Source organism: Penaeus chinensis, chromosome 5 (genome assembly GCF_019202785.1).
Source record: "Penaeus chinensis breed Huanghai No. 1 chromosome 5, ASM1920278v2, whole genome shotgun sequence".
NCBI lineage: Eukaryota > Metazoa > Arthropoda > Malacostraca > Decapoda > Penaeidae > Penaeus > Penaeus chinensis.
Window position 1 is genome coordinate 25,020,406 of NC_061823.1, and position 60,000 is coordinate 25,080,405.

The 60,000-nt window shown below is 39.4% G+C and overlaps 1 protein-coding gene and 5 non-coding genes across 6 annotated transcripts in view; 1 reads left to right on the forward strand and 5 right to left on the reverse strand.

The window, feature by feature from the left end:
• LOC125025554 (cuticle protein AM1239-like) overlaps positions 1 to 23,439 on the forward strand; it is a 48,632-nt gene extending 25,193 nt beyond the window's left edge. Inside the window, exon 3 of the mRNA XM_047613576.1 lies at positions 23,295 to 23,439. Coding sequence (XP_047469532.1) covers positions 23,295 to 23,439 — 145 coding nt within the window. The remainder of the gene's footprint in view (positions 1 to 23,294) is intronic.
• Positions 3,505 to 3,576, reverse strand: Trnad-guc. The gene has a single exon. It is a non-coding gene; the product is annotated as a tRNA-Asp (tRNA).
• On the reverse strand, positions 12,119 to 12,190 carry Trnad-guc. Its single transcript has one exon. It is a non-coding gene; the product is annotated as a tRNA-Asp (tRNA).
• A 10,039-nt stretch (positions 23,440 to 33,478) lies between the features above and the next one.
• Positions 33,479 to 33,550, reverse strand: Trnad-guc. Its single transcript has one exon. It is a non-coding gene; the product is annotated as a tRNA-Asp (tRNA).
• A 7,857-nt stretch (positions 33,551 to 41,407) lies between these two features.
• Trnad-guc lies at positions 41,408 to 41,479 on the reverse strand. Its single transcript has one exon. It is a non-coding gene; the product is annotated as a tRNA-Asp (tRNA).
• A 7,517-nt stretch (positions 41,480 to 48,996) lies between these two features.
• On the reverse strand, positions 48,997 to 49,068 carry Trnad-guc. The gene has a single exon. It is a non-coding gene; the product is annotated as a tRNA-Asp (tRNA).
• Positions 49,069 to 60,000: the final 10,932 nt, after the last annotated feature.

Below are 60,000 nucleotides of genomic sequence, written 5' to 3' on the forward strand. Positions count from 1 at the left end.
GTGTAAGGGAATTGTATTTTCCCGAGACCTGATGAGGTATTCTGAGGAGAAACTGTTAGAGGAATTAAAGAATTTTAAGGTGGTAGCAGTAAAACATTTTAAAAAGGAAAGTTGGTGGTTTGAAACAATTGACACCTGCTCTCCTTCCAGAATCAGTCAAGTTGGCATGGTACTACCATAAGGTAAACCCATATATGCCCAACCCTATGCAATGCTTCCACTGCCAGGGTTATGGGCATGGAGCCAACTCTTGCCGTTTTAAAGAAAATGGACAACCAAGAGTGTGTGGAACTATCCAGGTCCAATATGCTGTTGCCACTGCAAAGAAGATCATGAAGCTTCTTCAATGCACTGTAAAAAGGTACAAATTTGTAAAAAAAAAAGTATTGGTAATAAGGAGCATGAAAGTTTTCCAGAGGCAAAGCGACATGTCCGTGTGCTATTTGCACAACCAGGTAAGTACTTTGTCTTGATTCTAACCTGTCCTCTTTCCCGCCATCCCTTACCCTCCAATACTTCTTACACCACACACTCTGCCACTACCCTCAGTCCTCAAATGCTGAAACTGCCTCTGGTGAGTTGTTCCAAAGGTAGCGGAGTAGGAGTGCAGGTTCTATTCAGGAGACTCCTCCTCCCAAAGTAAGGTCTTTGGAGCCATCAGTCAAAGCTCCAGCGGCCTCAACGGTGACAGTAGCTGCCAGCACATCCACAGAGGCATCCGCTGCTAGACAGAATGCTCCTGAAGCAAAGACTCAGCTCCATACTTTGCCCAGGCAAAGAAATCCTGAGCCTGTCCAAAGGAGGCCTGTGGAAACAAGTTTCAAAGTTCAGCAGCCCATCAAAGGGACAGCCTAAAGGTTTGGGGCAGGCCTTAACCACAGGTGGTGCCAAACACATTAAGAAGAGGTAGTTTGTCAATCTGGAAATGGTGTGGGCTTTGCAGCAGTGAGCAGAAGGAAGACAGCATTTGGCAGTCTTTCACTAGCAGCCTCGATCTTCACTGCATAGTTACATGCCATCCTTGCAGCAGTCAAGATGACTAGAGATCTTATGAACGATTCTAATGTAATATACTGTGACTCTGGCAGTGCCTTGCAAGCAATCAAGCAATCAACTCATCATGTCCAGTGGTGAGGGAGGTTCAAGACTGGCTTGCACTAATGTCAGCACGTAAAAGATGACTCTGTGTTAGTTGCCAGCGCATGTTGGTATCATTGGGAATGAGCGAGCTGATCGGAAGGCCAAGGCAGTTGCCGATCAGCCCTATGATGCTTGTTTTCCTCTTCCACACACTGATTTGAAACCCAGCATCAGGAGTTTGTCTTCCCAGTAAATGGAGGGAATAATGGAGACATACCTCTAGAAACAAACTGCGAGATATTAGAGATGGCCTTAGCAGCTGGGTGACTAGCATCCATCCCAACCGACAAGTTGAAGCTGTATTAACAAGACTAAGAATCAGGCATACAAGACTGACTTATGGACCGATGATAGTTAAAAGTGAAGCACACTGTGAGGAATGCCAAAAACCATTAACAGTCGCACATGTAGTGGAAAAATGTGCAACTTTCTCATACCAAAGGCGTATGTACTTGTTTCTCCATATACACTGAAAAATGTACTGGGGGACGATTGTGACATAGGTCTTATTATTTCCTTAGAGAGACTAGTATTTTCACTAAAATATTATGCATAATGTTTATGCAATAATTTTATACATTTAGAGCATAATGTTTATAATTGATTTTTAATATAATATTTGTTGTTATTTTTAAGACATTTATTTATTGATTTCTAATGTTTTAAATATTTTAAAATAATGACCTTAGCTGCTGACGCGGCAGATAATTTCAAATAATCAATCAATCAACCCAGCCAGGGTCACTCCACTCCCTCAAAAGTCCTTTTATTTTTTCAGTTTCTTCTGTTACTCCTTGCTGTTATATCATTATGTGATGAGTGTTTGTTATTTCCTTGTGTCTTATTTATTTGCAGATAAATTTTGACCCTTTACAACTTTCTTTCTCCATTACATGAATTAATTCACTCAAAGTGTTAAATTTGTTGTATATATATAATACAAAATATATTAGGACTTAAATACAAATCGAAATATTTACATTTCTGTCTCTCGTGTTATTCTGATCGAAGATGAATTTCTATAGTAATAAAAATGTCGAACTATTTTATATAAGCTCAAGTAGTATATTCATGATTTTCATAGGAGGACGTATTTATATGTGCTTATCTGTGATTATCTAAATTTATGCCCAAAAAGGAACATTTTTGTATGACCTTGTGGCATCGACGTGCTTTCAAATAACCATTGGCATCGGTGACCACTTTCAGACCCATTCACGGCAGACCTCTCACAACGGTGACAGGAGGTCTCCACTCTTTCCCATGCACCTGCTTTCTCAATACCTACCGAGAGGTTAGCACTAGGTCTTAAGCGAGTCTGTGCCTGTGTGCTGCTGCACAACCTTCTTGTCTTGATTACCACAATAACCAGAACGAGTAACAGGCTGTCCTGAGCTTACCTTAATTCACTTATCACAATCAGAGTTCCGTTAACCTATTGCAACTTCTAAAGCCTATCGTTCCTATGTGTTACTCCAGTTGAGTATATATGGAAACAATGACAATAAGATCATGATCATAAAAAGTAGTCAAGTTTATCATCAAGATTTTGATTTACCGCCACTAAACGCTACACAACCATGGCATTCGTACAAAGCTAGCCACAATTATATTCGCATGTCATAGACTGGTACTTAACGTAAACTGAAACAATAGAAAGTCAGAAATTAATTGTACTGAATATAACTTATTTTATATTTAGCGTTCCCTGGATGCACCCTCAGGCTATTGGCTATAAATAGCACGTTAGTTCTGTTTCAAAGAATCGCGTTTGCAGAAGCGAGAAAAGATATATGAAAAATGCGAGAAATCTATTATAAATTAATCTTATTTCTACAAAACTTTTGTAGAAATAAGTTGAATTTATAATAGATTCCTCTCATTTAGTGAATTAGATAGTTTATTATATAAATTATATATTACGTACTTACCGTTGATTTTAGAGAATATTAATTCGTATGGTAAGTATGTAGCCCATCCAGACACAAGCAAGTGCAGACATACTATATACAAGCAGACAGTTATGTCTCGCTATAATAAACCTCTTATGCTGGCGACATAGAGAGCCAGCCAGACACTTGAATAAAATAAAGTGTAAAGCAGCGATCACAAACTTGTAGAAGTGAAATCACAGAAAAAGAACAGCACGAGATATAAACCGCTTACATCCCTCTTTAAAGTTTTTAATGAGAACTAGATTTTTTTTTTCCCCCGAAAGAACGAAAAAAATGCTGTCAGAAACTCTTGTGTCTAATAATATTTTTGAATGGCATGCTCTATAAATCGTTCTTAGGATGTCTCATTAAACTGCTACTTTTGTGAGTAAAGAGGCAAAAAGTGGCCGGACTTTAGAAGCCAAAAAGCCTCCCCGGCGGGGAATCGAACCCCGGTCTCCCGCGTGACAGGCGGGGATACTAACCACTATACTACCGAGGAATCGGCAATGTGTTTTTGCATGTACGCTCGCATATGTGTGTGTGTGCTTGTGTTTTCTTATTGCTCACGATCTTGCATCCCTTGCATTTAACAGACTTCCAACGCAAAATTTTCTGCCCTAATATAATTTTACCGTTTATGAAAGATGAAAACAAAATTATTCATAAAAAATTGGTATTCGATTTCCCCACAGACTAGTTGACACTGGCAGACGCCGTTATAAAGTACTTTCCATCAGACATAGGGAGCGAATGGTATGGTGTCATATAAAAGTTGCACACCAATAATAGTGATTAATAAGTTTTATTTCGTACATGGCATAAACAATATTGAAATTCAAGAAAATAGTAAAGCAAGTCAAAATCATATTCACAGATGAGTAGTTGCATCCTTCCTGCTGATAATGTTAATTTCTGTAGAGTATGATCTCCTTATATAGAGAGATGTGTGTAAATATACTGTTATATACGCTTATATATTATATAAACATGTACATCTACAGTACATATATATATATTTATTTATTTATTTATTCATTCATACACACACAAACACACACACACACACGCACGGGACAATCCTTTTCCACACAGGTATATGGAGTTATGACATCTGTACATGATTTCTATTTGACAAGAATAAAAGTTTTCACGAGCAATTAACCTATTTCTTTGGCAATATTGTACACTCGCTAAAGAAAGAAAGAAAAAAAGTACCTTTACTCTTTCTGACTTTACAATATGATACGACGACGAAAATAGTTTGTCCCCCCCTAAACTGTTTACCCCCCCCCCCCCCAAGGGCCACTAATTACACTTGCATAGATCCGGTTATATCTGTAAATACCCCTAGAATAACTAATTTTACTAAGGTTTTGTTCACTTCGCTCGGCTGCATTAAAAAATTCGTTTTGAAATGTATAATACTATTAAAATTTCGTGTTACCACCACCTGATTGGCGAACACTGGCAAGTCTTAGGCTTAATTGCTTAGGCAACGACAATATGACGATTGCGGGTATGATCTTGGGGAAATCTCTGCCCATGGCTGCCCAAGAACTCAACCTATTGTAGGGATCGTTTTGGTTTCATCCACTCCCGAGTAAAGATACTTTTTTAGCATACATATGGAGATGCATAAAATGACATCATTATTTTCATATACATATTCTTGAAATGAGTACTGGATCTTTTGTGATATAAATGTTTTTACCAGTATCGGAAGTATGTTTGATACATTTAACTGAACTAAGCAAATATATATCTCGTGATGTATGGTATATTTTGTAATATTGTATATCACCTTGTATTAAACCTGTCAGCATACAGGTCGTACTTGGCAACCTATTGTAAAATCATCTTTTCAGCTTCACCTTCCCAGACGCCCAAGTGGTAAACCTCCAGCTCGTCGCCAATGCCAACAGTTACCAACCTCAGTTGCCCTTCTTGGCTCCTACTTCCCCCTAACCCCTTTCCGCTCACGCCCTCGAGCAGATCGAGCGAGGGTGTCTTGTGCATGAAACTCGTGCCCGCGGAGAGTTACGTGAGTCATCCAGCAAGGGTTACTCCTCTCCCTCAAAACTCTACGGCCGACGACAGATATTTTTGCGAATAAATTTTTACCCTTTACAGTTTTCTTTCAATGTAGTAGGATTTACATATTTACATGTATTCTATCACTCAAAGTGATGTAATACATGTAAATAGTATAGTTAGAAAACAAAGTGTTTTGTATGTATATGAACTACAAATGTAGATATTCACATTTCTCTCTCGCGTTATTCTGATCGAAGAATGTTTTCTGTACTAATAAAAAGGTCGAACTATTTGGTATAAACTCACGTAGTATATTCATAATTAAAATAAACAGACTTATATTTGAATATGTTTATTTCAGTGTTCTTACTTATCTATTTTTTCGCCTGCCATTCATAATCGGCTTGTCACTATGGTGAAAGGAGGTATCCACTCTTTCCCATACACCTGCTGTCTTATTGCCCTCCGAGAGGTTGGCACTAGATCTTTTCTCAAGCGAGTCTGTGCTTGGTGCTGTTAAATTTGTCGTATAGTTATGATACAAAATGTTTTGTATCTATTAGGACTTAACTGCAAGTGTATATATTCACATTTTCTCTCGCGCGTTATTCTTATCGAAGAGCAATTTCTATAGCTATTTCTATAAATATCTGAAATAATCTCACGAAGTATATTCATGATTATTATAAACGGACGTTTATTGAATTAATTTATTCTAACGTGCGTATGTATGTGACAAACCTGTAATTATCTAAATTCATCCCCAGGAAGAAACATTTTTCTTGGATCTTGTAGTTAATTTCAGACATAACAATGTGATTTCAAATTCCCACTGGTATCAGTGACCCTTCCCAGACCCATTCACGGCTGGCTTCTCTTTTCCCTTTCACCTGATGTCTCATTGCCTCCGAGAGGATGGCACTTAAAGGTCTTTTCTCTAGCAAGTCTGTGCTGTTACGCAACCTTTTTGTTTTGATTCCCACAAAAACAATTAATGGCAGCCACTCAAAGTAATTACCTCATACCTCTAGAACAAGTGCCAGGCTAGGGAATGTATGCAGCTGCTTACCTTAATTCGCTTATCACAGTCTGAATTCTTAGTCTGTCAACCTTTGAAAATGATTAAGCCTAAATCGTTGCTCCTCTTAATCCTATTTTCATCAGATTCAAACATTTATTGGAAGAAGAAAAAAATATTGTTAACTTTATAATCCACATCTGTGAGTCGGCCTATAGTTAATCAAATTCTTCACGAAAACAATTTTAAAATGTCAATCTAATACCTTCAGATCATGTTGGCGTGGCTCGTGGTTCTGGTTGACACTCCATCTTTCTCCTTCAACACTCCTGCATCCGCCCCCGTCAGACTGGTCGGAATCATGCGCGACGATCGAGTCCATCATGGAGATATTAATTTCTCTTTCGCGTTATTCTGATCGAAAAATAATTTCTATGCCAATAAAAAGGTCCAAATATTCAATATCAACTCATGAATTATATTATGACTACTATAAACGAACATATATTTTAATGTGTTTTAATATGTGTGTATATCTGTCATTACCTTAATATATGTCCAGAAAAGGAAATTTTTATCAAACCTTGTCACCAGTTTCAGACAAGCTAATCTTGCGAAAGTAAAGGATATACTGGATATATGTCACTCCAGTTGAGTATATCTAGAAATAATGATAATACGAAGATCATAATCATAAAAGGGTGTCAAGTTTATTATCGTTAAGATTATGATTTCCCACCACTAAACACTACACTACTGAGGCATTCCTACAAAGCTAGCCACTATAATATGCACATAAGCCATGGATTGGTACTTCCTTCTTAAACAATTGATAGTCAGAAATTGATTATAGTGATGATGAATATCACTTATTTGATATTTAACGTTCCCTGATGCATCTTCTGGTTGATGACTATGAAAGGGGATGGAGCACCCACCCCTGGTTCATTCCATCTTGGACCAGGGAGAACTCTACCATTTGCCGCTGTGTGGCGTCCCGTTTCGCTGGCAGACAGAGCAACACACCTCTTTGGTCATTGTTTCCTTGCCCGGACTAGTCAGTCAGCAGATCAAATATGATTATGGTTAATTAAGTAGGCACTGCCCAGTCAGAATCGCATAGGTCCCGCGACTGCCATCAGCACTGGGTGGTGACTTCATATATTTCCTCACTACCCCTTTGGCTGTTTCAGTGTATATGAGCTCCAACACATATCTTCCTCTCGTTGGAGTCCATGGCGGAAGGGGGATGAGGAAATGAGTTCTGATTTATATGCTTTCCATAAATTGAAAATGAGCTGGCTCTCTCCCTGACGACCTGAGCAATCCCCTGGCTAATCCCTCTCGAACGTCACATGTCACTCTGGAACCTTTCCAGCTTCCTAAGGGTAAGAATGTAAAACAGAATGCTTCCCAAACCAGATAAGGAGAAAATTCTTCATTCCGTCGATGAAATCTTACCTGGTAAATATGAAAGTATTTTATATAGTAAATACCTTGTGGTGAAGGCCATTGATGGTATGTAGATCATGGATCTTCATAGTTTTGGAGTACATCACAAGATAGTTTAAGGTGTGCCAGTATGATCCACGGATCACCCCACAACGAGATGGTAGCCTACATGTGATATGTAGGCTACATTCTCAAGTGTCCTGTTCTCTCAAAAAAATCAGTCAGTGCAGGGGAATTGTCTTTTCCCGAGACCTGATGAGATATTCTGAGGAACTAAAGAATTTTAGGGTAGTGGCATTAAAGCGTTTTAAGAAGAAGCTGATGATGTGAAACAATCGACACCGGCTCTTCTTATAACTTTTGAATTTTTAGTCCTTCCGGAATCAGTTACGTTGGAAAGTTACAACCTAAAGGTAAAGACATAAAGATTCCACTATCAAGGTTATGGGCATGGAGCCAACTTTTGCCATCTTAGAGAAACTGGATTACCAAGAGTGTGTTTACAGTGTGGTACAATGGATCATCAAGGACAACAGTCCAGGTCCAGTATGCTGTTGCCACCGCAAATAAGCTCATGAAGCTTCTTCAAAACAGTGTAAAAAGTTCAAAATTTGAAAAAAAAAAGTATTAGTAACAAGGAACAAGGAAAAAGTTAATTTTCCAAAACCAAAGCAACATGCCCATGTCTTTTGTCTCAGTTCTCGCCCACCCTTCTTCCTCTCATCCCCTAACCTCCAATACTTCTTGCACCACACACTCTGCCACAACAATTCGCAGTTGTGTTAACAAGGCAGAGAATCGGGCACACAAGATTGACTCATGGGCCGATGATGGCTAAAAGTGAAGCACGTTGTGAGGATGCCAAGAGCCACTAACGGTCGCACATGCAGTGGAAAGATGTGTATCATTCTCAGACCAAAGACAGATGCACTGAAGGATCGTGAAATAGAAAATCTTATTAGTTTCCCAAGGGAATAATAACTGAGCACGATATTTATGCCTTAAATATATAATTTATTTCAATTTAAGAAACATCGATACATTTATAAGGATTTAAATACTTTAACATGACCTTAGCTGTTTACGTGGCAGATAATTTTAGATAATCAGATCAGTTATCCGCCCATAATTCTTAACATTAACACTAACTGAATGGTTAATCACTACTGCAATTAGACCTAAGAGCTTGATACATATTACCAATATATTTAGAAAATATTCGCTTGTTAAGTATGTAACCTATGTGGACACTAGTACATGCTCACAAATATACTGTATACACGCAGTATGTTTGTGAGTTACGTTACGCCTTGCTATACTAAACCTGAATTAAACCTATGCAGCCAAACACAATTGCATCCTGTTCAGTGTTTTTAATGTTTTTCTATATCCCGAAAGGACAAAAAAAAAAAAAAAACTTTCAGATACTCTAGTGTCTCAAAATATTTTTGAATGCCATGCTATAGAAATCGTTGTTAGGAAGTTGTTATTTTACTAAATAAAGTGCTAAAAAGTGGCAGGACGTTAGGGTGCTTATTTCTGAAGCCAACACCTGGGCGAAGGAAGCCAAAAGCCTCCCCGGCGGGGAATCGAACCCCGGTCTCCCGCGTGACAGGCGGGGATACTAATCACTATACTACCGAGGAATCGGCAATGTGATATATCTCTATCATGAACTTACTAGTAATTGTGTCTGTTTGCATGTACGCGCACGTGGGTGTGCTTTTGTGCATGTTTGTATCCGCTCCATAGGCTTTCTTATCTCCCACAATCCTGCATCCCTAGCATTTAATAGACTTCCAACCCTAAAGCCCTAATATAATTTTAAAGTTTATGAAAAACGAAAATAAAATTCATGAAAAAATGGCGCTCCATTAATAGTTGACACTGGCTGAAGCCGTTATAAAGTACTTTCCATCAGACATTTAGATCGAATGGTAGGGTTTCAATTGAGGGTTGCACAACAATAACAATGATTAATAAACTTTATTCCGTACATGGTATGCAATTTTGTAAATCCTGTTAAAACCGCATTTACAGATGAGTATCTGAATCTTTCCTACTGGTGATGTTGATTTACGTATAGATTGATTTACATACATATAGAATGATAAATTTATACAAATATTTGCATCAATATATGCACATATGAATAGATAGATAGATAGATATAGATATATACATATATATATTTATTTGTATAAACCCATTATTCATTTATGTAATACGTACATTTTCATATTTGCACACATGTACATATATAAATATGAATATGTATACATATATACACGTGTATATCTGTATAGATATAAACATATATGTACAGTATATACATACATTTATATTAATTTGTTCTCATATTTATATATAAATATATATATATATATGTATATATATGAGAACAAATGAATATATATATATATATATATATATATATATATGCATACATATGTGTGTGCGTGTGTGTGTGTGTGTGTGTGTGTGTGTGTGTGTGTGTGTGTGTGTGTGTGTGTGTGTGTGTGTACATACATATATATGTATGCATATATACATATATATGCATATGTTTATATGTATATATATATATTTATGCGCGAACAAACATAAATACATAAATGCATATGTGTGAGATGTGTATATATTTGTATGCATATATGTATATATAGGTATATGTATATATGTATGTATGTGTTTATATATACGCATACATATATACATATACACGTATGTGTATGAGTGTGTGGGTATAGTAACATACATATATATTATTAGATCAATAAAGATATATTTTTTTTTCTCTCTCTCTATCTATCTATCTATCTATCTATCTATCTATCTATCTATCTATCTATCTATCTTTCTATCTATCTATCTATCTATCTATCTATCTATCTCTCTTTCTCTTCCAGTAAAGGTCGATTATGATAAGAAAAGTTTTCACGAGCTTGATTTTGCGATAATATAAAGTATATGTAGATGCATAGGATTGCGGATATTTTCATAATATATTTTACGTATCTGATTTACAGTGATATAAATAATCATTAACATTTATTGCAATACTTCTATAGCAATTAAAGTTGCGAAATGTGGCATTTGGCAACTTAGCAACCTAAAAGCACCATTAGACCGACGCGTATAAACGGCGTGTCGGTCCTGCCGTAGAGCATGATTCTGCAGTGTTTGCAATAGGAACCATGATCAAAATGAAAATGTGAGGGGTCGATTGTAAATTAAACTATATTGATCAAATTGAAAGCTATGAGTAATGGATCTTTTTTCTTCTTTTTGGTGTATTGAATTTTTATATTCATTTATACTTATCAAAGTTCCCGGAGTAAATCAATATTACAGTTACAGTTGATGGTAGAAACGGAGAGTCCCATATTGTTTCGTTTATAATCTACATCTAAGAGTTGCTTAATAGTTAGTCAAATTCCTCACGAAAATACTTTAAAAAGTCAATATATTACATTCAGATCGTGTTGGCGTTGCCTCCGCCCCAATGTATATTACGTCATAACCCATCTTTTGGTAAGTTATGTTACCAGACCATTTGATTTTTTTTTTTTTTTCTGATTTTTTTTTTCGTCACCCCAGGTGTTTTCAGCCTTCAACAACCAGCTAATCTTGCAAAAGTAAAGGTTTTACAGTGGAGTGTATACGGAAATAATGATAGCAGCAAGATCATGATCATAAAAAGTAGACAAATTTATTATCATTAAGATTATGATTTACCACCACCAACACTAACCGAGGGATTATAAGCGTACGCCATAGACTAGTGCTTTCTCCTTAAACAGTTGATAGCCAAAAAATCATATTAATGATGATTATCACGTATTTCATATTTAGCGTTCCCTGAATGCATCTTCTGGCTAATGGCTCGGATTAGCGCGTCAGTTCTATTTTAAAGAATCACGCTTGCAGAAGCGACACAAAGAATGACAAATGTGAGGGATCTATTAAAGATTGGTGTTTTCTCTAAATACCGATAATAACATCTGTTAACGAAATAGATAGTTCAAGATGTGAATGATACGGCGGACGATGAAAATAGTGAGTCCTCTTTATACATATATATATTAATTCGCCCATAATTCTTAACGCGAATATTAACTGAACAATCAATCACCCACTATTTTGAATAAATCTAAGTGCAAGATACATGATATGTACCTACCGTTTTTTTTTTTTTTTTTTTTTTTTTTTTTTTTTTTAGAATATTCGTTCGTATGATAAGTATGTAGCCCATCCGAAAACAAGCCTATCCTTACAAACATACTGTATACAAGCAACATAGACAGTTATGTCTCGGCATATAGAACCTCTTATGTCGGTGACTTATATATTTTTTTTTTATAAAGTCTTTCATTTTGTTGCTACTTGAGTGAAATAGCGCTAAAGACTTCTTCTTCTTCTTTATGATTTGCGAAGTTCTAGCTTCGCCCGGGCCTTATAAATATGGCCCGGCCTGCCAAAGACTGACCGAACGTCATGGTGCTTATTTTAGACAATTTTGGCCAAAGCCAAAAGCCTCCCCGGCGGGGAATCGAACCCCGGTCTCCCGCGTGACAGGCGGGGATACTAACCACTATACTACCGAGGAATCAGCAATATGTGAGGTCACTATCATGACCTTACTGGTAATTGTGTGTGTATTTGATATTTTGCATGTACGCGTGTACAAATCAATAGTAATAATGATTAATAAACTTTATTTCGTACATGGCACACAAAATACTGAAATCCAAGAAAATTGTTAAAATCAGATCTGGTTGCGTCTTACCTGCTGGTACTGTTTATTTCCGTATGTGCTGATCTCTCCCTCTCTCTATATATATAGATAAATGTGTATGTACATATGCATTTTTATATACATCTACAGTATATGACAATACGTACATCGGTATTTATTCATTTATTCCTACACACATAGTGTATGAATAAGATTGATATGTATGTAAATATATATATATATATATACACATATATATACATTGATGTATACAGTAGTATATATGTATGTATATTTGTGTGTTGTGTGTGTGTGTGTGTGTGTGTGTGTGTGTGTGTGTGTGTGTGTGTGTGTGTGTGTGTGTGTGTGTAAACTGTATGTACATATACATATAGTGTATATGTATCTCTATATATACATATATATACATATATAAAGAGAGAAAATTCGAGGGTGAGACGAACAGACAGCGAGAAAGGGACAATCCTTTTCCACACAGAGATATATGGAATTTATGATTCCCCGCCAATATACTACCGAGGCATCCGTTTAATGATAGCCACGATTATATGCGTAAGGCACTTCTTAAACAACTGATAGTCAGAAATTGATTCCCTGGATGCATCTTCTGGCTGATGGCTATGCCCAGCGCATCAGCTCTATTTCGCAGAATCACGCTAGCAAAAACGACACAATCAATAGGGAAAATGTGAGGGGTCTATTGTAAATCAAACTATATTCTACAAATGTCGGAAGTAATATTCGTTAACGAAATAGTTCATAAAATAAATTACATATTCCTGTAGAGAAGTGGAGAGAGTGTCTTATCTTGATTCTTTCTTCCGAAATCTGCAATCAACCCATCATCTCCCGAAGGAGTGTTGGGAATCATTTGCGACGATCGAGTCCTTCCTGCGATAGACATCTCTTCCTCATTCGTCGTTGAAACGGAGAACGGCATCAACAGGCACGATCTAGGTGGCCCAGGTGATACTTTGCAAGTGTCCGTAGGGCAAGTACATGAGACATAAGCATCATATATCAGTGAGATAATCAGAGATTGTAGGCTTCCTTACATCGGTTATATATTACGTCAACGGAGCCTGCTCTAAGGGTTGGATCTCATTCTCCTTTTCAGTCGCACCTACTCGACGAAACAATCTTTAACCAGTCTCAGTCGCCCTTGTTTCCCGTGGCTCCTGCCTTCCCCCGCCCATGCCCTCAGGCAGATTCGGCAAGGGCGTTTTGAGCATGAAGTTCGCGCCCTCGGGATCTGCCCGAGTCGTCCACTAGGAATCATTTATCCTCTTACACATCCATGGTCTACTTACGCTGTGATTTATTTAAGGAAGTAGTTATTAATATATTTATTGAGAATGGTGTTATACTATCATAATATCCCAACACATCTATCAGTGTCCGCCACCACAACATCCAGTATCAATGCAAAAAACAAATTGCATGCTTGAGCTATTCAAATCCAAGTGTAATGTGATAGCTTTGAATGCTGCATGAAACGTAAACACTTGTTCACTCACTGATACGGGAAACAGCTCATGTATCCCTAAAGTTGGAACTACATATGAAACATGTATAGTTTAGTAGAAATCGAAGTGCATAATTGTGTGTATATATACATAAACATATATATATATACATATATATATATATATATATATATATACGGAATATAAACAATATAATTCTTAACACAAATATTAACAGAATAGTTAATCAGACATTTACAATTAGACCTAAGTGTTAGATACATATTAACGATATATTTAGAAAATATTTATTCGTATGGTAAGCATGTAGTTTATGCGGACACAAGTACATTCTCACAAATATACTGTATACACGCAGTATATTTGTGAGTTATGTTATGCCTCGCTATAATAAACCTATTATGCCGGTGAGATAGGAAACCGGCCAGACAAATAAAAGTAGAAGGAAACGAACAGAAACTTACAGATATGGAATCAACAGTATGAGATACGAACTGTATCCTGTTCATTGTTATTGTTTTTCTCTATCCTGAAAGGACGAAAAAAATACTTTCATCAGATACTCTAGTGCAGGGCTACTCAACTGTTATGTGCAAAGGTCAAGTTCCAATATATGCAGAGGTCCGGAAACATATTTTACATGCAATCATAAAAATAAAACAAAAACAAAGGTCTACTCCATAGTGTCCCCTAACTTACCCTACTGCCAGTCAAGGAAATACACCTTCAAGATCGCCAGGACCTTCAATTTATTCAATTATACTTTTCTCCTCCTGGAGCCTGGCGTCCCGCTACAACACTTAGGAAGTCCCATCCAGTTGTATTTTAGATAATAAAGTACTGAGAAGTGGCCGGACAGGTGGGCGAAGGAAGCCAAAAGCCTCCCCGGCGGGGAATCGAACCCCGGTCTCCCGCGTGACAGGCGGGGATACAAACCACTAGACTACCGAGGAATCAGTATTATATATTAACCCTATCATGACCTCAATAGTAATTGTGCGTCTATGTGTGTTTTTGCATGTACGCTCGCGTGTGTTTTTGTATATTCCAAGGTTTTTTTTATCTCCCACGATCCTGCAGCTTTTGCTTTTAATAGACTTCCAAGGCTAAATCATCAGCCCTTATATAATCTAACTCTTTAATACTTGCCATCAGACATTGGGAGCGAATAGTAGGGTTTCATATGAGAGTAGCACTACAATAACAGTACTGATTTAAAAACTTTATTTCGTACATGGTATACAAAATATTGAAATTCAAAAGTAGCTGCATCTTTCCTGCCGATAATATTCATTTCCCTGTAGGTTGATCTCTTTCTCTCTTTCTCTTTCTCTTTCTCTCTCTCTCTCTCTCTCTCTCTCTATATATATATATATATATATATATATATATATATTTAGAGAGAGAAAAAAAATATATATATAGACGCGTGTATATACATTTATATAATTATATAAACATATGTATATCTATAGTGTATACACATGTTATTTATTTATTCATAAACACAAGCGCACACATATACACAATATATATATATATATATATATATATATATATATATATACATATACATATATATACACTGTATGTATGGGTGTGTGTGTAAATAAACACAAGCATGCATAAGGTGTATATTAACAAGCAGAGAAGAGGGTAATAGAAGAGAAAGCAGTGATATATCCTAGTTTGCTGGGTGGTTGGCATTGGCAGTCTTTAAAGCACGTCTCCATAAGTCTGCCATGACTATTTCAGCCATATAGTGTTTTAAAAGTGAATTCCGTGGAATTGTTTTCCCTGGAATCATGTCAGCTAACTACAAAACAAGCTAATTGGCTTTACTTATTGGTGGTTGGAGTAGGTTATTTTTGCAACATTCAGCAAACTTCGGAATTGATTGATTATTCAAAATTATCTGTTGAATCAACAGATGAGTCCATTAATGGTGAATACCATTAATGGCTAAAAGATTTAAAGCTAAAAGATTTAAAACGTTTATAAATCAGTATTGCACATCTTTCCACTGCATGTACAACAGTTAATGGTATGTAACCCATTTTGTGTATGCCTACAATATTGTGACCAGGAAAAGAGAATTTCAAGTTCAAGACCATTATGGGACCTTTGATAATGGACCTCCAACTCCATATCATGGATAACGCAGTAGAGAACTCCGACGACACAGACCACCAAATAACCCTTCCTGAACTTCAAAAAGCCTTAAACAAACAGAGTATCAGCTCTAAGGGAAGATAGAATCTCATATGAAATGCTATCTCACATGGGACAAGAAAGCATAAAAATTCCACTCCAGCTAATGAACAAATCACATCAAGAAGGAAGGCTTCCAGTTGCTTGAAAGCATGCTATCATCCAGCCATCCTCAAAGCCTCAGATCCAAAAAGCTTTCCGGCCAATTTCTCTCCTGAGCTGTCTCGGTAAAACTGTGAAGAGAATCATCCTCGCACGACTCCGATACAAAATCCCCGAACTCCACCACAATCTCTTAGATTCAAGAAAAACACTGGCACTTCAGATCCATCCTTGACCATGGAAAGGCAACCCTAGTCCCACTGGACCTTGAAAAAGCTTTCGACTCGCTGACACTGTGACCATAACATGCTTGCTTACTTAATTTCTATTTCGCTAACCAACAAGCCTCAGTCTGTTTCCATGGCCATCGCCCTGGCACACTCTCCTTTGAAAAAAGGTTCTCTACAGGAAGGGAATTATCAGTCCCATACTTTTTAACCTATTCATAGAACAGATTGTCAAACTCAAAAACAAATTCAAAGTCAAGAGTTAAACTACACTATACAGTAATTCAGATAACCTACAACTAGTAGCCGCAGGACCACATCAACTTGTTCGTGTTCAAGATGCCCTTGTCTTAATAACTAATTCATGCAACTCTTTAGGCCTAAAGGTCAACCCTTCCAAGTCTTCTGCTATCCACAATGATCATGCCAGGCCCTGTGATCACCTTGGATATACACTCTGAAGAGGTTAACCACAAGTAAAGCTGGAGCAGGCTACACAATCCACATCATAATTGACTTTGAAGCACTGTCACTTGTCCAACTCTCATCCAGTCTCCTAGCAAAACTAGACGCATTTCAAAATGAAGCTTTGAGAGTATTTATCGGTACTCCACGATGGACTATGCTAAACAACCTTACAACTGAATCCAACATTTGTTCCTTGGAGCTTAGGATTCAACAAATGGCAGCTTCATATATGGCCAAAGGTCTTTCCTCACCTAGACCTTTAATCTTCAGAGACTGCATCCTAACCCTGCTCTCAGAACCAGAAGACACAAACCTGGAGTAAGAATGGCACTCCAGTACCATTGACGCTATTAAACGCAGCGGGGTTGGCCAACAGCTGTCACAAAGAAAGAAAATCCTCCCCATCCTCAATATAGCCCAGACCCCTAGACTGCTCTGGTTTTCCAAACATATATTCTCAAACTGCCAACAAAGAAAACTGTATGCAATTAAAACACGTTAACGAAAGTTGTTTCCGATATCAACAAGATTCCTGTAGGAGACATTCTTACTATACTTACTTATGATGTTGGCACTAGTAATGGGCACTCAGCTGCCATTCAATGCTCAACTCTCACCGCAGCCTGGAGACTATCTGACGGCTGTAAATGGAAATTAGTATACAGTGTTTCTGGCTTTAGCAAATTCCTGCGTCATTATATATATATACTATACATTAATTAAATATTCAACCACCCATAATTGTTAACACGAATACTGACTGAATAGTTAATCAATCACTTCCAGTTAGACCTAAATGCAAGATACATATTACCGATATATTTAAATAATATGCATTCGTATGGTAAGTATGAAACTTATGCGGACACAAGAACATTCTCACAAAAATACTGTATACACGCAGTGTATTTGTGTTATATTATTTCCTGCTATAATAAACTGCAGTGGACGTGAGGTTCCCCCACTGTGATCAGAGTCCAGATTAGGCGAGTCCCCCTCTTGACAGCCGCAGCACTGGCTCAGCACCATCTGTGGGCATTCTTGGCAGCCAACTGTGACCTCTTCATCCCTGGATCTTTTTATTTATTTTTTTCTGTTTCCCTTGTACTTTATTAACTTTCTTTTACGGCCTCAAGTTTTGATTTTCAATTTCCTTTAATAATCAAGTAAATTTAACTTTTTTATATAATAAATAAAAAAATCTCATGACAAGACAAACGAGGATATAAACTAGTCTTCCCGCCAAATTCTCTCTTAGGTTGTTGTGCTCGTCTGATCAGCAGTGGTTCACGGAGCGCCCAGCCTCACCGGATGCCTCCTTGGTGTGTTTTTTTTTTTTTTTTTGTTTTTGTTTTTGTTTTTGTTTTTAATCTACGAGAGGGAGAGACGAGTATATATATATACATTTTTTTTTTTTTTTTTTTTTTTTTTTATCTAGGATGTTATATGTATTGCAACTTTTGAGAATATACAGACTGAGGGATCACAGATTTTCCTTTTAATGTTTTGGTTTCATTTTGTTCTTGGTTTCGTTCTTTTACTTTTTATTTGTTTTATTTCTTTGGACACCATAGAAAAGGGATAATTAAGTTAAACTAAAGATATGAACAGAGAAATACTGATTATGACTGACTGGAAGAAGTTATAACTAAAACACTTATGAAGGGGCTTCAGGATCGTGACGAGCGGGCTGTGCTGTATAGCACGCCTTGCTACCATTCCATTAAACAGCCCCCCCTGTTCGAAGGGCTTACGTTGCAAGACCACGCGTTGTAGTCACGTTGCAACGTAGAGGTACACTACAAAACCATTCTTGTCGGTGAGATAGGAAACCAGCCAGACTTCCTTCCATAAATTGAAATGGAAGGAAGCGACCATGAACTTACGGGAATGGAATCACAGGAAAACAACAGCACAGGATACAACTGTATCCTATTCAGTGTTACTTGTGTTTTCTATATCTCAGAAAATTTTGAAAGTCATGCTTTATAAATCGTTCTTAGGAAGTCTCAACCAGTTGCTACTTTAGTGAATAAAGTACCAAAAAGTGACTGGACGTTAGGTGCTTATTTTAGAAGCAAAAGCCTGGGCGAAGGAAGCCAAAAGCCTCCCCGGCGGGGAATCGAACCTCGGTCTCCCGCGTGACAGGCGGGGATACTAACCACTATACTACCGAGGAATCAACAAGATGTGTTACCCCATCTATGACATTAATAGTAATTATGTGTATATGAGTGTGTTTTTGCATGTACGCTTGCGTGTGTTTTTGTATCTTCCAAGGTTTTCTTATCTCCCACGATCCTTCATCCTTTGCATTTAATAGACTACTAACGCTAAATTATCAGCCCTTATTTAATGTTTATAATACTGGAGAAAACCGTTATAAACTACTTTCCATCAGGCATAGAAAGCGAACAGTAGGGTTTCACATGAAAGTAGTACTACACTATATATGACTAATAAACTTTATTTCGTACATGACATAAAAAAACCTTAAATTCAAGAAAATATAAATCCAGTTAAAATCATATTTACTTATGAGTAGCTGCATCTTCCCTGTTGGTAGCGTTAATTTCCGTATAAGTTGATTATCTCTCTCTCTCTCTCTCTCTCTCTCTCTCTCTTTCTTCAGAGCCCTTACTACATCATCTTCTCTCATATACAGCTATTAACAATACTCATCTTGCAGATTACTACCTTCCTGAAGCAACAGACATCAACTAAGCAACTTAGCTCAATCTCTTGTCAAGAAGACTGTACACATTACAGTAATCCCTTTTCAAATTGCTACCACTCCTTCACTCAATCCCCACTTACGGGTAGCCTTAGGTAGACAAACCCGTTCTTTTACATGTCATAAATTCATAGAATTATTTATATGTACATATGCATACATAAATGAAAACAAAATAAAAACATTCAAATATACTGGTACTGAATTATTATTATTATTATTTTATGACTGAAATCACTTAGAATAACGAGAAAGAAAAATGTGTACTTATATCTTTATCAATATCTATCTATATGTGCATATATGTATGTATGTACATGAAGAAAGTAAAAAAAAATACTAAGAACTCGTTTATCAAATAATCGACTAAGGTCGGCCTTAGAGTTGTGAGGGAGCGGAGTGACCCTGGCTGGACGACTAGCGCAGTTCTCCGCGGGCGCGAGCTTCATGCTCATGCTCGATGTCCTCGAGGGCGTGGGCGGGGATGGGAAGGGGGAAGGCAGGATCCACGGGCTGGAAGGGCGGTTGAGGCTGGTAACCGTTGAAGTCGGCGACGAACTGGAGGTCGAACACTTGGCGGTCCGGGAAGATGAAGCTGAAGGGTTGATATTGCAAAAGGTTACTTTTTATGAGGCCCTTGTGCTGGCAGACATTAACTCGATATAGAGAAAGTTTGTGAGCTATCCCCATGCACAAAAAGTGATGAACTTTTACAGACTCACACGACTGAGCCTTGCTGAGCACCTGGGCCGCCACCCTCGTGCCTGACGATGCCGTCCTCAGTCTCGACGTCTAGGGTGTAAGAACCGTTAGCAGCAGGAGGGACTCGACTAGTCTGAAGGAGACGGATGGGCGGGATGCAGGGGCGTCGTAGAGGAAAGGTCACCCAGAACCACGCCTACAAGCAACGACAACACACGAAGGTATTACATTAACTTCTTTTTATTATTTTCGTGAAGAATTTGACTGACCGACTCACAGATTTGAATTATAAAGTAAACAATTTTCTACTCACTTTTTCTACCATCAACTGCAGTTGAAATATTTGCATAGTTCCGTGAAATGAGATGTACATCAGTGAATACAAATTCCCGAGAGTGGTGAAAGGTATCTACATCAGAGAAGATCCAGCGTTCATTTTGATTATGGTTCATTTTGATTATCCTCCACAGCAGGATCGACGCGTCTTTTATACCCGTTTGTCTAATGGTGCTTTCAGGCAACAACTTTAATTACGATTTATATATGTAAACGATGAAAATATTTGCCATTCTATTCATCTACATAATATATACTGTATATTATCGCTAAGTAAAGAGGTTCATAGCTTGTGAAAACTTTTATCAGAACCGACCTATACTGGGAAGAAGGAAAGAAAGAAAAAATCAGTTAAAGATGTCATAATTCCCTATATCTGTCTGTTTATCTCACCCTAGTATTCTATCTATCTGTCTGTCTAACTATATTTATATATACATACATAAATATATATGTATATGTATATATATATATATATATATGTGTGTGTGTGTGTGTGTGTACACACATACACTCACACGTGTCTGCATATATGTTTGTATGTGTATATATATAATATATATAATATATATATATATATATATATATATATATATTGCACACACTATGCACTTATATGTGTATGTGTTCGGGCACACACATGCATATATATATATATATATATATATATATATATATATATATATATATGAATAAATTATATAAATTATATATATGAATATATATATATGTGTGTGTGTGTGTGTATATAGTGTAAATATATATTTATATATATACAGATATACACATGTATATATGTATTCATATATTTACGTGTATACGTGCATGTATATGTAGAGATAGATCACTGTAAACGTAAATGTGTTTTTTTAACTGGATTTACAACTCTTCTGGGTGCCATGTACGAAATAATGTTTATTAATCATTATTATTTTAGTTGTAAAAACCTTATACGACAGCCTACTATTCGCTCCCTATGTCTGATGGAAAGTACCTTATAATAGCTTTCGCCAGTGGCAACTCGGCTATGGCGGAATGGCGTGCCATTTCTTTCATGAAAAAAATGTTTATATCTTTCATAAAAGGTAATGTTAGAATAGGGCTGAGAATTTGGCGTTGGAAGCCTTTTAAATGCAAGGGAAGCAGGATCGTGGGAAATAAGAACACCTGGGGAGAAGATAGAAACACACGCACACTCGTATGTGCAAAAACACACAATTTCTATTAAGGCCAAGATAATGAGTCTTAATATTGCCGATTCCTCGGTAGTATAGTGGTTAGTATCCCCGCCTGTCACGCGGGAGACCGGGGTTCGATTCCCCGCCGGGGAGGCTTTTGGCTTCCTTCGCCCAGGTGTTGGCTTCTAAAATAAGGACCCTGACGTCCAGCCACTTGTTAGGGCTTTATTAACTAAAACAGCAACTGGTTGGGACTCTCTAAGTACGATTTACAAAGCATGACATTCATGGATGCATAAGTGTAAGGTCGTGTCAAACCTATCTTTACAACCTTCACCTGCAGTGTTGCAGCGGATATCTTGGATTAAAATGTTGAAATATTCAAAACGTTAAAAATTTACCAATAAATGTCTCATGAATAAAAACAAATATATAAAAAAACAAAGCATAAATATTATGCTGTTAATATGTAAAATTGCATAAATATTACGCCCTTAAATTTTCCCATAGGAAACATATATATCTGCATATATATACATATATGCAAACACGTGATAGTGTGTATATATATACATATATATATATACATATACATATATGTATGTATGTGTATGTGTATATATATATATATATATATATATATATGTGTAGTTAGACAGATAGATAGAATACTAGGGTGAGATAAACAGACAGATATAGGGAATTATGACATCTTTAACTGATTTTTTCTTTCTTTCCTTCTTCCCAGTATAGGTCGGTTCTGATAAAAGTTTTCACAAGCTATGAACCTGTTTACTTAGCGATAATATACAGTATACATTATGTAGATGCATAGAATGGCAGATATTTTCATCGTTTACAGATTTTTATTGAAATACTTAAATCGAAATTAAAGTTTGCCACCTGAAAGCACCATTAGACAAACGGGTGTAAAAGACGCCTCGATCCTGCTGTGGAGGATGATATTCAGTGCATGCAACAAGAACCATAATCAAAATGAACGCTGTGAGTACTGGATCTTCTCTGATGTAGATACCTTTCACCACTATCGGAAATTTGTATTCACTGATGTTCATCTCATTTCACGGAACTATGCAAATATTTCAACTGCAGTTGATGGTAGAAAAAGTGAGTGGAACATTTTTTACTTTATAATTCAAATCTGTGAGTCGGTCAGTCAAATTCTTCACGAAAATAATAAAAAGAAGTCAATTTTAATACCTTCAGATCGTGTGTTGTCGTTGCTTGTAGGCGTGGTTCTGGGTGCCCTTTCTTCTACGACGCCCCTGCATCCCGCCCATCCGTCTCCTTCAGACTAGTCGAGTCCCTCCTGCTGCTAACGGTTCTTACACCCTAGACGTCGAGACTGAGGACGGCATCGTCAGGCACGAAACTGGTGGCCAAGGAAGTGTTCACCAAGGCTCAGTCTGTAAAAGTTTATCACTTTTTATTCATGGGATATCTCAAGGGCCACCCACAAAGTAACCTATTGCAATATCAACCCTTCAGCTTCACCTTCCCGGACGGCCAAGTGTTCGACCTCCAGTTCGTCGCCGACGCCAACGTTTACCAGCCTCAGTCGCCCTTCCTGCCCGTGGATCCTGCCTTCCCCCACCCCATTCCCGCCCACGCCAATGAGGACAACCTAGCATGAACATGAAGCTCGCGCCCGCGTAGAACTGCGCGAGTCGTCCAGCCTAGGGTCACTCCGCTCCCTCACAACTCTAAGGCCGACCTTAGTCGATTATTTGATGAACGAGCTTTCAGTATTTTTTTTCACTTTCTTCTAAAATTACTTGTATATCTTGCTGTTATACCATTGTGATTTGTCTTCTTTATTTGCGAATAAACTTTTGCCATTTACAAGTCACTTTTACAAGTTAAGTTTATGTAGTGGGGTATTCGTTATGTTGAATTTGTAGGAGTGTACATTTACAATTCTCTTTTTCTATCTTTTTCTGTCTCTTTCTCTGTATGTATATATATACTGTAGATATATATGCATATATATACACTATAGGTAGATATATATACACTATAGGTAGATATATATACACTATATGTAAATATATATATACATTATACATATATGTGTACATATATATATATATATACACATTTGTGTGTATACATATATATATATACACATTTGTGTGTATACATATATATACACATTTGTGTGTATACATATGTGTGTATATATGCATATATATGTGTATATATATGTATATGTATATATTTATGTATATTCATAAATATATATAGTATATATACCAAGATACAATTAATATATATATATATATATTTACATATATATATTTATTTATTTATTTATGTGTATAATATATATATATCTGTAAATATATAGATAGATAGGTATATATTCATATATGTACATACATACATATATACACATATAGATAGATATAGATATAGATATAAGTACCCATTTTTCTTTCTCGTTATTCTAAGTGATTTCAGTCATAAAAAAAATATAATAATAATCATAATAATAATGAAATATTTAATATCTCGGAATTTTAGTACCTGTATATTTGTGTTTTTAATTTTGTTTTCATTTATGAATGCATATGTACATATCAATAATTCTATAAATTTACGACATGTAAAAGAACGGGTTTGTCTACCCAAAGCTACCCGTAAGTGGGGATTGAGTGAAGAAGTGGTAGCAATTTGAAAAGGGATTACTGTAATGTGTACAGTCTTCTTGACAAGAGATTGAGCTAAGTTGCATAGTTGATGTCTGTTGCTTCAGGAAGGTAGTAATCTGCGAGTATTGTGAATGGCTGTATATGAGAGCAGATGATGAAGTAAGGGCTCTGAGGAGAGAGAGAGAAATCAACTTGTACGGAAATTAACGCTACCAACAGGAAAGATGCAGCTACTCATTTGTAAATAAAGTTCATTAGTCATTTATAGTGTACTACTTTCATGTGAAACCCTATTGTTCGATCTCTATGTCGGATGGAAATTAGTTTATAACGGCTTCTGCCAGTATTATAAACAGTTAGATTAAACAGTTAGCGTTAGTAGTCTATTAAATGCAAAGGATGAAGGATCGCGGGAGATAAGAAAACCTTGGAAGATACAAAAACACAAGCAAGCGTACATGCAAAAACACACTCATATACACACAATTACTATTAAGGTCATAGATGGGGTAATGTGCTTTGCCGATTCCTCGGTAGTATAGTGGTCAGTATCCCCGCCTGTCACGCGGGAGACCGGGGTTCAATTCACCGCCGGGGAGGCATTTTGGCTTCCTTCGCCTAGGCTTTAGCTTCTAAAATAAGCACCTGACGTCCGGTCACTTTTTGGTACTTTATTCACTAAAGTAGCAACTGGTTGAGACATTCAAAAATGTTCTGAGATATAGAAAACATTAGTAACACTGAATAGGATACAGTTGTATCCTGTGCTGTTGTTTTCCTGTGATTCCATTTCCGTGAGTTCATGGTCGCTTCCTTCCACTTCAATTCATATATGTGTCTGGCTGGTGTCCTATCTCAGCGGCATAAATGGTTTTGTAGTGTACCTCTACGTTGCAACGTGACTACAACGCGTGGTCTTGCAACGTAAGCCCTTCGATCAGGGGGGCTGTTTTATGGAATGGTAGCAAGGCGTGCTTTACCGCACAGCCCGCTCGTCACGACCCTGAAGCCCCTTCCTAAGTATTTTATTTATAACATCTTCCAGTCAGTCATAATCAGTATTTCTCTGTTCATATCTTTAGTTTAACTTAATTATCCCTTTTCTTTTATATTGACTATGCTTTTTCATTTTTCGTAAAAGAACGAAACCAAGGACAAAATGAAACCAAAACATTAAAAGGAAAACCTATGATCCCTCAGTCTGTATATTCTCAAAAGTTGTAATACATATAACATCCTAAATAAAGAATAAATAAATAACAACTATATAATCATAATCATATCTTCCTCTCGTAGACTCAAAACACACACACACACACACACACACACACACACACACACACACACACCAAGGAGGCATCCAGTAAGGCCGGGCGCTCCGTGAACCACTGCTGATCAGACGAGCACAACAACCTAAGAGAGAGTTTGGCGGGAAGACTAGTTCATATATCTTCGTTTGTCTTGTCATAAGATTTCTTTTATTTATCATAAAAATGTGAAATTTACTTGATCATTATAGGAAATTGAAAATCAAAACTTGAGGCCGTAAAAGAAAGTTAATAAAGTACAAGGGAAACAGAAAAAATAAATAAAAAGATCCAGGGATGAAGAGGTCACAGTTGGCTGCCAAGAATGCCCACATATGGTGCTGAGCCAGTGCTGCGGCTGTCAAGAGGGGGACTCGCCTAATCTGGACTCTGATCACAGTGGGGGTACCTCACATCTACATCAGTTTATTATAGCAGGAAATAATATAACTCACAAATATACTGCGTGTATACAGCATTTTTGTGAGAATGTACTTGTGTCCGCATAGGTTTCATACTTACCATACGAATCAATATTATCGAAATATATTGGTAATATGTATCTTGCATTTAGGTCTAACTGGAAGTGATTCATTAACTATTCAGTCAGTATTCGTGTGAACAGTTATGGGCAGTTAATTACTTAATTAATGTATAGTATATATATATTAACGGAGGAATTTGCTAAAGCCAGAAACACTGTATACTAATTTCCATTTACAGCCGTCAGATAGTCTCTAGGCTGCGGTGAGAGTTGAGCATTGAATGGCAGCTGAGTGCCCATTACTAGTGCCAACATCATAAGTAAGTATAGTAAGAATGTCTCCTACAGGAATCTTGTTGATATCGGAAACACCTTTAATTAACGTGTTTTGATTGCATAGTTTTCTTAGTTGGCAATTTGAGAACATCTGTTTGGAAAACCAGAGCATCCCAGGGGGTCTGGGCTATATTGAGGATGAGGAGGATTTCCTTTCTTTGTGACAGCTGTCACAAAGAAATTGAGGATTTCTGGCTCCTGGTATCAGCGTTCTGACCCGCATCGTTGGACTTGGTACAGCGGTACAGGTAGAGTGGCCAAGGAGATTGACCACATCCTCGTTAGCACTCGATGGAGGTTCCTCGAGAACTGCAGGGTGTATTTAAGCGCTGAGTTCTGTGGAACTGATCATAGATTAGTTGTGGCTACTCTCCGGGTCCACTTTAGAACCCCCCGTCGCCCAAATGAACACCCTAGGGTCATTCATTTGGACAGATTGAGGGAGGTTTGCCGAGGCTATCTCTGGTCGTCTAACAGCATTCGAGGGCCAGACAGACCCTGTTCTTATGTGGGATACCTTCAAGCGTGAAACACTTGATGTAGCTCAGGAATCCATTGGTAAACGCCCAAGAACAAGACAGAATTCCATCTCGCAGGAGACACTGGAAGCTGAAGATGCTTGTCGTGCGGCTCGACTGTCAGGGGATCGCAACTTGCACCGCTCTCTGGTGCGCAGGACTAGGTCACTGTTGAGAAGGGATAAGGAACAATTTATCAGTAGTCTTGCAGAGGAGGTCGAAAGCCATTTCCTTGTAAATGACCTTCGTCCTGCCTACCAAACTCTGAGAAAGCTGAACTCCAAGCCCCCCTCAAAGACGACTGCAGTTCGCTCAGCAAGTGGCCATATAATCTCAGATCCTGATGGGGTACGTGTACATTGGGCTGAGTATTTTGAGCAATTGTATAAGGTTGATCCACCAACAGTTAACATGGATGCGGGTAATGTTGAGACTCCTCTGCCAGATCCACCCATCAGCGAGGATCCACCCTCCCTGACCAAAATCAGGGGGGCGATCTCCAAGCTGAAGAGTGGTAAAGTAGCAGGTGTTTGTGGCATCCCAACCGAATTGTTAAAGGCTGGTGGAGAGCCTATGGCAAGGGGCTTGCATGCAGTCCTGTCTGCCATCTGGCAGACTGGTACCTTTCCCCCTGACCTGCTGAGGGGTGTGGTCATCCCTCTCTGGAAAGGGGAAAGGGGATCGGTGGGACTGCAGCAATCACCGAGGCATTACACTACTCAGTGTACCAGGCAAGGTACTCGCGCACATCTTACTGAGACGTATCAGGGACCACCTGTTGAGGCACCAAAGGTCGGAGCAATCTGGATTCACTCCTGCTAAGTCCATAATAGGCCGCATCCAGGCGCTTCGAATCATTATAGAGTGCCGTCGTGAGTTCGGACGTGGGCTGCTCGCAGCCTACATCGATCTCAAGAAGGCGTTTGACACGGTGCATCGCGAATCTCTCTGGGAGATGCTGAGACTAAAAGGAATTCCAATTAGGATTATTGGACTAATAGCAAACCTGTATACAGGCATTGAAAGTGCTGTAAAGTGTGGTGGGGGCCTGTCGAGCTTCTTCCCTGTTAGTTCAGGTGTGAGGCAAGGCTGTGTTCTTGCACCAACACTTTTCAACACTTGCATGGATTGGATACTGGGTAGAGCTACTGTCCAAAGTCACTGTGGAGCAACTCTGGGCAATATCAAGGTTACAGACCTTGACTTTGCCGATGATGTTGCCGTACTCTCTGAATCTCTGGAAACCCTTGTGGCGGCTCTTGATGCATTTAGTAATGAAGCGAAGCCCCTGGGGCTAGAGGTCTCCTGGACCAAGACCAAGATCCAGGAGTTTGGGGGCCTGCTAGGAGACCCTGTCCAGTCGATACGTGCTTGCGGTGAAAACATCGAAGTCACAAAGAGCTATATATACCTCTGTAGTGCATTTCACGACTCTGGGCTGTCAGACCAAGAATTCAGTAGACGGTACCTGTGCAGAAGGACCAAGTTATGTGTTTTCAAGGCCCTGATACTGCCAGTTTTACTCTATGTTAGTGAAACTTGGACACTGTCTTGTGCTCTGGAATCTTGTCTTGATGCCTTTTGTAACAGATCCTTGCGCCGGATCATGGGGTACAGTTGGCGGGATCATGTGTCCAACCAACGGCTGCACCGTGAGACCGGTACAGGACCTGTTACTTGCACAATCCGTGATCACCAACTCATGCTATATGGCCACTTGGCTCGACTCCCACAGGATGATCCTGGCCATCAGGTTGTCTCTGTCCAAGACAACCCTGGGTGGAGGAGGCCTGTGGGACGACCGAGAAAGTCGTGCCTTGGGCAGATCAATCAAACCTGTCGTGAGGAACTAGAGATGGGCCGGGCCCCTGCTTGGCTCCTCGCCATGAGGGACCCTCGCAGGTGGAAACAAAAGGTGGATGCGGCTATGCGCCCCTGCCGGCGTTAGCCCCAAAATGATGATGGATATAGCTGTTGGCCAAGCCCGCTGCATTTAATAGCGCCTACGGTCGGAACTGGAGTGCCATTCCTACTCCAGGTTGGTGTCTTCTGGTTCTGAGAGCAGGGTTAGGATGCAGTCTCTGAAGATTAAAGGTCTAAGTGATGAAAGACCTTTGGCCATATATGAAGCTGCCATTTGTTGAATCCTAAGCTCCAAGGAATAAATGTTGTATTCAGCTCTAAGGTTGTTTAGCATAGTCCATCATGGAGTACCGAGAAATGCTCTCAAGGCTTATTTTGAAATACTTCTAGTTTTGCTAGAAGACTGGGTGAGAGTTGGACAAGTGACAGTGATTCAAAGTCAGTTATGATGTGGATTGTGTAGCCTGCTCCAGATTTACTTGTGGTTAGCCTCTTCAGAGTGTATATCCAAGGTGATGACAGGGCCTGGCATGACCAGTGTGAATAGCAGAAGACTTGGAAGGGTTGACCTTTAGGCCTAAAGAGTTGTATAAATTAGTTATTAAGACAAGGGCATCTTGAACACGAACATCTGCATTACTGTATAGTGTAGTTAAACTATTGAGTTTGAATTTGTTTTTGAGTTTGACAATCTGTTCTTTGAATAGGTTAAAATGTATGGGACTGATACTTCCTTCCTGTAGAGAACCTTTTTCCAAAGGAGAGTGTGCCAGGGCGATGGCCATGGAAACAGACTGAGGCTTGTTGGTTAGTGAAATAGAAATTAAGTAAGCAAGCATGTTATGGTTACTGTGTCAGAGAGTCATAAGCTTTTTCAAGGTCCAGTGGGACCAGGGTTGCCTTTCCATGGTCAAGGATGGATCTGAAGTGCCATTGTTTTTCTTGAATCTAAGAGATTGTGGTCGGAGTTTGGGGATTTTGTATCGGAGTCTTGCGAGGATGATTCTCTTCACAGTTTTGTCGAGACAGCTAAGGAGTGAAATTGGCCGGAAAGCTTTTTGGACCTGAGGCTTTGAGGATGGCTGGATGATAGCGTGCTTTCAAGCAACTGGAAGCCTTCTTTCTTGATGTGATTTGTTTATTAGTTGGAGTGGAATTTATATGCTTTCTTGTCCCATGTGAGATAGCATTTCTTATTAGATTCTATCTCCCCTTAGAGCTGACACTCTCTGTTTGTTAAGGGCTTTTTAAAGTTCAGGAAGGGTTACTTGGAAGTCCTAACCAGTTGCTGTTTTAGTTCATAAAGCCCTAAAAAGTGGTTGGACGTCAGGGTGCTTAATTTAGAAGCCATCACCTGGGCGAAGGAAGCCAAAAGCCTCCCCGGCGGGGAATCGAACTCCGGTCTCCCGCGTGACAGGCGGGGATACTAACCACTATACTACCGAGGACTCGGCAATGTGAAGGATCATTATCTTGGCCTAAATAGAAAGTGTGTGTTTTTGCATATACGTGTGTGTGTGTTTCTATCTTCTTCCCAGGTGTTCTTATTTCCCACGATCCTGCATCCCTTGCATTTAATAGTCTTCCAACGCAAAATTATCAGCCCTAATCTGATATTACCATTTATGAAAGATATAAACATCTTTCTCATGTAAAAAAATGGCACGCCATTCCCCCATAGCCGAGTTGACACTGGCGAAAGCTGTTATAAGGTACTTTCCATCAGACATAGGGAGCGAATAGTAGGCTGTCGTATAAGGGTTTTATAATAATAGTAATAATTAATAATAAACTTTATTTCGTAAATGAGACCCAGAAAATTGTAAATCCAGTTAAAAAACACATTTTCAGATGAGTAGCTGAATTTTTCCTGCTGTTGATTTACGTATATAGTGATCTATCTCTACATATATACATCGATGAACGTACATATATGAATACATATAAACATGTGTATATCTGTATATATATATGAATATATATTTACAGTATATACATTCATATATATATATATATTTATTCATAAATAAATCTGTGTCTGTGTGTATAAAAATGCGCGAACCCATACACATAAAAGCGCATATTGTGTGCAATATGTATGCATATATATATTATATATATACATCATACATATATACTTACACTTTTGAGTGTGTGTGTGTGTATATATATGTATATATTTACATATATATATATCTTGAGTGTGTGTATATATATATAAATATATATATAGGTAGACAGACAGATAGATAGAATATTAGGGTGAGACAAACAGAGGGAATTATGACATCTTTAACTGATTTTTTCTTTCTTTCCTTCTTCCCAGTATAGGTCGGTTCTGATAAAAGTTTTCACAAGCTATGAACCTGTTTACTTATAATATACTTATAATATACAGTATACATTATGTAGATGCATAGAATGACAGATATTTTCATCGTTTACAGATATAAATAATAGTCGACTTTTATTACAATACTTAATTAGTAATTAAAGTTTGCTATGTGCAAGCACCATTAGACAAACGGGTATAAAAGCCACGTCGATCCTGCTGTGGAGGATGATATTCAGTGCATGCAACAAGAACCATAATCTATGAGTCGGTCAGTCAAATTCTTCACGAAAATAATAAAAAGAAGTCAATGTAATACCTTCAGATCGTGTGTTGTCGTTGCTTGTAGGCGTGGTTCTGGGTGACCTTTCTTCTACGACGCCTCTGCATCCCGCCCATCCGTCTCCTTCAGACTAGTCGAGTCCCTCCTGCTGCTAACGGTTCTTACACCCTAAACGTCGAGTCTGAGGACGGCATCGTTAGGCACGAGGGTGGCGGCCCAGGTGCTCAGCAAGGCTCAGTCGGGTGAGTCTGTAAAAGTTCATCACTTTCATCACTTTTTGTGCATGGGATATCTCACAAACTTTCTCTATATCGAGTTAATGTCTGCCAGCATAAGGGCCACATAAAAAGTAACCTATTGCAATATCAACCCTTCAGCTTCACCTTCCCGGACGGCCAAGTGTTCGACCTCCAGTTCGTCAACGGTTATCAGCCTCAACCGCCCTTCCAGCCCGTGGATCCTTCCCGCCCACGCCCTCAAGGACATCGAGCATGAGCATGAAGCTCGCGCCAGCGGAGAACTGCGCGAGTCGTCCAGCCAGGGTCGCTCCACTCCCTCACAATTCTACGGCCGACTCTAGTCGGCTATGCGCCCCTGCCGGCGTTAGCCCCAAAATGATGATGGTGACAGCTGTTGGCCAACCCCGCTGCGTTTAATAGAGCATACGGTCCGAACTGGAGTGCCATTCCTACTCCAGGTTGGTGTCTTCTGGTTCTGAGAGCAGGGTTAGTTTGCAGTCTCTGAAGATTAAAGGTCTAGGTGAGGAAAGACCTTTGGCCATATATGAAGCTGCCATTTGTTGAATCCTAAGCTCCAAGGAATAAATGTTGTATTCAGCTCTAAGGTTGTTTAGCATAGTCCATCATGGAGTACCGAGAAATGCTCTCAAGGCTTAATTTTGAAATACTTCTAGTTTTGCTAGAAGACTGGGTGAGAGTTGGACAAGTGACAGTGCTTCAAAGTCATTTATGATGTGGATTGTGTAGCCTGCTCCAGCTTTACTTGTGGTTAGCCTCTTCAGAGTGTATATCCAAGGTGATGACAGGGCCTGGCATGACCAGTGTGGATACCAGAAGACTTGGAAGGGTTGACCTTTAGGCCTAAAGAGTTGTATGAATTAGTTATTAAGACAAGGGCATCTTGAACACGAACATCTGCATTACTGTATAGTGTAGTTTAACTCTTGACTTTGAATTTGTTTTTGAGTTTGACAATCTGTTCTGTGAATAGTTTAAAATGTATGGGACTGATAATTCCTTCCTGTAAAGAACCTTTTTTCAAAGGAGAGTGTGCCAGGGCGATGGCCATGGAAACAGACTGAGGCTTGTTGGTTAGTGAAATAGAAATTAAGTAAGCAAGCATGTTATGGTTACAGTGTCAGCGAGTCGAACGCTTTTTCAAGGTCCAGTGGGACCAGGGTTGCCTTTCCATGGTCAAGGATGGATCTGAAGTGCCAGTGTTTTTCTTGAATCTAAGAGATTGTGGTGGAGTTCGGGGATTTTGTATCGGAGTCTTGCGAGGATGATTCTCATCACAGTTTTGTCGAGACAGCTCAGGAGTGAAATTGGCCGGAGAGCTTTTTGGACCTGAGGCTTTGAGGATGGCTGGATGATAGCGTGCTTTCAAGCAACTGGAAGCCTTCTTTCTTGATGTGATTTGTTTATTAGTTGGAGTGGAATTTTTATACGTTCTTGTCCCATGTGAGATAGCATTTCATATGAGATTCTATCTCCCCTTAGAGCTGACACTCTCTGTTTGTTAAGGGCTTTTTAGAGTTCAGGAAAGGTTATTTGGAAGTCCTAACCAGTTGCTGTTTTAGTTAATAAAGTCCTAAAAACTGCTTAGACGTCAGGGTGCTTAATTTAGAAGCCATCACCTGGGCGAAGGAAGCCAAAAGCCTCCCCGGCGGGGAATCGAACCCCGGTCTCCCGCGTGACAGGCGGGGATACTAACCACTATACTACCGAGGAATCGGCAATGTAAAGAATCATTATCTTGGCCTAAATAGAAAGTGTGTGTTTTTGCATATACGTGTGTGCGTGTTTCTATCTTCTTCCCAGGTGTTCTTATTTCCCACGATCCTGCATCCCTTGCATTTAATAGTCTTCCAACGCTAAATTATCAGCCCTAATCTAATATTACCCTTTATAAAAGATATAAACATCCTTCTCATGAAAAAATGGCACGCCATTCCCCCATAGACGAGTTGACACTGGCGAAAGCTGTTATAAGGTACTTTCCATCAGACATAGGGAGCGAATAGTAGGCTGACGTATAAGGGTTTTACAATAGTAATAATGAATAATAAACTTGATTTCGTGCATGACACCCTGAAAATTGTAAATCCAGTTAAAAAACACATTTACAGATGAAAGGAGAAAACACACTACCGTGTTGATACTATGGTATAAAAACCCACACTGTAAAACTAGATTTAATAGAAAATGAGACTACAGTTTCGGAAATTCACCTGGATTCCATCTTCAGGTCTCATTTTCTATTAAATCTAGTTTTACAGTGTGGGTTTTTATACCACATTTACAGATGAGTAGCTGAATCTTTCCTGCTGTTGATTTACGTATATAGTATTCTATCTCTACATATGTACATCGATGCACGTACATATATGAATACATATAAACATGTGTATATCTGTATATATATGAAAATATATTTATAGTATATACATACATATATATACATATATATTCATTCATTTATATATATCTTTGTGTGTGTGTAAAAATGCGCGAACACATACACATATAAGCGCATATTGTGTGCAATATGTATGCATATATATATATATATATATATATATATATATATATATATATATACATATATATATACATATATACATACATACATATATACATACACTTGTGAGTGTGTGTATATATATGTATGTATATATACATATATATATATCTTGAGTGTGTGTGTGTATATATATAAATATATATATATATATATATATATATATAGGTAGACAGACAGATAGAATATTAGGGTGAGACAAACAGAGGGAATTATGAAATCTGTAACTGAATTTTTATTTCTTTCCTTCTTCCCAGTATAGGTCGGTTCTGATAAAAGTCTTCACAAGCTATGAACCTGTTTACTTATAATAAACTTATAATATACACTATACATTTTCTAGATGCATAGAATGACAGCTATTTTCATCGTTTACAGATATAAATAATAGTCGACTTTTATTACAATACTTAAATACTAATTAAAGTTTGCCATGTGAAAGCACCATTAGACAAACGGGTATAAAAGACGCATCGATCCTGCTGTGGAGGAAGATATTCAGTGCATGCAACAAAAACCATAATCTATGAGTCGGTCAGTCAAATTCTTCACGAAAATAATAAAAAGAAGTCAATGTAATACCTTCAGATCGTGTGTTGTCGTTGCTTGTAGGCGTGGTTCTGGGTGACCTTTCTTCTACGATGCCCCTGCATCCCGCCCATCCGTCTCCTTCAGACTAGTCGAGTCCCTCCTGCTGCTAACGGTTCTTACACCCTAGACGTCGAGTCTGAGGACGGCATCGTCAGGCACGAGGGTGGCGGCCCAGGTGCTCAGCAAGGCTCAGTCGGGTGAGTCTGTAAAAGTTCATCACTTTCATCACTTTTTGTGCATGGGATATCTCACAAACTTTCTCTATATCGAGTTAATGTCTGCCAGCATAAGGGCCACATAAAAAGTAACCTATTGCAATATCAACCCTTCAGCTTCACCTTCCCGGACCGCCAAGTGTTCGACCTCCAGTTCGTCAACGGTTATCAGCCTCAACCGCCCTTCCAGCCCGTGGATCCTTCCCGCCCACGCCCTCAAGGACATCGAGCATGAGCATGAAGCTCGCGCCCGCAGAGAACTGCGCGAGTCGTCCAGCCAGGGTCGCTCCGCTCCCTCACAATTCTACGGCCGACTCTAGTCGATTATTTGATGAACGAGTTTTCAGTATTTTTTTCACTTTCTTCTATCATTCCTTGTATATCTTGCTGTTATACCATTGTGATTTGCCTTCTTTATTTGCAAATAACCTTAGCCATTTACAAGTCACTTTTACAAGTTAATCTTATGTAGTGGGGTATTTGTTATGTTGAATTTGTAGGAGTGTACATTTACATTTCTCTTTCTCTATATGTATATATATATACTATGTGTATATATATATATTTATACATTATACATATATGTGTACATATATATACATATGTGTGTGTATGTATACATATATGTGTGTATATATATATGCATATATGTGTATATATATGTATATGTATATATATGTATATGTATATATTTATGTATATATATAAATATATATAGTATATATACCAAGATACAATATATATATATATATATATATATATATATATATATATATGTGTGTGTGTGTGTATAGTATATATATCTGTAAATATATAGGTAGATAGGTATATATGCATATATGTACATACATACATATATACACATATATATAGATATTGATAAAGATATAAGTACACATTTTTCGTTATTCTAAATGATTTCCGTCATAAAATAATAATAATAATAATAATAATAATTATGAAATATTAATATCTCGGAATTTCAGTACCTGTATATTTGAATGTTTTTATTTTGTTTTCATTTATGTATGCATATGTACATATCAATAATTCTATGAATTTATGACATGTAAAGGAACGGGTTTGTCTACCTAAGGCTACCCGTAAGTGGGGATTGAGTGAAGAAGTGGTAGCAATTTGAAAAGGGATTACTGTAATGTGTACAGTCTTCTTGACAAGAGATTGAGCTAAGTTGCATAGTTGATGTCTGTTGCTTCAGGAAGGTAGTAATATGCAGGACGAGTATTGTGCATGGCTGTATATGAGAGAAGATGATGTAGTAAGGGCTCTGAGGAGAGAGAGAGAGATCAACTTATACGGAAATTAACGCTATCAACAGGAAAGATGCGGCTACTCATTTGTAAATAAAGTTCATTAGTCATATATAGTGTAGTACTACTTTCATGTGAAACCCTACTGTTCGCTCTCTATGTCGGATGGAAAGTCGTTTATAACGGCTTCTGCCAGTATTATAAACAGTTAGATTAAACAGTTAGCGTTAGTAGTCTATTAAATGCAAAGGATGAAGGATCGCGGGAGATAACAAAACCTTGGAAGATACAAAAACACAAGCAAGCGTACATGCAAAAACACACTCATATACACACAATTACTATTAAGGTCATAGATGGCGTAACAATTTTGCCGATTCCTCGGTAGTATAGTGGTTAGTATCCCCGCCTGTCACGCGGGAGACCGGGGTTCGATTCCCCGCCGGGGAGGCTTTTGGCTTCCTTCGCCCAGGCGTTAGCTTCTAAAATAAGCACCTGACGTCCGGTCACTTTTTGGTACTTTATTCACTGAAGTAGCAACTGGTTGAGACTTCCTAAGAACGATTTATAAAGCATGACATTCAAAAATGTTCTGAGATATAGAAAACATTAGTAACACTGAAAAGGATACAGTTGTATCCTGTGCTGTTGTTTTCCTGTGATTCTATTTCCGTAAGTTCATGGTCGCTTCCTTCCACTTCAATTCATTTATGTGTCTGGCTGGTGTCCTATCTCAACGGCATAAATGGTTTTGTAGTGTACCTCTACGTTGCAACGTGACTACAACGCGTGGTCTTGCAACGTAAGCCCTTTGAACAGGGGGGGGCTGTTTTATGGAATGGTAGCAAGGCGTGCTATACAGCACAGCCCGCTCGTCACGACCCTGAAGCCCTTTCCTAAGTATTTTATTTATAACATCTTCCAGTCAGTCATAATCAGTATTTCTCTGTTCATATCTTTAGTTTAACTTAATTATCCCTTTTCTTTTATATTTACTATGCTTTTGCATGGTGTCCAAAGAAATAAAACAAATAAAAAGTACAAGAACGAAACCAAGGACAAAGTGAAACCAAAACATTAAAAGGAAAACCTATGATCCCTCAGTCTGTATATTTTCAAAAGTTGCAATACATATAACATCCTAGATAAAAAATAAAAAAAATAAATATATATATATATATATATATATATATATATACTCGTCTCTCCTCCTTGTAGACTACAAAAAAAACATACCAAGGAGGCATCCGGTGAGGCCGGGCGCTCCGTGAACCACTGCTGATCAGACGAGCACAACAACCTAAGAGAGAGTTTGGCGGGAAGACTAGTTCATATATCCTCGTTTGTCTTGTCATAAGATTTATTTTATTTATCATAATAAATGTGAAATTTACTTGATCATTAAAGGAAATTGAAAATCAAAACTTGAGGCCGTAAAAGAAAGTTAATAAAGTACAAGGGAAACAGAAAAAAATAAATAAAAAGATCCAGGGATGAAGAGGTCACAGTTGGCTGCCAAGAATGCCCACAGATGGTGCTGAGCCCGTGTGAGGTTTTCAACCTCCTTCCCCCCCCCCCCCTCTCTTTACTTCCACGGTAGCTTCTTCCTCTTTTTCTCGTTGTCTTTGCTTGTTCTACCTTTTTCCCTACTCTATCCTGCCTCCATCCTATCCCTATCCTGCCCTGTATCCTGCCGCATTTCCCCCTCGTACCCCTCTTATTCGCACCCTCTTCTTGTTCCTTCGCTTTTTCACTTCCTTCTGCTTCTACGCAAATTTCCAACTTTTCCATTCCTTTTTCCCGTTTACCCTACCTTCTACCTATAATCCTATCCTCTCGTGCTCCCATCCTATCACTATCCTACCCAGCATCCTGCCGAAATCCACAGGGCGAGTCGAGCACAGCCGGACCACTTCCCTCTGCCAGCCTCCTTTTTACGCCTTTTATATCTGTACCACGCTGGCTTTTCTTTGTACATGTGTTTTACCTTAATTTACACCCTTTTGTATTGTTTTTAAATAAACTTTTGATCCTTAGTTATCCGTGCATGGATTACAAAGATCTTGATGATGTGCGGATAACAGATATCCACATCTGCTGCGACTGCATCTTTTTATTCACGTTTTTTTTTTATCTCTTGTATTTTAAGCTCCGCTTTATTTTTGTATGGTTTCATTTTACTTATTCATCCTTTTATTTTCTCTTTTACGGCGAGAGTAAGTTACATATTTTATGATTTTTATTCATGAATCGCAGCAGATTCTTTTACGTCTTATTTTACCATAACTATAATTCTTTAACTATTTCTTTTAATGTTTAATTGTCTTTGTGATTGGTTTTTCTTTTGTACATTTTTTTTTATTATAACCATCATTATTTATTGATTATGCTATTGTTTGTGCTACGCCGACGTCCGCGGGAGTTAATGTAACCCCCACGTTCACGTTTAATAAAGGAAGTGGATACTCTGACTGTGCTTTGACTACCCTTTGGATTTACCTGTCTGGATTTTACACCGTGGATGCCGAAACAAGGTTGTACTGCCCCTTTTACTTGCCTAGGTGTATTTCGGCTGGACGTGCCATTTTACTATTTTAATTCACTGTGAACCATGTGTGCTACTTCGACTTTTACTTTTTACTTTCTCTGAATTTTACTTACTTTAATCTTGTCCTTTTACTGTTTACTCTTATTCATGCTCATACCTTTTACTGTCTTTTACTTGAGCTTTTACTTCTTCCCTCATTTTACCTTTTACTGTTTTTCTTAGATGTTAGTTCTTTTTATTGTTTTTAAGCCCTTCTGGCGTACTTTTATTCAGTCTTAAGCCCCTCTGGCAATTGTCTTTTACTTATTAGTTTGTTTTACTTTGGTGCCTTCTGCACGGTTCTTTTTGTTCATTTTAGATTTCGTATTTATTTGTCATGCTTCTTCGTATTGGTCACGCTCCTGGTAGGCCTGCATCTCCGGGGATAATTGGCTTGTGAGATCGTATGGGTTCTGAGCCTTCAGCCTGGTCCCCTCACCCCCTTTTTCGAGGAACGAACGGGGCCCCCTCATTTTCCTTGGCCCCTAAGCCTGAAGCTTCCCGCATCACGGGTGGCCTCTTTTGGGTTCCTCTCTCATATAACCTTACACCAGTGCTGCGGCTGTCAAGAGGGGGACTCTCCTAATCTGGACTCTGATCACAGTGGGGGTACCTCAAGTCTACTGCAGTTTATTATAGCAGGAGATAATATAACTCACAAATATACTGCGTGTATACAGTATTTTTTTGAGAATGTACTTGTGTCCGCATAGGTTTCATACTTACCATACGAATCAATATTATCTAAATATATCGGTAATATGTATCTTGCATTTAGGTCTAACTGGAAGTGATTGATTAACTATTCAGTCAGTATTCGTGTTAACAATTATGGGCAGTTGAATATTTAATTAATGTATAGTATATATATATATATATATATATATAATAACGCAGGAATTTGCTAAAGCCAGAAACACTGTACACTAATTTCCATTTACAGCCGTCAGATAGTCTCCAGGCTGCGGTGAGAGTTGAGAATTGAATGACAGCTGAGTGCTGAGTTTTCTTAGTTGGCAATTTGAGAACATCTGTTTGGAAAACCAGAGCATCCCAGGGGGTCTGGGCTATATTGAGGATGGGGAGGATTTCCTTTCTTTGTGACAGCTGTTGGCCAACCCCGCTGCGTTTAAAAGCGCCTACGGTACTGGAATGCCATTCATACTCCAGGTTTGTGTCTTCTGGTTCTGAGAGCAGGGTTAGGATGCAGTCTTTGAAGATTAAAGGTCTAGGTGAGGAAAGACCTTTGGCCATATATGAAGCTACCATTTGTTGAATCCTAAGCTCCAAGGAATAAATGTTGTATTCAGCTCTAAGGTTGTTTAGCATAGTCCATCATGGAGTACCGAGAAATGCTCTCAAGGCTTATTTTGAAATACTTCTAGTTTTGCTAGAAGACTGGGTGAGAGTTGGACAAGTGACAGTGCTTCAAAGTCAATTATGATGTGGATTGTGTAGCCTGCTCCAGCTTTACTTATGGTTAGCCTCTTCAGAGTGTATATCCAAGGTGATGACAGGGCCTGGCATGACCAGTGTGGATACCAGAAGACTTGGAAGGGTTGACCTTTAGGCCTAAAGAGTTGTATGAATTAGTTATTAAGACAAGGGCATCTTGAACACGAACATCTGCATTACTGTATAGTGTAGTTTAACTCTTGACTTTGAATTTGTTTTTGAGTTTGACAATCTGTTCTGTGAATAGTTTAAAATGTATGGGACTGATAATTCCTTCCTGTAGAGAACCTTTTTTCAAAGGAGAGTGTGCCAGGGCGATGGCCATGGAAACAGACTGAGGCTTGTTGGTTAGTGAAATAGAAATTAAGTAAGCAAGCATGTTATGGTAACAGTGTCAGCGAGTCGAACGCTTTTTCAAGGTCCAGTGGGACCAGGGTTGCCTTTCCATGGTCAAGGATGGATCTGAAGTGCCAGTGTTTTTCTTGAATCTAAGAGATTGTGGTGGAGTTCGGGGATTTTGTATCGGAGTCTTGCGAGGATGATTCTCTTCACAGTTTTGTCGAGACAGCTCAGGAGTGAAATTGGCCGGAGAGCTTTTTGGGCCTGAGGCTTTGAGGATGGCTGGATGATAGCGTGCTTTCAAGCAACTGGAAGCCTTCTTTCTTGATGTGATTTGTTTATTAGTTGGAGTGGAATTTTTATGCGTTCTTGTCCCATGTGAGATAGCATTTCATATGAGATTCTATCTCCCCTTAGAGCTGACACTCTCTGTTTGTTAAGGGCTTTTTAGAGTTCAGGAAAGGTTATTTGGAAGTCCTAACCAGTTGCTGTTTTAGTTAATAAAGTCCTAAAAACTGCTTAGACGTCAGGGTGAAGGAAGCCAAAAGCCTCCCCGGCGGGGAATCGAACCCCGGTCTCCCGCGTGACAGGCGGGGATACTAACCACTATACTACCGAGGAATCGGCAATGTAAAGAATCATTATCTTGGCCTAAATAGAAAGTGTGTGTTTTTGCATATACGTGTGTGCGTGTGTTTCTATCTTCTTCCCAGGTGTTCTTATTTCCCACGATCCTGCATCCCTTGCATTTAATAGTCTTCCAACGCTAAATTATCAGCCCTAATCTAATATTACCCTTTATAAAAGATATAAACATCCTTCTCATGAAAAAATGGCACGCCATTCCCCCATAGACGAGTTGACACTGGCGAAAGCTGTTATAAGGTACTTTCCATCAGACATAGGGAGCGAATAGTAGGCTGTCGTATAAGGGTTTTACAATAGTAATAATGAATAATAAACTTGATTTCGTGCATGACACCCTGAAAATTGTAAGTCCAGTTAAAAAACACATTTACAGATGAAAGGAAAAAACACACTACCGTGTTGATACTATGGTATAAAAACCCACACTGTAAAACTAAATTTAATAGAAAATGAGACTACAGTTTCAGAAATTCACCTGGATTCCATCTTCAGGTCTCATTTTCTATTAAATCTAGTTTTACAGTGTGGGTTTTTATACCACATTTACAGATGAGTAGCTGAATCTTTCCTGCTGTTGATTTACGTATATAGTATTCTATCTCTACATATGTACATCGATGCACGTACATATATGAATACATATAAACATGTGTATATCTGTATATATATGAAAATATATTTATAGTATATACATACATATATATACATATATATATATTCATATATATATATCTTTGTGTGTGTGTAAAAATGCGCAAACACATACACATATAAGCGCATATTGTGTGCAATATGTATGCACACATATATATATATATACATATATATATACATATATATACATATATACATACATACATATATACATACACTTGTGAGTGTGTGTGTATATATGTATATATATATATACATATATATATCTTGAGTGTGTGTATATATATATAAATATATATATATATATATATATATATATATATATAGGTAGACAGACAGATAGAATATTAGGGTGAGACAAACAGAGGGAATTATGAAATCTGTAACTGATTTTTTCTTTCTTTCCTTCTTCCCAGTATAGGTCGGTTCTGATAAAAGTCTTCACAAGCTATGAACCTGTTTACTTATAATATACTTATAATATACACTATACAATTTCTAGATGCATAGAATGACAGATATTTTCATCGTTTACAGATATAAATAAAAATCGACTTTTATTACAATACTTAAATACTAATTAAAGTTTGCCATGTGAAAGCACCATTAGACAAACGGGTATAAAAGACGCGTCGATCCTGCTGTGGAGGAAGATATTCAGTGCATGCAACAAAAACCATAATCTATGAGTCGGTCAGTCAAATTCTAATCCTAAGCTCCAAGGAATAAATGTTGTATTCAGCTCTAAGGTTGTTTAGCATAGTCCATCATGGAGTACCGAGAAATGCTCTCAAGGCTTATTTTGAAATACTTCTAGTTTTGCTAGAAGACTGGGTGAGAGTTGGACAAGTGACAGTGCTTCAAAGTCAATTATGATGTGGATTGTGTAGCCTGCTCCAGCTTTACTTATGGTTAACCTCTACAGAGTGTATATCCTAGGTGATCACAGGGCCTGGCATGACCATTGTGGATAGCAGAAGACTTGGAAGGGTTAACCTTTAGGCCTAAAGAGTTGCATGAATTATTTATTAAGTCAAGAGCATCTTGAGCACGACCAAGTTGATGTGGTCCTGTGGCTACTAGTTGCACATCATCTGCATAACTGTATAATGTAGTTTGACTTTTGACAATCTGTTCTATGATTACGTTAAAAAGTATGGGACTGATAATTCCTTCCTGTAGAGAACCTTTTTCAAATGAGAGTGTGCCAGGGCGATGGTCATGGAAACAGACTGAGGCTTGCAAGCATGCTTGCAAGCAAGTAAGCAAGCATGCTATGGTTACAGTGTCAGCGAGTCGAAAGCTTTTTCAAGGTCCAGTAGGACTAGAGTTGCCTTTCCATGGTCAAGGATGGATCTGAAGTGCCAGTGTTTTTCTTGAAAGCAAAGAGATTGCGGTGGAGTTCGGGGATTTTGTATCGGAGTCGTGCGAGGATGATTCTCTTCACAGTTTTAGGAGTGAAATTGGCCGGAAAGCTTTTTGGATCTGAGGCTTTGAGGATGGCTGGATGATCTTTCTTGTCCCATGTGAGATAGCATTCCATATGAGATTCTATCTTCCCTTAGAGCTGATACTCTGTATTTGCTTAAGGCTTTTTGAAGTTCAGGAAGGGTTAGTTGGTGGTCTGTGTCGTCGGAGTTGTCTACTGCGTTATCCATGTTATGAAGTTGGAGGTCCATTATCAAAGGTCCCATAATGGTCTTGAATTATCTTTCCCTGGTCACAATATTGTAGGCATACACAAAATGGGTTACATACCATTAACTGTTGTTCATGCAGTGGAAAGATGTGCAATACTGATTTATAAACGTTTTAAATCTTTTAACTTTTTATTCCCACAAGGTATTCACCATTAATGGACTCATCTGTTGATTCACCAGATAATTTTGAATAATCAATCAATCCCGAAGTTTGCTGAATGTTGCAAAAAAAGACTACTCCAACCACCATTAAGTAAAGCCACTTAGCTTGTTTAGTAGTTAGCTGACATGATTCCAGGGAAAAAACAATTCCACGGAATTCACTTTGACACACTATATGGCTGAAATAGTCATGGCAGACTTATGGAGACGTGCTTTAAAGACTGCCAATGTCAATCATCCAGCAAACTAGGACATATCTCTGCTTTCTCTTCTATTACCTTCTTCTCAAACAATTGTGTGCCTGCTTGTTAATGTACACCTTTCCTACCTTGATATCCAAGAATTAAAAGAAAAAAAAACACCACTCGAAGCAGTGACGACCTTGTTATTTCCAGACCCAGCACCAGGCTCCGGTATGTCGGAAAGAATCCCACATGGAAGTGTCTTAGGTGTGACCCTGTTTGCCATTGCTATAATTAACATCGTAAAGGTCGTCCCAAGTGCTGTCTCGTGTAATCTGTATGTGAAAGACTTTACACTGCACTGTTCAGGGGGAATCTCATACTATGTGCAAGGACACATGCAGACTGAAGGAAATCAGGTTGTGCTGTAGGAAACCTAACATGGTTCAAATTCCCTTTAAGTAAAACTATCACTGTATTTTCGCAAAAGAGGAGAGTTCCATTCTTCCCTCTGTTTAGGAGCAAACCCATTGCGATTTGTCCAAGAGCATTTGGGTCTATTTTTGGCCATAATACAGATGAAGCAGTTTTGTGTAGATGATTAAGAGAGTGAGTTTTATTATCCACGTTCTCTTCGACGACTCCCATCATCTGAATGAGTGATTAAAATAATATGCGAAGTTCGAGTCCTTCCTGCAGTTGACAACTCATAAGACAAAATAAGAGGACGATATCAACACTCGAAGTGGGTGTCCAAGGTCTGTGTCGTCGGAGTTGTCTACTGCGTTATCCATGTTATGAAGTTGGAGGTCCATTATCAAAGCAAGGTTCCACGCAGTAAGTTCTCTTTTACACAACGCATAAGTATCATTTAGCTTTATGGTCCGTGAGATAAACGTAGTTGTTAGACCCATACAGTGGCTATATAGTATATCTAAGGGTAATGTTATAAGTAATGTGTTTTTTGTACACAGTTTCAAGCAGGTCACAGAGGGACGTCTCGAGCACAGAGTTTTCGCCTGCAAGAACTGCTTGAGTTGTCCTCTCAGGGACACACCTTTATAGGCTACTTATTAGATTATTTGATTAAGGAGTTAGTTTCTCCTGTGCTGATGAGTATAAACATTTATGTTTGGTGTTATGCTATCAAGGGATAAACATTTGTTACTTCCATGTCTTGCGAATCCGATTTTCATAAAAAATCATTTCAACCATCCTTTTATTTAACTTTGGTGCAAGATACATGCTCTATGTACTTACAGATATATTTCGAGATTATTCATTCCCATGGTAAGTATTTAGCCAATACGGACATATACACACACTTATACAAGCACTTGCACCTCATTGTTAGACACGCTAACGAGGCTAGTCAGATTCACGTATTAAAAGAAAAGTAACAGCAGTAAGTACTGAAAATAAACCGCTTAAATTCCATAGTTCTATGTGATTGATGAGCACTTGAAAGTTTCTCCATATCCCGAAAGAACTTTTTTCAGACGCTCTAGTGTAGTTATTCCAGAGAATAAATAAAAGTGGCCGAACGTTCTCACCCCGACAAGTTTAAAAGCCTCCCCGGCGGGGAATCGAACCCCGGTCTCCCGCCTGACAGGCGGGGATACTAACCACTATACTACCGAGGAATCGGCAGTGTATATGTTCATTCGTGGGGTTTTATTGCTATTTGTACTGACATCCCCCCCCTCTCTCTCTCTCTCTCTCTCTCTCTCTCTCTCTCTCTCTCTCTCTCTCTCTCTCTCTCTCTCTCTCTCTCTCTCTGTATGTATGTATGTGTTTGTGTGTGTGCGTGCATGTGCGTGAGTGCGTGCGTGTGTGTGTGTGTGTGTGAGTGTGTGTGTGTGTGTGTGTGTGTGTGTGTGTGTGTGCGTGTGTGTGCGCGCGTGCGTGCGTGCGTGTGTGTGTGTGCGCGCGTGCGTGCGTGCGTGCGTGTGTGTGTGTGTGTGTGTGTGTGCGTGCGTGCGTGCGTGCGTGTGTGTGTGTGGTTTATACACACTGTACCCCCTCCACATCTAGATCGCCTACAACATCGTGCCTGCTCTTCCCACCACCTGGCTGACAGTCACACGGCCATCACCGAGGCTGTCACAATGGGTATTGTTCATGTGATCCAGCAGTGTCTTCTTTCCCGATATTCTTATCGCTCAGGGTAAATCATTTTGACTGTTAAAACTAAAATCGCAGATAAAGGTCGTCATGAAATATCGCATTCCATTCCCCACTGACTAGGCGGCATTAGCGAAAGCTGTTAAAAGGAACATTTTCATCTGAAATAGGTATGTAGTAGGTTGTCATATGAAACGTTCAAAATAAAATACATAGAAAAAATATTCATCTAATAAGAAAAAACAACAACATCCTCTTGTTTTTACACGACATACAAAATGGTAAATCAGTGCAAGAATTTAAGTCCAGTAAAATATTTACACACATGCATTTGAAAATTTGATGAGCGGGGAATTTTCATCCCTGAGTGTTGATTTCTGTAAAGTAGGTCAAAATCGAATCCAAGTCTCCCGAGCGATAGACAAAGATACCATCCACAAGGCGTGAGCGATACCAGTAATTTTTCGTAATTGCGATTCTTAATTACCCCTTATTGATTACCATTGTATTTCTTTGCCGGAAGCCTAGGATGGTGAAGGGTGATGATATGATAACGAATGGCAGGGTGACGGTAGGGTAGAGGAATGGCAGGGTGACACGGTAGGATAGCAAGATAACTCCAGAATAAATGATGGAGGAATAATAGGATGATTACATGTTGAATTAATGGCAGGGTGAAGGAGGAAAAGGGGAGAGATGATGTGACTAAGGGATGGCAGGGGTGAGTCATTGTGACGAATGGCAGAGTGAGGATGTAATGTAAGAATAATAAGGTAATTATGGGGTGGAGGAATGGTAAAGTGATGGTGGAATTGAGGAATGGTCCTAATGGTGTGATAAAATAAGGGATGGAATGGTGGTATGGTGGAGTGATGTGGTGCAGGGCAGGATTTAGGAGTGGGCATATTTTTTCGTAAAACCAGTATATATGTGTATGTATATGTGTGTATGTATGTATGCATGTGTGTGTGTGTGTGTGTGTGTGTGTGTGTGTGTGTGTGTGTGTGTGTGTGTGTGTGTGTGTACATATAAAAATTGATGAAGCATAATACCTTGCCGATAATGTTCTCTCGCATTTTTTTCATACATTTCCTCTCTATGGCAATCTGTTACTCTCATCTATATTTTTCTGTCTTACAGCCAGGGGCGTAGGTACACACATGGAGGCCACGGGTATAGGTCTTATTTTACAGTGGACAATCGCCCCAAAAAGGCTTGAAAGTAAAACAGATCATGCATAAGTAAAAATGAGTGAAAATAATAACAATAACAATAAACAAAGCACATTTCATTCAAATAAAAGTTCAGTGGCCTTAAAAAAGAAAACGTAAAAGAGGCTCGGGCCTCGAGATCTGACGCTTTTTATGTGTCCTTCTCTCAGTGTGTTGAAATGAATCGAATGAAATAAAAAAAACATACAAGCAATTTTGTAAAACATGATAATAATAGAAAACGAGAGTTATAAATGATCTTTACTAATTGAACTGATATAAAAGATATACATTAAAGTGAGAAAATTAACTAAATTTAGCTTGTTTAAAATGACAGTTTTAAAACATTACAATGTAAAAGAATGATTTTTTGAAATAACTCCTTACACGGGACGGGATTGAAATCTAAGGGGCGCTACCAAATTTTCGGGTAACCCCTTAAAATGAGTCCCGAGAGTAGCACCTTTCTCGAAAACCAATATCCAAAATGTTACTAACATCAGTATGTATTTGTAACTTTCGTGAATTGGTATATCAGTGCCTGACATCACCTTCAACATTGGAAAAACTGATTTTCAAATCCTATTTCTAATGTGCTAGTTCAGTCTTCAGCGAGGAAAACAGATAATATATCTGAAACATCTATATTATAGTGCATCATCTAAAACCGCAGTAAATGAAAATCGGTTTATATATCATTGTTTCCAGCATATGCAATTTCCTGCTTCATGGCAAATAACAAATAATATATTTATTAGCACGAAATCCTTTATATGAATGTTAATTGTATAGCTCATTAGTTACATATATTTAGACTTCGGTGCAAGAAATGTGTAATCTACAGTCACTTATGGATTTATAGAGTATCCATTGATATACTACACTATTACGGACACATACATGCTCACACTCATGCTGTATACAAGCAGCACAGATACTCGCGCTTTATAGCACTTTAATAATCAAGCTAATAGGACAGGCACATAATTGAAATGGAAAGTAACAGAAAACAAACAAACTGACAGAACTGAAAACAAAGAAAAAGAAAACGGCAGGAGGTATGGGATACAAGTTGCTTACGTTCCTGTTCAGTGGTATTAATGTACATTTCCTACCCCGAAAGAAAATAAAATATTTTCTGATACTCTAGTGTCTGAGGACAATTTTAATATCATGTTTTGTAATCATTCTTACAAGGCCTTTCAATTAAATTGCTAATTTAGTTATTAAATAGCAAAAAGAAAAAAAAAATAATAATAATAAATAATAATAAGACTGAATTTTAAAAAGCTGCTACATTGTGACGTCTGGCATCTTCTTTGTTTGCAATCTTCCCATCTCGTGGAACTCAGTTGCTGTCTGGAAGTTTGAGTTAACACACCTTGTCCGGACATCTTTTTATTCTCATGGATATATTAGGCAAAAGTGGTCGGACATCAGGTTAGGAGGTCAAAAGCCTCCCCGGCGGGGAATCGAACCCCGGTCTCCCGCGTGACAGGCGGGGATACTAACCACTATACTACCGAGGAATTATTATAAGGGAATATTACTATCATAACACTATTAATAACCGTACTGACATCCTCTCTCATAATCCCTCTTTCTCCTTTTCTCATATATAGATAGATGTGTGTTTTATAATCACACTCTAAGCATATTTCATTCAGATAAAAGTTCTGTGGCATTAAAAATGAAAACGTAAAAGAGACTCAGGCCTCGAGATCTGACGCTTTTTATGTGTCATTTCAGTGTAAAAAAGGCTGCTGGTTCGTATTTCTTTTTTATTTTATCTTATTCTTTCAAATACGAAGTTCGTTGAAATTTTGTTTCGCTTGACGTTATGTGTTGAACTTAATCGAATTAAATTAAAAAAAAAACAGCATACAAGCAATTATGTAGAACATTATAATAATATAAAATTAGAGTAATTAATAATCTATACTAATTGAACTGGTATAAAAGCCATACATTAAAGTAAGAAAATTTACTAAATAAAGCTTGTTTCAAATGATAGCTTTTAAAACATTACGATGTAAAAGATTGTTTGAAATAACTCCTTACGCGGGGACAGGATTGAAATCTAAGGGGTGCTACCAAATTTTGGGGTAACTCCCTTAAAATGAGTCCCCACAGTAGTACCTTTCTCGAAGACCGACTTCCGAAACGTCACTAATGTCAGAATGTGTTGCCCTTTCTGCCCGTAACTCCAACTCCCTCCCTGTCCACAGCCTCGAGAAGAACGAAAGAGAACATCTTGGTCGTGAAGTTCGTTGCCATGGAGATATGCTTGGGTCGTCCAGTCAGAAACACTTAGCAACCTCCCCCCCCCCCCCCCTTATTACTATATTCATTTATAATGGTATCCTACTTTAAAGGATGAAAGTTTATTATTCCTTGGATTGTGAATCAAAACCTCTTAAATCCAACTTTCGTGGATTGGTATATCAGTGCCTGACATAATCTTCAACATTGGAAAAACTGATTTTCAGATCCTATTTGTAATGTGCTAGTTCAGTCTCCAGCGAGGAAAACAGATGGTATATCTGAAACATCTATATTATAGTGCATAATCTTAAACCGCAGGAAATGGAAACCGGTATACATATTATTGTTTAGAGCATATGCAATTTCCTGCTTCGTAGCAAATAACAAATAATACATTAGCACAAAATTCTTTATATAAATATTAATTGTATATTTTATTAGTTACATATATTTAGATACATGTGCAAGATACATGTAATATACACTTACTGATAGATTTATACATTTATATAGTACGTACACTGTTACGGACACAAACACATGCTCACACTCCTACCGTATACAAACAGCACAGGTACTCGTGCCTAATACTAATTTGATAACTAAGCTAATAGGACAGAGAACCACGCAGGCTTATAATTGAAATGGAGAACAACAGAAAGAAACAAACAAGCTGACAGAATTGAAAAAGAAAAAGAAAACGGCAGGAGGTATGGGATACCAGTTGCTGTTCAGTGGTATTAATGTGCATTTCCCTACCCCGAAAAAAAGAAAAATAGTTTCTGATACTCCAGTGTCTGAAGACATTTTTAATATAATGTTTTGTAATCATTCTTACAAGATGTAACGATATTATGGCAGAAGGTCTAATTCAGCAGATACCCTCGTTCTCTGTTTATACACAGGAATATATATGTATGGTAGGGAAGATTGGAGTTCAATTAAAAGATAAAAACCTTTAACCATTTATTTTCAAACTTAAATATAAATTAAAATACACAAAACAAAAACAAAAACAATGTTTCCCAAAATTCCTCTCGTTCATGCACTACAAGTCATATCACCAAGTTAAGTTAATTTCTGTTCACTTCCACTTTCACTTTCACTTTTTCACATTTTCTTGTTTTCGACAATGTTCATGCAAATTGCCTGCAACGTCCGAGCCACTGACGAACTGCAGGATTCCGACACGTCTATATCCCCCGTCTCGGTCTGTCTCCTTGCATGCGGTCTTTAGGGGTAGATATCGCACCATTAATATATCTCATTTTATAAGAAAAACATTCTTATGTGGTCTCGCAATGCGCCGAAGCCGCACTACACTTAAAATAATTTGACAATAAAGAAAATGAACAAACTAAAATTCCTTATTCACCTTTAGGGGTAGTCAGTTTATTGATGAAGGAAAATGCGCTGTTACTGCTACTGCTACTGTGGCCTCGCACAAGCGCCACCAGTAGAGCTATCCACAGCTATTCCCTTCCACGCACCTCGTTACCTTTCACCCGCGCTTTTCACACCACATACACACATACGCACACACCCAAACAACCACAGGCAGGTCGTCCAAGCTTAAAGCTGTGGTTGTGTGCCTGACACAAGGCCTTTCAATATATGTTTGTGTATATATATATATATCATATATGTATATAATACATATACATAGCATATATATATATATATATATATATATATATATATATATATATATATATATATACACACACAAAGAGGAAACTTTACATACGTTATATCTAATTCAATTAAAATAAGGGTTAGGAAGTTTTAATACTTATGGATGACGTCATTGATGACGAAAGAAAAAGCTTCTGAATTCCTTACTTTTTTAAACCCATAAATAAAGTTTATCGTTATAATAGTATTTCAGCATATTGGTTTGTTTACATATAGAAAAAATAAAAACTACACACAAATTAGAGTTATTGTATATTAAGTATTATATCTTGAAGATAAACCTAACCATCAACAAACAAATTGCACTGTGCTCAAATCATCCTCATATCCGTTATCCGATGAGCCAAAGATGATCTTCATTGCTCTCTTCTGAACCTTTCCTAATCTCAGAAGCTGCGTGGCACTGAGGCTGGAGAACCAGGCAGGAGATACATACGTTAGCTTTAGCAGGATGGTCTTGTAGATGGTAGCGAGTTCCGATGGAGGCACTCCCAAGGTCTTGAGGCGACGCAACATGTACAGTCTAAAAGATGCTGAGGTGACGATAGCGGAGACGTGCTTGTCCCAGGAGAGTCTGTCGTCGAGCGTGGCACTTGGCCGCGTGAACGACCTCCAGGGTGATCTCCTATAGTGAGGGCGGAGGGCTAGGTGGGGGAGACGATATGTGCATCACCACCGTCTTTTTGTGATTCAGAGTGACGTGATTGGAGTTTGTCCAGGTGAACAGGTTGTTTAAGGTGCCCTGTAGTGGTCGGTAGTCAGGGGACGTGTGGTTGACCGCAGCTGTGTTTGTTGAGTCATCGACATACTTCCAGCAAGATGAAGTGTCACGGAAAACATCGTTTGTTAATACTAAAAAGCACAGCGGGCCTATCTTGGTGCCTTGGGGAACGCCTCATGTAAGAAGCAGAAAGGAGGCACCCTGCAGGCGGACTGCCTGGCGGCTCTCCAAGAGGAAGTCTGCGAGCCACACCACAAGACATTCCCATCGCAGATGCTTTCTTGATGACTTTGGTGTGGTCAGAGAGGTCAAAAGTCTTGCTGAAGTTAATGAGCGTGACGACGACAACGGTTTTGCGTTTCTGTATTACTGTCGATCAAATTTGGGGTGGAGGTCAGCGTAGGCCCCTCTGACACGAAACTCTCACTAGAGGCTGGGCATATGGGCGATGGACACAGGGCAGGTCTCGTCAAGGGCGTCACGCAAGAGGTTTTCCAATCTGGTGGTGTCTTTGAATGTTGCAAGGAGGCACTGATGATAGAGGCAAATGGCTTAGAGAGCTCAGGGCGAAGTCTTTCTGAAGAGGCATAGGGATGTCAATGGAAGTGATGGACCGTTTGGACTTGCTTCTCTGGATCTTTTGACAAACTTGGTGCTCTTCAAATGCCGGAGCAGTAGTCTGCATGGCGAGGTAGGTGGGAGGCTGGGTGGTGTCGAAGCTGGGAAGGCGCTGACAGATTGCAGCGAAATATTTGTTTACCTCGTTAGCAGCTCCATAGCTGGACGGGTGGTTAATGCAAAGTAACGTGTGTGGTGCATTGTTCAGCCCTCAAAGTTCTTTTATCTTGCCGTACCACTTGTTTTGGTTGGTCTGCTTCAGGTCCTGAAGTCTATTAGGATAGACTAATACTTTGTTGTCAGAGAGGTCAAAAGTCTTGCTGAAGTTAATAAGCGTGACGATGACGACGGTTTTGCGTTTCTGTATTACTGTCGATCAAATTTGGGGTGGAGGTCAGCGTAGGCCCACTCTGACACGAAACTCTCACTAGAGGCTGGGCATATGGGCGATGGACACGGGGCAGGTCTCGTCAAGGGTGTCACACAAGAGGTTTTCCAATCTGGTGGTGTCTTTGAATGTTGCAAGGAGGCACTGATGATAGAGGCAAATGGCTTAGAGAGCTCAGGGCGAAGTCTTTCTGAAGAGGCATAGGGATGTCAATGGAAGTGATGGACCATTTGGACTTGCTTCTCTGGATCTTTTGACAAACATGGTGCTCTTCAAATCCCGGAGCAGTAGTCTGCATGGGGAGGTAGGTGGGAGGCTGGGTGGTGTCGAAGCTGGGAAGGCGCTGACAGATTGCAGCGAAATATTTGTTTACCTCATTAGCAGCTCCATAGCTGGACGGGTGGTTAATGCAAGGTAACGTGTGTGGTGCATTGTTCAGCCCTCAAAGTTCTTTTATCTTGCCGTACCACTTGTTTTGGTTGGTCTGCTTCAGGTCCTAAAGTCTATTAGGATAGACTAATACTTTGTTGCGTAGGGTTTTGTAAAGAGTGGTGTTACCTGTGCGATGGGCATGGTCTCGTTGACTCTACTAGTAATCCATGGCAGGTCGGCGGGATGCGGATGTGATGCTTGTGATGTAATTCTTTCCTTTAGGCTCAACGCCTTGTGCGGTAAGGACTACTGCCCATGGGTGGTGAATGAGCCAGTTGCCGAATGGCATTATTGAGGACTGCTTGAGTGGGGTACATCTTTGTGGTGACTTCGATCTTGCGAGAGATGGATGATTTGGGGTCCAGAGTATGGAGAGGTGGTTGCTGCTTCCGAATAGAGCCAGTGGTTGTGGGGGTGGTAGGTAGGGAAGTCTACTATTTGGCGGAGGTTTAATTCACTCAGGACTTCAGAAATGTTGATATCATTATTATCTCCACATATGAATGATTTTGAGCTGGGGTATTTAACTTTCAGAAGATCGGAAGTGTAGGTGAGATGGTGGAGAAGCAGAGTTTTGGTGGATGCCCTGGGTGGATGATACAAAACGCAACATAGCAATGGTGCTGCGTGGCGGAGGTGGAGGGAGGGCATCACTCTAACCCACAGCAACTCCAATTCATGTGGGACAACAACTTGCATTGACATTGGCCACAAAGCTTGGCGAGCAAACAAAACTACGCCGCCATCGCGCTTGTTTGTGCGAAGATTATGGAATATTTGATAATTGTTGATGTTCACGGTATCAGGTTCGACTTGCCAGGCCTCGGTGATTGCAACGATGCCTGGCCGATGGGCGGTGATCACGGTTGCTAGTTCGTCAAGTTTGTTGCTGAGCGAGGTGACGTTCGACAGTAAAAGGGTCGGGAAACTATAACGTTCTGCTGGCATTTCGAAATGACAGAGTGGCTTGGGTGATGGGGAGATTCTGTAATTTTGGTTTGCCTGATGTTGCAGTATGAGGATCTTTCGGTGCAAGTCTTTCCCTCGCTTGCAGCCGCGGGCATGGAATAGTTTCATAATTTTCAGTCTGTATGACAGTACTGTTGGGACATGTTTATTTTCTTTAACTGCATTAGCCTACCGTACAAGTAAGTAATGCGACAGATGATAATATTGGTGAGATAAATTTTCTAGAGAGAAACATACACTGGTGGTACTTGTTCACGGGAGCATTGTCGTCAATTACTAGTAGTTTACCGGCGTGTTTCTCAAGTTTCTTCGGGATTTCACGAATTCCTTAGAGATTGCTGAGATTTCTGACGATTTCTGTCGTTTGTATTATTATAGTGATGTCTGTAAACAGTATGGAGAATTATTTTTTTTATGCGGTATTTGTCAAACTACTTGGCGCCATCCATGTTGGTTTCATGTAATTGGCTGGGTCTTTGTACTGGGGTGGTTGACCCATGATCCTTCCCCGGGGGAGTAGTTGGCACACACACACACACACAACACACACACACACACACACACACACACACACACACATATATATATATATATATATATATATATGTGTGTGTGTGTGTGTGTGTGTGTGTGTGTGTGTGTGTGTGTGTGTGTGTGTGTGTGTGTGTGTGTGTGTGTGTGTGTGTGTGTGTGTGTGTGTGTGTGTGTGTGTGTGTGTGTGTGTGTGTGTGTGTGTGTGTGTGTGTGTGTGTGTGTGTGTGTGTGTGTGTGTGTGTGTGTGTGTGTGTGTGTGTGTGTGTGTGTGTGTGTGTGTGTGTGTGTGTGTGTGTGTGTGTGTGTGTGTGTGTGTGTGTGTGTGTGTGTGTGTGTGTGTGTGTGTGTGTGTGTGTGTGTGTGTGTGTGTGTGTGTGTGTGTGTGTGTGTGTGTGTGTGTGTGTGTGTGTGTGTGTGTGTGTGTGTGTGTGTGTGTGTGTGTGTGTGTGTGTGTGTGTGTGTGTGTGTGTGTGTGTGTGTGTGTGTGTGTGTGTGTGTGTGTGTGTGTGTGTGTGTGTGTGTGTGTGTGTGTGTGTGTGTGTGTGTGTGTGTGTGTGTGTGTGTGTGTGTGTGTGTGTGTGTGTGTGTGTGTGTGTGTGTGTGTGTGTGTGTGTGTGTGTGTGTGTGTGTGTGTGTGTGTGTGTGTGTGTGTGTGTGTGTGTGTGTGTGTGTGTGTGTGTGTGTGTGTGTGTGTGTGTGTGTGTGTGTGTGTGTGTGTGTGTGTGTGTGTGTGTGTGTGTGTGTGTGTGTGTGTGTGTGTGTGTGTGTGTGTGTGTGTGTGTGTGTGTGTGTGTGTGTGTGTGTGTGTGTGTGTGTGTGTGTGTGTGTGTGTGTGTGTGTGTGTGTGTGTGTGTGTGTGTGTGTGTGTGTGTGTGTGTGTGTGTGTGTGTGTGTGTGTGTGTGTGTGTGTGTGTGTGTGTGTGTGTGTGTGTGTGTGTGTGTGTGTGTGTGTGTGTGTGTGTGTGTGTGTGTGTGTGTGTGTGTGTGTGTGTGTGTGTGTGTGTGTGTGTGTGTGTGTGTGTGTGTGTGTGTGTGTGTGTGTGTGTGTGTGTGTGTGTGTGTGTGTGTGTGTGTGTGTGTGTGTGTGTGTGTGTGTGTGTGTGTGTGTGTGTGTGTGTGTGTGTGTGTGTGTGTGTGTGTGTGTGTGTGTGTGTGTGTGTGTGTGTGTGTGTGTGTGTGTGTGTGTGTGTGTGTGTGTGTGTGTGTGTGTGTGTGTGTGTGTGTGTGTGTGTGTGTGTGTGTGTGTGTGTGTGTGTGTGTGTGTGTGTGTGTGTGTGTGTGTGTGTGTGTGTGTGTGTGTGTGTGTGTGTGTGTGTGTGTGTGTGTGTGTGTGTGTGTGTGTGTGTGTGTGTGTGTGTGTGTGTGTGTGTGTGTGTGTGTGTGTGTGTGTGTGTGTGTGTGTGTGTGTGTGTGTGTGTGTGTGTGTGTGTGTGTGTGTGTGTGTGTGTGTGTGTGTGTGTGTGTGTGTGTGTGTGTGTGTGTGTGTGTGTGTGTGTGTGTGTGTGTGTGTGTGTGTGTGTGTGTGTGTGTGTGTGTGTGTGTGTGTGTGTGTGTGTGTGTGTGTGTGTGTGTGTGTGTGTGTGTGTGTGTGTGTGTGTGTGTGTGTGTGTGTGTGTGTGTGTGTGTGTGTGTGTGTGTGTGTGTGTGTGTGTGTGTGTGTGTGTGTGTGTGTGTGTGTGTGTGTGTGTGTGTGTGTGTGTGTGTGTGTGTGTGTGTGTGTGTGTGTGTGTGTGTGTGTGTGTGTGTGTGTGTGTGTGTGTGTGTGTGTGTGTGTGTGTGTGTGTGTGTGTGTGTGTGTGTGTGTGTGTGTGTGTGTGTGTGTGTGTGTGTGTGTGTGTGTGTGTGTGTGTGTGTGTGTGTGTGTGTGTGTGTGTGTGTGTGTGTGTGTGTGTGTGTGTGTGTGTGTGTGTGTGTGTGTGTGTGTGTGTGTGTGTGTGTGTGTGTGTGTGTGTGTGTGTGTGTGTGTGTGTGTGTGTGTGTGTGTGTGTGTGTGTGTGTGTGTGTGTGTGTGTGTGTGTGTGTGTGTGTGTGTGTGTGTGTGTGTGTGTGTGTGTGTGTGTGTGTGTGTGTGTGTGTGTGTGTGTGTGTGTGTGTGTGTGTGTGTGTGTGTGTGTGTGTGTGTGTGTGTGTGTGTGTGTGTGTGTGTGTGTGTGTGTGTGTGTGTGTGTGTGTGTGTGTGTGTGTGTGTGTGTGTGTGTGTGTGTGTGTGTGTGTGTGTGTGTGTGTGTGTGTGTGTGTGTGTGTGTGTGTGTGTGTGTGTGTGTGTGTGTGTGTGTGTGTGTGTGTGTGTGTGTGTGTGTGTGTGTGTGTGTGTGTGTGTGTGTGTGTGTGTGTGTGTGTGTGTGTGTGTGTGTGTGTGTGTGTGTGTGTGTGTGTGTGTGTGTGTGTGTGTGTGTGTGTGTGTGTGTGTGTGTGTGTGTGTGTGTGTGTGTGTGTGTGTGTGTGTGTGTGTGTGTGTGTGTGTGTGTGTGTGTGTGTGTGTGTGTGTGTGTGTGTGTGTGTGTGTGTGTGTGTGTGTGTGTGTGTGTGTGTGTGTGTGTGTGTGTGTGTGTGTGTGTGTGTGTGTGTGTGTGTGTGTGTGTGTGTGTGTGTGTGTGTGTGTGTGTGTGTGTGTGTGTGTGTGTGTGTGTGTGTGTGTGTGTGTGTGTGTGTGTGTGTGTGTGTGTGTGTGTGTGTGTGTGTGTGTGTGTGTGTGTGTGTGTGTGTGTGTGTGTGTGTGTGTGTGTGTGTGTGTGTGTGTGTGTGTGTGTGTGTGTGTGTGTGTGTGTGTGTGTGTGTGTGTGTGTGTGTGTGTGTGTGTGTGTGTGTGTGTGTGTGTGTGTGTGTGTGTGTGTGTGTGTGTGTGTGTGTGTGTGTGTGTGTGTGTGTGTGTGTGTGTGTGTGTGTGTGTGTGTGTGTGTGTGTGTGTGTGTGTGTGTGTGTGTGTGTGTGTGTGTGTGTGTGTGTGTGTGTGTGTGTGTGTGTGTGTGTGTGTGTGTGTGTGTGTGTGTGTGTGTGTGTGTGTGTGTGTGTGTGTGTGTGTGTGTGTGTGTGTGTGTGTGTGTGTGTGTGTGTGTGTGTGTGTGTGTGTGTGTGTGTGTGTGTGTGTGTGTGTGTGTGTGTGTGTGTGTGTGTGTGTGTGTGTGTGTGTGTGTGTGTGTGTGTGTGTGTGTGTGTGTGTGTGTGTGTGTGTGTGTGTGTGTGTGTGTGTGTGTGTGTGTGTGTGTGTGTGTGTGTGTGTGTGTGTGTGTGTGTGTGTGTGTGTGTGTGTGTGTGTGTGTGTGTGTGTGTGTGTGTGTGTGTGTGTGTGTGTGTGTGTGTGTGTGTGTGTGTGTGTGTGTGTGTGTGTGTGTGTGTGTGTGTGTGTGTGTGTGTGTGTGTGTGTGTGTGTGTGTGTGTGTGTGTGTGTGTGTGTGTGTGTGTGTGTGTGTGTGTGTGTGTGTGTGTGTGTGTGTGTGTGTGTGTGTGTGTGTGTGTGTGTGTGTGTGTGTGTGTGTGTGTGTGTGTGTGTGTGTGTGTGTGTGTGTGTGTGTGTGTGTGTGTGTGTGTGTGTGTGTGTGTGTGTGTGTGTGTGTGTGTGTGTGTGTGTGTGTGTGTGTGTGTGTGTGTGTGTGTGTGTGTGTGTGTGTGTGTGTGTGTGTGTGTGTGTGTGTGTGTGTGTGTGTGTGTGTGTGTGTGTGTGTGTGTGTGTGTGTGTGTGTGTGTGTGTGTGTGTGTGTGTGTGTGTGTGTGTGTGTGTGTGTGTGTGTGTGTGTGTGTGTGTTATCTACTATAAAAGAAAAAAATAAGTACAGGATCCTAAGATATAACACAAAACTGCTGAATGGAAGACGTCTTCTAAGAGTATTTCAGAGATCACAGGTAATTTCCCAAATTGTAGCTTGGTAGAAAATGTCATGTTATCGAGAGTAGATCATGCAACGTTTCTGCACTTCTATTGCAAATAACTGGAAGCTAAAACTGGGTTTACATTTTTGTCATGCATTTAATTTGCATAAGATGTTAAGAACATTTTGTATAAGATTCATAAATAAGATTCATCATTATTTATTTTTATGACGATGATGTGACACCCTATTACAACTCTCGTTTGTCGTGGAAAGTGTCTCCTAACAGCTTTCATCAGTGCCACCTAAGCTGTGTGAAACAGAATGTACTTTTTTCACGGATATCATGGCTGATAATTTAGCTTTGGAAGTATATGAAAGGCAAGGGATGCAGGATCTTGGAGAAAAAACGAATAAGAAACTGCTGGATCGCGAAGAATACGATTGCGACCACCCTGGTGATGACCGCCAAGTATATAGCATGTATCTTGCAGAGAATAAATATGTGTGAGTGATGAATTTTATGATTAGTTTGCAGAAAATGAGAGAGGATGTCAGTACCGATTCCTCGGTAGTATAGTGGTTAGTATCCCCGCCTGTCACGCGGGAGACCGGGGTTCGATTCCCCGCCGGGGAGGCATTTAGTCTAACTGGAGTGTGAACGTCTAAAATAACTACCCTGACATCCAGCCACTCATTGGCATTTTATTCACTAAAATAGCAACTGAATGAAAAGACTTTCTGGCAGTGATTGAGGAGCCTGATATTAAAATGTACTCAGACATTAGAGTATCAGAAAACATCTTTCTTTTCTTGTGGGATATAGAAAAAAAATGGTAATAAATGCACATTAATACAAACTGAACAGGAATGTAAGCAGCTTATACCTACTGCCGTTCTTTTACTTTGTTTTATTTTTTTCAGTCTGTTTTTGCTTTGTTTTTTGTTTTTTTCAATTTTTCTTCTTTCTATTATTTATACCCCATTAGCATTAGCTTTAAATTACAATGAAAAAATATATGTGGTTTGCATA